The sequence below is a fragment of the Perissodus microlepis genome, chromosome 6 (assembly GCF_051167445.1).
Source record: "Perissodus microlepis isolate ML-2025 ecotype Zambia chromosome 6, ASM5116744v1, whole genome shotgun sequence".
Lineage (NCBI taxonomy): Eukaryota > Metazoa > Chordata > Actinopteri > Cichliformes > Cichlidae > Perissodus > Perissodus microlepis.
The window spans coordinates 22,273,561-22,343,868 of record NC_140466.1 but is presented as its reverse complement, the minus strand read 5'-3'; the positions used below and the strand labels follow the sequence as shown (position 1 = coordinate 22,343,868).

At 40.8% G+C, this 70,308-nt stretch overlaps 3 protein-coding genes and 1 long non-coding RNA gene across 6 annotated transcripts; 3 read left to right on the top strand and 1 right to left on the bottom strand.

Annotated features, from left to right (window-relative positions):
• Positions 1-10,091: 10,091 nt before the first annotated feature.
• Positions 10,092-29,696, top strand: LOC146385668 (uncharacterized). Of its 2 annotated transcripts, XM_084931500.1 has the most exons (8): positions 10,092-10,130; positions 10,330-10,413; positions 10,552-10,751; positions 18,296-18,340; positions 18,660-18,698; positions 19,376-19,490; positions 21,394-21,555; positions 23,728-29,696. In XM_084931500.1, the coding sequence occupies exons 3-8, from the start codon at positions 10,641-10,643 to the stop codon at positions 24,849-24,851; spliced, it is 1,596 nt and encodes a 531-aa protein (XP_084787626.1). In that variant the 5' UTR covers positions 10,092-10,130; positions 10,330-10,413; positions 10,552-10,640; the 3' UTR covers positions 24,852-29,696. The 2 variants fall into 2 exon arrangements, with proteins under 2 accessions (XP_084787626.1, XP_084787625.1); XM_084931499.1 differs by lacking the exons at positions 10,092-10,130; positions 10,330-10,413 and having other exon boundaries at positions 10,420-10,751.
• A 1,813-nt stretch (positions 29,697-31,509) lies between these two features.
• On the bottom strand, positions 31,510-33,715 carry LOC146385667 (uncharacterized). Its single transcript, XR_014800521.1, has 2 exons — positions 33,627-33,715; positions 31,510-32,272 (listed from the first exon to the last, which is right to left on the bottom strand). It is a non-coding gene; the product is annotated as an uncharacterized LOC146385667 (long non-coding RNA).
• Positions 32,266-51,337, top strand: pdcd4a (programmed cell death 4a). 2 transcript variants are annotated; one of them, XM_084931497.1, is made up of 11 exons: positions 32,266-32,744; positions 38,032-38,334; positions 38,955-39,052; positions 42,686-42,799; positions 43,132-43,353; positions 43,682-43,779; positions 43,870-43,984; positions 47,366-47,473; positions 49,014-49,124; positions 49,209-49,348; positions 50,142-51,337. In XM_084931497.1, exons 1-11 carry the CDS (start codon positions 32,708-32,710, stop codon positions 50,191-50,193), a joined length of 1,398 nt encoding a protein of 465 aa, XP_084787623.1. In that variant the 5' UTR covers positions 32,266-32,707; the 3' UTR covers positions 50,194-51,337. The 2 variants fall into 2 exon arrangements, with proteins under 2 accessions (XP_084787623.1, XP_084787624.1); XM_084931498.1 differs by lacking the exon at positions 32,266-32,744 and adding an exon at positions 36,568-36,675.
• Positions 51,338-59,817: 8,480 nt separating this feature from the next.
• On the top strand, positions 59,818-67,524 carry mogs (mannosyl-oligosaccharide glucosidase). The gene is made up of 5 exons (XM_084931496.1): positions 59,818-60,085; positions 61,581-61,944; positions 63,507-63,730; positions 63,876-64,069; positions 65,070-67,524. Exons 2-5 carry the CDS (start codon positions 61,596-61,598, stop codon positions 66,835-66,837), a joined length of 2,535 nt encoding a protein of 844 aa, XP_084787622.1. The 5' UTR covers positions 59,818-60,085; positions 61,581-61,595; the 3' UTR covers positions 66,838-67,524.
• The last annotated feature ends 2,784 nt before the right edge of the window (positions 67,525-70,308 follow it).

Here is a 70,308-nt window from a genome sequence, read left to right as displayed (position 1 = left end):
TGTTGAGTTTGCTACATGTAAATGTATGTGTTTGGGTGTCTGCATGCATTTATTTTTTTCCCCATTTGACATGTTGGGCACGCAGCTGCAAGGTACAGGGTTTGGCTCATATCCGGTGCTCAGACAGCACTAGAAGGAGGGTTGTTTCATAGTTTGGATGTGCACGGAGTGATGTCGTTTTTCCCTGCGCTCCTCCCACACAACAACACTAGTGTATTTAGGGGTTTTAAACATGAATTTCTAACAGGCAAAAGGTAATTATTGTATATATAGACAGGCACTGGTAATAAGGGCTGTTCTGGTGGGGCATCCAGGGCTGATCTAGACATGCCAGTACTGGTGTCATTTACAGACACCCCCCCCCCCCCCCCGCCCCCATTCCCAGTTATTTCATGCTACACATTAGTTACAGCATAAGGAGGGAAACACATTCTGCAGTTGAGCAATGGTTTCATTCAAACACAATAGACAGAACCACAGACATGCCAGACTATTTTAAGGGCTCAGAGGAAAGAGAAAAAAAAAAGGGGGGGGGGGGGGATCAAGGAACTACCATGGGTGCTTTATGAACAAAAGAGCAACAAATTAAACATGCTTATTGTTTTTGCATGCATATAGGACAGCACTAACTGACTAGATTTGTTTACATGTCATTGTAGATGAGCTGACCAAAGCCAAAGTGGCTGATTCATCCCCCCCATCTCTAGGGGGGTGAAAGTAGAATGAAGTTTAGGAGTTTCAGAGCAGAGGGTGTTCAAAAACAGCAAAGCTTTTCTCTGCACCGTTTCTGTGCAATGGCCTCAGTGGAGAAAATGGCCTACAAACACACAGCTGTTTCTAATCGGTAACTCAGCACCGATGGCTGACCTACATTCTGGTGCTTGCACATCTTTGAACCCGTGGCCCTGCCAGACTGAGCCATGGGGGGAAGGTAGAGGGAGAAAAACAAGAGGGAGGAGACACTGGAGTTAAGAAGGGTAAAAGAAACAGCAAGGGGGGGGAATGAGTGAGAGAGAGAGGCAGAATTCAGCTATAGGTTTAACAGGTTGCATGGCATGTCAGACACCAGACTTGTGTAAGCACTTTCAAATCTTTTCATTGCTGCTCCAAGTATATGTGCACATCTTTGGACACATGCTCATATATGCTCATAGAAACTGACGGAGTTTCTCTGAATCACAGAGAGAGAGAGAGAGAGAGAGAGAGAGAGAGAGAGAGAGAGAGAGAGAGAGAGAGAGAGAGAGGATTTGGGTTTGTTGTATGGGAGAAAAAAAAGAGGAAAGGGGGGGGGGGGGGGGGGGGGCGTTGTGCAGCAAAAAGGCTGCAAAAACAAAAACCGTTAACTTTAACATTTACACACACTCTGCTTTGGAGAGAGGAAGGAACTGGAAGTGGGTCACTGTGTCTCAGGACTCCAGAAGAGAGGAAAAAAGAAAAATAGAGAGCAGGGGAGAAGAGAAAACTGAGAGACAGAGAGAGTCAGTGGAGGCCAGCTAAGAATCCAAAGGACTCAAATGTGCAGCAACAAATCCACACAAGGAGCAGAAAGAGGGCAAAACCAGATAAAACATGACTCAAGCAATGTGGTAAGAAAAAACAACACAAAAGCTAAAAATAAAAAGGTGTTTGCAAAAGTATTTCTCACAAGCATTTCTTTCACATTGTGCCACTCAAAGCAGGTGTGGCATAAAAAAAATGAGTGCAAGTGGAAAAGAGGCTTCATGTTACAGTATCACACAGTTCTTTTTTTATGCACACCATATTGACAGTTTCTCACCAGAAAACAGTTTGTTTTTGTCCCCAGAAACTGCAGCGATGCAGGCTGCAGAACAGAAAAAAAGGATGCTTGTGTGCTGCAGCAGCGTGGTGCCTATCAAAGTGTGGCTGCAGTAGTTGGACTGTAATTAGTCAGCCCTCCACTGTCAGCAAAAAAAACAAAACAAAAAAAAAAGCATTCACATGGGGAAAGCAGACACATTGCAGACATGCACTAGGAACTGGCTTTTCTACTTGTGTGAAGTTTCCTCTGCTAACTGGGTTACAGGAGTCAGTAGGGTGACCGAGTTTGGTTCACTTGTTGTGCTCCTGTTATGCTTGTATGGTCCTCTGGGTTCCTCTTGTTTTGGAGCCAGGCTGAAACAAAAGCCTTGTGTCAGCAGCAGAAGCGGCACTAAACACTGAAAGTCACCACGGTCCTGCAGAGGGAGGGGCAGCGGAGGAACTGCATTAATATGGGGGAACCTTGTTTGTTGTTTATTCTTGTTTTTTTTAAAAAAAACTCAACCATTTCATTTTGTGGTTTTCTCCCTTATTATCTGACCCCAATGTTTTATTTCCCCTCAAATCGGATTTTGCAGAATAATCTATATACATCTATTTCTAGTCCTGTCCCAGGCCAAAGATGACCTTTCTGTGAATGTGATCCTCGTTTCACTTTGATCTGTTTTTCTCTTGCTCGACTGAACAGACAAGTGTTCTTTGCATCACCGATGTGCACACAATTACAAGTAAACTCAAATTTAAAAAAAGTGTTAATGCCAAATGAAGTATAAACTGAAACCCATATTACTGCTCATACTGTACGTATGTACATTTGTTGCTGTCGTATTAACATGATCAAAACCTCCGTGGCTGAGGTACAGAAGCAAAACGCCATGAGCTTATTTCATGATGTAGGTGGCTCAGTAGGTTATCTTTTTAAGCCTGCAGCAAACAAAAATAATTCAGTGGATTATGATACGCTGCTCTGCTATGCAGCTGCACACTTCAGACTGCAGAGGTAACCCGATCAAGTCTTCTCATATGATGTTTTGGTTGTCTCACTCAACACTACGACAATCATGTTTGATAGCATGCCCCTTGTATGTGTATGTGTCAAGGTCTCTACTACCCTCATTAAGTTAACTATGGTTGAATTACCAGGACTTGTCATGGAGCTCTGTCTGGCCTGTGGTTCCACTGTGTATGTGTGCATGCATGCATGTGTGTGTATGCACATGCGCTCAAGGAGGTGGGGTCTGTCAGTTCAATCTGCTGTCAACGAGAGGAACAGAGTACGAGTATGAGTGCTAAACAGCCTGTCAGTCACATTCCCCCCCCCCCCCCCCCCCCCCCTTGTGTTTGTTCCAGCATTAGAGAGAGAGATGAATCATGTTTTCCCTCAGACTGCCTACAATTAAACAACAATTTCATCAGAAAATACAAAGAAAGTGGCGTGGAGAAAAATCTAATGTTTCAGGGAAGCATTTGCCCCAAACAGCTCCTCAATTCACAACACCAAGGTGTGGCCTTTTCAAGAAACAGTCATTTCAACTCTCAAATCTCAAAGAAATACAATACTGCAAACCGAATGTCAATGACAATGAGAATGTAAAAAAAACCCTTAATCCCATTGTGCGTGTGCGTGTGTGAATATTGACCAGTATTGAGGTTTTGTATGTTGGTGAAGGGTTGTGCTGCTGCAGAACATAATGACAAATGTTTGCTCCCGGATTAGAGTTGTGATCCTTCTACAAACATCAGAGGAACACTTTTCTGTGTGTGTCTCTGTGTAGTTGTTTGACAGCTGTAGTATATTAGCACAGGCACAGCTGATTTACAGTGGCTCTAATAACACACTGCCATCATACTTCAAACAAAGAGCCCAAAGACGCTGATCCAGTGACTTTTGTGTTTCTTAACCAGGGACAGCTGGAGGAGGATCTTTCAAAGGCCTCATGCTAAATGTCATGTATCACCACCAACTGACTGATGAGACAAGAAATTAGAAATTGCCCAAGGGCTGCTTGTAGAAACAGCAAATAAATTTTAAAGCGCCTTAATGTATCGAGTCTTGCAATTGATATAATATGAATTAAGCATTGAGAAATTCTTCAATCTTAAAATCAGAGCAGGCAACAAAACAAAACTGTCAAATCTGGATACAGACCAAATCCATACAGAAACTACATCATTAAAACCACCTGCCTATTGTTGTCTTGGTCCTCCTCATGCTGCCATCCATGCAATGGTCTCTGGCACTATGAGGTCAGCGTTCCATCTTTTGGGTGCTGTGGCTTTGTGTTACATGGACTTTAGTTCACTTACAAAAACCCTTACGATTTGTTCCAAAAGAGTGTTTTACATAAACAAATTCATTGACTAACATATCTAGGAGGGCTTAGGGAATAGACAGCCATACACTATGATCACTATAATAAGAATATAGTTGAGTGTCCAACGTGCAGCTCAGTGGTTTGGTGATTAACAAGAAGGTCCTGGGGTGAATCCACTGGCCAGCTGAGGCCTTTCTGTGTGGAGTTGGCATGCTCACCTCATGTGTCTCTCAGTTCTCTCCTGGCACTCTGGCTTTCTCCCACGGTCCAAAGAAATGCACGTTTGGTTAATTTTGTTTTTCTTAATTGGCCGTGGGTGTAACTATGAGCATGAATGGTTGTATGTAGGTTCTTTTTAGACAAATTTTAAGGGGCATGAACACATAGCCATCGTTTGTGCACAGGACTGAGCTTCGACCTTTGCAAGTGACCTCTCCACCGAGCCGAATGAAGATTTAAATTGAGCGCAGTGGGTTGACAGTTCTGTCTGCTATCAGGCAAACACTGGATTAGTTATTTTCTCCAATATATTTACTTAAAAGTTTGTTAATTTTTTAAACTCTGACTGGTCCTTTAAAATATACCATACCAGACAACAGATCAAATAAAAAATATCTCAAAGTCAATAAATCCCCTTCAGATCAGCTGATTTGAAATATATCAATCTAGGACTATTAAAAATCACCAAAAAAAAGAGGCTGCTGACTCAAACAGAGACAATCAATTTGATGTTACAGTGCTGAATTTTATCAATGATTTTAATCTGCAGAGCTCTCATTAGACGTCTGAGTGAATTAAGAACCTGCGGTTTTTGCATGCTTTAAAATAGCAGGTCAAACGCAGGGAAACAACAGGGCCTTTAGAAACCAGTAAAGCATCGCAAGGACACCTGTGGGTTAGTAGCTTTCTCAAAAGTCAAGCATATGCACACGATTACAGGGAGTGCAGAATTATTAGGCAAATGAGTATTTTGTCCACATCATCCTCTTCATGCATGTTGTCTTACTCCAAGCTGTATAGGCTCGAAAGCCTACTACCAATTAAGCATATTAGGTGATGTGCATCTCTGTAATGAGAAGGGTGTGGTCTAATGACATCAACACCCTATATCAGGTGTGCATAATTATTAGGCAACTTCCTTTCCTTTGGCAAAATGGATCAAAAGAAGGACTTGACAGGCTCAGAAAAGTCAAAAATAGTGAGATATCTTGCAGAGGGATGCAGCAGTCTCAAAATTGCAAAGCTTCTGAAGCGTGATCATCGAACAATCAAGCGTTTCATTCAAAATAGTCAACAGGGTCGCAAGAAGCGTGTGGAAAAACCAAGGTGCAAAATAACTGCCCATGAACTGAGAAAAGTCAAGCGTGCAGCTGCCAAGATGCCACTTGCCACCAGTTTGGCCATATTTCAGAGCTGCAACATCACTGGAGTGCCCAAAAGCACAAGGTGTGCAATACTCAGAGACATGGCCAAGGTAAGAAAGGCTGAAAGACGACCACCACTGAACAAGACACACAAGCTGAAACGTCAAGACTGGGCCAAGAAATATCTCAAGACTGATTTTTCTAAGGTTTTATGGACTGATGAAATGAGAGTGAGTCTTGATGGGCCAGATGGATGGGCCCGTGGCTGGATTGGTAAAGGGCAGAGAGCTCCAGTCCGACTCAGACGCCAGCAAGGTGGAGGTGGAGTACTGGTTTGGGCTGGTATCATCAAAGATGAGCTTGTGGGGCCTTTTCGGGTTGAGGATGGAGTCAAGCTCAACTCCCAGTCCTACTGCCAGTTTCTGGAAGACACCTTCTTCAAGCAGTGGTACAGGAAGAAGTCTGCATCCTTCAAGAAAAACATGATTTTCATGCAGGACAATGCTTCATCACACGCGTCCAAGTACTCCACAGCGTGGCTGGCAAGAAAGGGTATAAAAGAAGAAAAACTAATGACATGGCCTCCTTGTTCACCTGATCTGAACCCCATTGAGAACCTGTGGTCCATCATCAAATGTGAGATTTACAAGGAGGGAAAACAGTACACCTCTCTGAACAGTGTCTGGGAGGCTGTGGTTGCTGCTGCACGCAATGTTGATGGTGAACAGATCAAAACACTGACAGAATCCATGGATGGCAGGCTTTTGAGTGTCCTTGCAAAGAAAGGTGGCTATATTGGTCGCTGATTTGTTTTTGTTTTGTTTTTGAATGTCAGAAATGTATATTTGTGAATGTGGAGATGTTATATTGGTTTCACTGGTAAAAATAAATAATTGAAATGGGTATATATTTGTTTTTTGTTAAGTTACCTAATAATTATGCACAGTAATAGTCACCTGCACACACAGATATCCCCCTAAAATAGCTAAAACTAAAAACAAACTAAAAACTACTTCCAAAAACATTCAGCTTTGATATTAATGAGTTTTTTGGGTTCATTGAGAACATGGTTGTTGTTCAATAATAAAATTATTCCTCAAAAATACAACTTGCCTAATAATTCTGCACTCCCTGTAAAGGAGATTGTTTGCCTTTTTCTCTTCATGCAAAGTTAAAATTTGTCATGCAGTGCTCCTTCACTACTTGGAAATATGGCTGATACTAATGCTAAGCGTATGGAATTTCGCTCTCCCCTTCAGGGGCCCATCAGGGACCCACTGTGCACTGTGCTGTCATTTACAGTGGCATTTTTAAATGTCACATGACCACGAGACACAGGATGTGAATTGACAGTGTGGTGTGTGCAGACAGATGCATGCTGTTTTTGCAGTGCCAGACCACTTTGCATTTCCTGGCATTAGCAAATTATTAAGCTTTGGTGACGTCTTTCTTTGGGCTTTCTGTTGGAGATTTATAGAGAAAGGGGAAGTTACACCACTTGTGCCGTTTCCCAGTCTGCTGTGTGCCGTGACACCGGTGCTGAGCCCTACGAGCACCTATCGTTTGATAGGTTTAAAAATGACAGCACGCATAGCTACAGGAAATAGTCTTCACAGTAATATAATCGTTTTATTGATAACTGTGTCAAAGTCTGCAATATGAACTCGAGTTTAGTCTCCATCTGCACTTAACCACAGACATAAGCTGTCCTTTTATTGCATTATTATCCTATTTGCTTTACACGTCTGTGGAACTACAATTGATTCAGATATAAGATGGGTGAAAATCTATATTTATTTTTTTATATTTCATATCTGAATTGTTTAAAAAGGAATGCTGCTTTCATAGAAATTAAGAGTCAAATGCACTTGATTAACTTACAATCAGCAAGTGTGACTACCTTTGTAATAGCAAAGGTTTTGACAGTCTGTTGGTCTGGACCATTCAGGTGCCAAAATATTCTCAGGAGTGGACGTCCAAGCAAAGGTTTGATCGTGCTATGCTCAGAGAAACTCCAGAAAACCCCCGATGTGATATCTCAGACTCTTAACATTTACCATGCTAGCTGAGGCCTGTAAAGTTCATGACAGCACAATTAGAAAAAGACTGAACAGTTTCTAGAAGAAAGCCATTTCTCTCTACAAAAGAACATGGCAGCATGTCTTAGGTTTGCAAAGTTGCATCTTCTAGAAATCTTGATCAGTGTCCTTTGGACATAATGCACAGCTCCATGTTTGGTGAAAAAGCAAACAAAGCATATGAGCACAAACATATCATGTCATCTATTAAGCATGGAGGTGGAAGGGTGATGATTTGGGCTTCCTGGAAAACAGAAAACAAGTAACTCTTAAGTTATGCCTGTAGAAAAATGATTTGCTGGATCTGGATGCCAGCCTTATTCTGACATATATGCATGTATGTTGCTTTGTGCAGTACCTACTTCCCCTCTCAGGATTTAAAGAGAAAACACTCTGACGTGAGACTGCGAAGAAGAAGAGGAAGACATGTGCTGCATGGTCACGTCTCAGACAGTTAGCGTGAAATTTATGTAACCTGGAAATTTCATGAGCTACAGAGAAGTTACAAAGCAATTAGCCAGAGTAATTATTACATAGAACACCAACCTCATTGTGGAAATACACAAAATATGAAATTAGTTTCATTTTGAGTTTCCTCTAAATCATATTGCACAGTTTGACTCACAAATCAGTCGAGGGATGTAAAAGTTTACAATGAAGTGTGCAAATTCTAAACAGAAACTGGACCGTTTGTTATATGCAAAAGCATATTGTTTTTTATGCGTGTGTGTATGTGTGCGTGTGGGCATTCATGTGCATAAAATGGATTGGAGGAAGTGTATTTTTGTCACAAACAAGTTGACCAATCGTCTTCTCTTTAGTGCTCTGTAAATTACAGTAAACCTGGGTCCAGTGCCACAGTTGAGCTGGTATGAGGCGACAGTATAAAAAGAAGGAAAGAAATTATTCGTCTTGGCTCGTGTGTGTGGAGCTGCGAACATTTTCAAACTTTGCATACTCACCAAAACTGAGAAATGTTAAAGTTCATTTGTGACACCATCTCAACACGTGTGCCTTTACAAATAAAGTAGATAACACACCCTTATAATGAGTGCAACCCATAATCCATGCTAATTAACTGGGTTTACCTTAGAAAGATGAATCAAAACCAGTGTGTAAGCTCTAAAACGTGCATTACACAGTGAGGGATTTCAACCACAGGTATGAAACGTGGAGAAAACTATAGGTGTGGCAACAAAAGCAGCTTAGAGAGTCTTTTATTAACCTTTTGTTTCAAGGGTTTTAAACACACCTACTGAAGAGAACATAAGCAGAGGCTGTGTGTCACAATGAATAAGAGACAAAAAAGACTAAATGACTTCCTTAACTACAAATGTATACATCTGTAACTACCCTCGTTTTGCTCACTTTGAGCTTAAGTGTTGTTTTCCACAACAGGTCATTGAACCCTGAAGGGGGGAAAAAAGCCTCCAAAAGCAAAAGCATGTTGTCTGCTGCCCTCTTGTGGTGGACTGCTGGCTATGTTTCTACCCACGTTGGGTTTGGCAGCACAGTTGATGAAAGGATTTGGAATTTGGGTTTTAGGACAGAATATGCATTAAGTCATACAAACCAATAGAAAAACAAAACAAAAATGCTGACAAATGCGATAAAAAAAATTAGATGATTTCTATTTAACAATTTTTAGAATTTTGGTCACTTTTCCTCACAACCACTGACACCAAAAACGGGTGGATGCAACAACAAATTAATTGAAACACTGCCTAAGCAGTGAAAATACAAAGTTGGACAAAGTTACCATGTAACAAACCAAAGGCGTAACGTCTGACTGATGGAGGAGCCAAAGTGTAGTTAAGCTAAAGTGAACACGCCTAATCCCCTGACCTCTGACTTTGGTTGTCGGTGAAGACATTACAATAACAAAAAGGCATAAATTCCATATCTGAAATTCATTTTCAAAAGACAGCATATAACAATTTCAGTATTGATCCTTTCAGCGCTTCAAAGAAAGTAAAGTTCAAAAATATTTGATTCAATTGTTGAACTTTACTGGAAAAATTGCAATTTTTTCCAATTATTCTGGCCTTTTGTATTCAGCTAATTTCAAGCTTTCCATATTCATTCTTCTTCTATCTATTGCTTGTACAGTTTCTATGCTGCTCCACTTCAAGGCTAAAGCTGTACACATATATCTGCTTCGGGGCCTAGAACTGACTTGTTACGCCCCTGTAACAAACACAGCATAAACGGCGAGGTCAGCTAACAACAATTTTTAAATTTACTTACTTTACGTGGTTGTCTGCGCGCGCATACCTGAAAAAAAATACATTAAAATTAATAAATAAATCGATCTATCAATCAATGTCACTGTCCTTCAGCAGCGGTCGTTTCCGCTCGTGCTGCACTCCAGCAGCCTCCTCGTGGCAACAGGGGGCATTCTGATTGGCTGGGACTTAACAAGCAATTTAGCCTTAGGAGGCCGTCACAGCTGTTTGCGGCTAATAATTACAGTATCGCAGCAGTTCCATTGTAAATAAACGTTACGAAATGTTGCGATGCATGCAGTTTATTTGGAAGTTATATTATTAAATAATGTCAAATAGAACTGAAAACTTAACTCGCATCTGATACAGGTAGGTGTGCTGCAAAAGTTTTACAAAAGTTGAGCTCTTAAGAAAATTATTTTCATAATTTTAATACTAATTTGTTAATATTTATATAAACTAAGTAAATTCAGACATTTATTTTGCCTCAGCAAAAAAACATACCTGGGCAAAGCTCTTATATTTTTGCCACTATTTATTTCGTTGTGGTTATATTTGTGTTTAATAGAGCAACACCGTGTGGACCGTGAAAGCAGCCTCTCTGAGGCTGTTGCTGGGAGCTCCGGCCAATCAAAGCATGCAGCGCTCCCGTGTAAGTACTGTGGTGGCTGGGGGGGAAAAAGCATGACATCATGCTCGGCTCCGTCCGTCTCTACGAGTGAAACATCTTCCTTCTACTACAGCAAACAACAGGAGCCGACTGAGCCGTCTGTGTTGTGAATTTGCGCAGGTCCAGCCGTAAAATACACCGAGAGAGCGGCCCCGGTACACCGGAGCGTGCAGCGGAGACGGGGAGGGGCATCAGCCCGTTTGGGGGGAATGGCGGATGGGGATGCTGTCTTGTCTGTGGAATGGGACAGTGGTGATGAGGGTTTAGCCATGGATCCAGAGAAAACGCTGACTTTCTGCCACGGGCTGCAGACTATGGAGGTAATGCACTGCACAGCTTTACCTTTGATGCGCACGCAGCTGTCAGCAGCTGTTCTGCAGAGCAACATGCTTCCCTCGGCCTGTGGGGTTGTTGACAAACAGCAGTGACCTCGGCATATTATTATTATTATTATTTTTATTTCGTCACCTTTTGGTCATTACATCTGTGACATACACGAGACAGCACGTGTATTTGTGCACCACTGCAGTCAGTCAGCTTAGGTCTCTGTTTTATTTTATATTTAATTATTTTTAACATTGGGAAGGCTGTCTGTAAGTCTGTGGCCAAAGCAAAATATCTGTAAGTTTGAGTTGTAGACGTGGTCGTGTACAACAAATATCTTAGACATAACAGGATTGGTTTACAAATCCTTTAAGATAAAGCAAAGATTCTCGGTTTATGTTAATTTAAACTTAGAGACACTAAATTAATGAATTTTTGGTTATGAGTTGCCGTATTTCAGTTTTAGATTGTAGTTTTCAAGACTTGTGGACAAGTAAAAATTCCTTGTTTAGCAATGTGGCTTAAAAACCTGCAAATGGACAAACAAGAGCTTTTGAATGCAAGACACCTTGTGAATCTTGGCTGTTAAGAAGAAGAACATTATTCTGCTGAACTGGGGAAGTGGTTTGTTCAATGGCTGTGTTGTTCTCTGCTTTGAGTGTGTTGTCTGAAAGTATTCAGTGAATACAACTCCAGTTCTAAATGAATTGGGAGACGGTGTAAAATGCAGATCTCATAATCCTATATTTTATTTGCAGTCGAACATATAAAACACATCAGATGTTTAAACTGAGACAATTTACTTTATCACGAAAAATTTAGCTGAATTGAATTTAAGAATTTAAGGCAGCAGCACATTTCAAAGCGGAAATGTGGGTAGCAAAAAGCTGGAAAAGTATGTGGTGCTAAAAAAGAAAGCTGGAAGAAAATTTTCCAAATAATTTGGTTAAATGGAAACAGATCAGTAACATAATAGGGTATAAAAAGAGCATCTTAGGGAGGCAGGGAGAGGTTCACCAGTATGCAGAAAGCTGTCTACAAGTTGCAGAACTATTTCAGAATAATGTTCTTCAATGTAAAATTGGAAAGACTTTGAATATCTCATCATATACAATCCATAATATCATCAAGACTGTGAAAATCTGGAGAAATCTCTGTGTGCAGTGAACAAGGCCAAAAAGCTCACGATCTTCCAGCCCTCAAGTGGATCTGCATTTAAAAACAGGAATGATTCTGTCATGGAAATCACAGCAGGGGCTCATAAACACTTCCAGAAATCATGGTGAACACAATTCACCATGCCATGCACAAAGGCACGTTAAAACTCTATCAAGCAAAAACAAAGCCAGACGGGAACATGATCCAGAAAGTCCATCTTTCTCTGGGCCAAAGCTCTTTGACTGTGGTGTATTTAAAAAAAAAAAAAAAAGCTTTTCTGTGGTCAGAGAAATTAACGTTTTAGACTTATTTTTGGAAAACAAGGACACCACGTCTTCCGGACTAAAGATGAAAAGGAGCATCCAGCTTGTTATCAGTGCTCAGTTCAAAGGTCAGCATCGCTGATGGCATGCACCTGTCGACTTGGCAGTTTTCACATCTGGAAAGACTCGATCAGTGCTGAAAGAGTTTAGCATTAATGGTGGAGCAACATGTGCTCTTCACATTCAGAAGATGCCTTTTTCAGAGAAGGCCTTCCATATTTCAACAAGACAACGCTAAACTGCATCTATGACATAGTATGGCTTCCAAATCAGAGTTCAGGTGCTGAACTGGCCTGCCTGCAGTGCAGTTTTATGAGATTTGCAATCATTGATTCTATTTTTATTTAAGTTTTACTCAACATCCCAACTTTTTTTTTTTTTTTTTTACAATTAAGCTTTTACATAGCTTGATCTTACTTTAATAAAAAGACTCACAAGAACTGCTTTTATTTATTTATAGTCAATTACTCATCGTAATATGCAAACTATTGATGTTGTTAAGATTAAAAAATCCATCCGTTGCAGTGACCCTTAGGGAAACGAGGGAAAGTACCTGCTATGCCGTTGAGTGTGTGAGTGTCTTGAGTGTCTTGAGTTGAGTGTCTTGCAACTTCATGGAAACATAAAAGTGTGTCTTTGACCTCTGGCTGGATATGATTTTAAATGTCATTGTTGCTTCTCCCACACATTGCGGTTTCATGATATGGATAAGTTTCCCCCTCTCTACCAGCCGTTGAGTTTCTCGCAGGCAGGTCTTAACGTTGTTTTGTTTGCTAGTCTTCTGATTAATTGTTGATTGCGGTTGTTACTCTGTGTGGTTTATTTCACAGGCAGATTAATTGGGTGTCTCTGTTCGGTTGCTAAATAGGGCTCGATTTAGGTTGTTTGTATTTGTGATGGTTGACAGTGTCAGTAATTATTTACTGTAGCATTGCAGTGACTCTCAAACTGCTGAGGCATGGATAACTAAGGGAAATGAAAGTGAATGAATATGACTTTTTGAGGGTAAAATAAAGAAGCTTTGCTGATGCTATTGCATTGACTTTTTAACTAAAATTCAGCTTGGTCATGAGAAAATACAAGGTGTGGAGCATTTTAAGGCTCTGAAGTGGAATGTGCTAGAGAAAGGTCTGAATACTAGAGTGTTTTACACAATGGTTATTTTGGGCTTCCAGTTGCTGATAATTATTTCCTTAGGCAGGGTCACAAGAGGTCACTCTGAGGAGGGGTCTCTCAGAGGTCATTTACCAGAGACACTCAGTGGTGCCTACTGAGCATACATGCAGGAGTGTAGCAACTCAGCGTCTGTCTGCAGACAAATAATCTTTTTTCTGTATTTGTGAATAATGGGTCTCACTGTAACTCAGTGGATCTAAAAGCTTTATAACTGGCTTTGTACCCTTTCCAGGCTCTGTTTAAGTGATTTCTTGATTCAACAGGTCCACCATTAATCAGGCCAGAATGTGGCAAGTAAAACTGAACTCATATGGTCAATGTGGTTCATTCATGATTTAACAAGGGGGGCAATTACGTTTTCACATAGTGCCAGGTAGGTTTGGACAAATCATGATTTAAAAACATCTGAAACATGTAAGTGTAATAAATATGGAGGGAAAAAAGAAATCAGGAAAGGTGCAAATACTTTTCACAGCACTTTACCTGCCCTATTTCAGAGAGGGAAAAACTGTGCAGTACACATGAATGAGTTGTGTTTGTATAAATGTGTCCTGTTGTCGTATTGGATGGTGGTTTCACATGTTGACCTGTTTTGTTGCACTCTGTTCTCCTTAGTTGGCCTTGTTGCAGTAAATATTTGTGTATAACACTTGAGCCTCCTCAGTGTTCTTCCTGCTTGAGGAACTTGGTCTGTTTACATTTTAAACATTGGGGAACTGGTTGACTTTGCTAAGAAAAGCTTTGAAAGTAAAATGATGCCATTTGCACATAATTTTTTATTTTTTATTTTTTTGTTTATTTGTTTGTTTGTTTTTTACTATTCTTTTGGGGTTTTTTGTAAGCAAAGTTATGGAGACTTGTCAGGACCCTTGGGTGGAAATCATTTGTGGTTAGTCTGCGGTATCTAAGGAAGCCTGAATGACTTCTCATCACACTTGTATGCATATCCTGTGCCGTGTGGTGGGCTTACCTCTCAGGAAGCACATAGGAACTCAACCTGATGGTATTCATGACAGAACATTTCCTGTCTTGACTCTTTATGTTTTCCATCAGTATAGGCCAAGTCCCCAGAGGTTGTTGCATTTGACACTGGTATTTGCAACGGTAGGTAACATAACCCAATATTTATCAGTTTACAGAAGAATCTCTACTGTATTTGTCCAGAATTCGTTTTAAAATCTTTCTTTTTAAAAACAAAATCCTGTTAGGCCTTATTATATCTTTAAAACGCCATAGTGTCATATTATCCTAAGAGAGTACTTTGTTCTCAAGCTGTAGGCTTACTTTTGATTCCTTGAGTTTCTAAAAGCAGAATGGGAGGCAGAGCCTTCAGCTCCCAGTTTGTTGAGGGTCATCTCATTACCACATCCAATCTTCTAGTTAACCTCCAAAGGTGTAAGCCTAATTTATAAAAGAGAGCTGAAAGAGAAGGGACAAACGACATATCCAACTACTGCATGTCAGAAACTATTATCTGCTGCCTCTTTGTTTATTGCCTTGTTTATCATTTGTGGTTCCCCTATACTTCCCTTCATTTTCCTTAGTACTTCCTCTTATATCCACGTGGTAGATGGCTGCCCCTCATTGAGGCTGCTTCTGCTGGAGATTTCATCCTGTTAAAACAGCAGTTCTTCTTTCCCACTGTCACCAAATGCTTGCTTACAATGGATTGTGTGAGGATTAGGGTTCTCTTACTAACAATATAGGGGCTTTAATTTATAATATACAGCACCCTGAGACAACTGTTACTGTAAACTGGTGCTGGATAGATAAAACTGAAATCAAAAATGGAATTGATATTGATATTTGGAGGGAAAGATTTTGCCTGGTTGGTACATCAAGATTAGCTTCCAGGAAGTGCTTTTATGGAAATTTTAACATTTTGTATCTATCTAATAGACTTTGATTTGTTCATGGAAATGGGGAGTCATCTTCACACACTAAGGTTAATTATGGAGTTCCACTTGGTTCTGTGCAAGGTCCAATTCTGTTTACATTATGCATGCTTCCTTTAGGCAGTATCATTCGAGGGCATAGCATATACTTTCACTGTTATGCAGATGACATCCAGCTTTATCTATCCATGAAGCTAGATGACAAATGACAAATACTGTATCAAAGACAACGAGGCCCTAATTTCCTGCTTCTAAAGTCAGTCATTGTACTTGGTACTAGAAATCTTAGAAACATGGTGTCTAACCAGATGCTTACTCTGGATGGCCTCCAGGAACACTAAGGAATCTTGGGGTTTATTCATTTATTTTTTCACCAGGATATGCCTTTCAAAACGCATCTTAAACAAATATGTAGGACTGCTTTCTTGCATTTCCACAACATCTCTAAAATGAGAAACATCCTGTCTCAGAGTGACACTGAAACACTAGATCATGCATTTAATACTTCTAGGCTGGACTATTGTAATGCATTGTTATTATCAGGTTGCCCTTAACTCACTGAAAAGCCTTCATCCATCCATTCCCTTCCGCTTATCCTTTTCAGGGTCGCGGGAGCCTATCCCAGCTGTCATATGGTGAGACGTGGGGTTCACCCTGGACAGGTCGCCAGTCTGTCGCAGGGCTAACACACAGAGACAGACAACCATTCACGCTGGGCAATTTGGATTAATCAATTAACCTATCCCCACAAACTGCATGTCTTTGGACTGTGGGAGGAAGCCAGAGTACCTGGAGGGAACCCACGCAAACATGGGGAGAGCATGCAAACTCCACACAGAAAGACCCCGGCCTGATTGTGGAGTTGAACTCAGGACCGTCTTGCTGTGCGGCAACAGTGCTAACCACCGTGCCACCCTGAAAAGCCTTTGGTTTATCCAAAATACTACAGCAAGTCTACTGACAGAGACTAGAAAAAGGAAGCATATTAGTTTCTCTTCAGTGGCTCCCTCTTGACTGCAGGCTTACTTGTAGTTCCTTGCATATTTAAAAGTATAATGGGAGGCAGAGCCTTCAGCCTTCAGGCTTCTCTTCTGTGGAACTAGCTCCCAGTTTGGATTCAGGAGATGGACACCCTCTTTAATTTTAAGATTAGGCTTAAAACTTCCCAGTTTGATAAAGTATATAGTTAGGGCTGGATCGGGTGACCCTGAATCCTCCTTTAGTTATGCTGCAACGACCCTAGGCTGCTGGAGGGCTTCCCATAAGATTCCCATCTGAACTGTTTCTTTTCCACTTATCTTTTTTCACCTACTCACACTCACACTGTTTATACAGCACTCTACATTTACTTTGGATTAATCATTAGTTATTAATAATCTCTGGCTCTTTTTCACAGTGTGTCTTTTCTCCTGTATCCCTCCCGTCACCCCCAGGAAGAAACGTTGTTTCAGGTTTCTTCCTGAAACAACGTTTTTCCCGCTGTTGTGATTTGGTGTTATATAAATAAAATTGAATTGAAAAGCAGTTTTCTATAAAAGCGGTTGTAATCATATACACATATTTCTATCTACAACCGCACCAGTTTCTGATGAGAAAAATGTGAGTTATGTATCCTTTCCTGTGTCTGCTATAATGCCAGGTACTTATTTGGAGCCTGTCTGCCCTTGTCAGGTTGATACTCTTCCACTAATGGTAAATGGCCTGCATTTGTATAGCGCTTTTCTAGTCCCTAAGGACCCCAAAGCGCTTCACACTACATTCAGTCATTCACACACTGGCGATGGCAAGCTACATTGTAGCCACAGCTGCCCTGGGGCGCACTGACAGAGGCGAGGCTGCCGGACACTGGCGCCACCGGGCCCTCTGACCACCACCAGTAGGCAAACATGGGGTTAGTATCTTGCCCAAGGATATTTGGCATGCAGCCAGGAGGCAGCCTGGGATCGAACCACCGATCTACTGATTAGTGGCTGACCTGCTCTGCCACCTGAGCTACAGCCACCCCACTAATGTCACATAATGTTTTGTGATGCAATGTTAATTGCCCTGTGGATGCATCAGGTGTTACAAGTGGATACTATACAGTACTGCAGAGTTGTGTGCCACATATTATACTAAATAACAGTAAACATAAGTGTCTCTTGGCTAAATACGCTTCACTGTCAGAGAAGCATGTGGAGTTGGATTATTCATGAACGTTTAGGTCACTGACATGAATAGAGAGCAGAGGTGATTCTCGTGCTCAGAATAGTTGCACAGACATGTGCGCATTGTACACACACAAAGTATGCAGACTATGATCAGCACTGTTTCTTATGCTAAACACATAACCAGCAGATATTTGTTAACAAAACGGGTCTCGTTTACCAGGCTGGAGTTTTTGGTGTGCAACAAAGCCTCAGCTGTGCCACCACATTGTTTCTACAGTAGCCTCACATCCAGAACACACACTGATACACACACGCATGCACGCAAGCACACACACAGGCGTTTTGTCCTTTGACTCTCAGCAGGTCTGCGTGACATTTACAGAAGCATAAGTGTACATATAGTATCACACTGTTATGGTTTTGGGGCAGTGGCACGTTTTTTTTCTGTAATTTTGTCTCTGTACACCCTTGCAGGGAATTTAAGTCAAAGAATCAAAATATGAGTGAAGCTGAGCTTTGAGAATAGACGTGGGGTACTTTTCTGATGTTTTATGACTCTAACAGTTAACTAACAGATTAATGAGTAATGAAAATAATTGGTAGTTACAGGCATGTATTTGAAACAGGGAGCGCACAGGGAACGGTTGTATGAGCGACCTTCCCTTCTTTCCTCTTGAAAAGTCAGTAGTAGCCACCGGCTTAATACTGGAAAATGGGTCTTTAGTGGCCAATTTTATATGCTTGAATTACTGTAATAACAACACATCATATCTTTTGTTTTCCCTTTACTTTTTTTTAAGCTCCATTTTAACTGTTTTCTCTCTCTGCCTTTTACTAGATGACTATGTCCCTGCAAGGGCTGGATGTAACCGAAGAAGCTACGGTAGGGAGTTCAACCTTTAACCACAACTAAATATTGTCCACACGGGCAAAAAGGCCTCAGAGCCTTTTCCTCAGTGGTTGCTATAGTAATGCATAATTATTTGTTAGCACTTGGGTCTTGTGTGGTAACTATGCACATGACAGATTTAGCAACCTCTCCTCAGTGCTTTATTAGTATGGTTTATGGCTTTGCTCAAGTGTCTGAGCTCATTGAGGTTGTTATAATGTAAAAGCTTTGAAATTTGCTGGCTTTTTATGATGTGCACATTTTTAATGTTTGGGTTTTCACTTGCTTTAGTTTCTTCCCTTTCTCACTATAGGTGCCTGTGAAACAGATCGAAATGAGCACAATCAATAAGGTGGGAGGCTTTTTAAAACATTTTTTAAAATACTTTTTTACCCGCAGCTGCCATTAAATATGCACTAATATAAAAAGTAAGATTACAGATGCAATAACTGTTTATTTCATTGTTAACAGAAAAGTATCAGAGATTTAATATGAAACTGCTATGATAATTTTCACCTGATGATGCTTTTGATAACTGTGTTTTATTTCTAGGATTTCAGGTACACATAAAAGTCTGTGTGTATCAGTAGTTTAAAGTTTGGTTAGACTGTGTGCTTCATTAACAAACAACAGAAAGACATAACAACTAATAAATGGTTAACTTCATGATCCATCTGTGAACACCAAAACAGATGTAAAAAGAGAGAAAGAGAGAGAGAGGACATCATCTACAAATTAAGCAAATGTTGCTTTGCAACTGGAGTGGGGGAAGAAATTGATAGAGCATAGGAATACCAGATGTGTTATCTATACAGGCAAGATAAATAGATTTACTGTAATTTTACTATTTTGTCAGTGAGGCTGCTTTTTTTTTTTTTTTTTTTTTTTTGCTGGTCAGAGTTTCCACAGTCTGAGGATTTTGGATTTTGGGCATCTTGGCGGTGCAGCGATTAGCACTGGGCTCCAGTTTAGACCTTCCTATAATATTTCCGCTGTGGTTACATTGCGATGTGGTGTTTTATCTATTAGATGGCGAGGCATCCAAAGTACTGTCCTGGAGTGAACAACAGTCCAGGTTACCTGTGTGAAACGGGACATTGCTGCGGGGAGACGGGCTGCTGCACCTACTACTATGAACTCTGGTGTGAGTCAACTGACCGCTTCTTCTCTGCTGTGCTACTGAGGAAAGGGTTTTGATTTAATGGCTGTTTATCGTTCATTACTCAGACCTGCTGGGAAACATTCAAGGTGTCCTATTATGCTTACCTGCAGCTCTAAAGTCCTGGTCTCATAATCTACTAATGTTGTTGCCTCCGCCAAGGAGGTGATGTTTTTTTATAGCCTTTGGTAGCTGTCATTCTTCCTGTCTGTAAACGTGGTACATTAAAAAGCTTCGAATGAATTCTGATAAAACACTGAGGCGTGTAGAGTGGGGTCATGTTAACAATCCATTAAAATTTGGCTTACATTCAATTCAGTTTTATTTATGTAACACCAAATCACAACAACATGACCCTATAATAATAATAATAATAATAATAATAATAATAATAATAATAATAATAATAATAATAATAATAATAATAAACACTCAGACAACCCCAGATGACCAAGCACTTGGTGACAGTTCAAAGGAAAAACTCCCTTTTAACAGGAAGAACCAGAAGAAATCTCTGGTTTCTTTTAATAGACCCATTAAAACACTACTAAGACTTTCAATGTCAACTTAATGATTTAATGGTCGAAAACTGACAAAAAACATTCTAACCTAGAAACTATGATGCTTACAAATTAGATGTGTACTGCAAAAATATAGGAAATACCACATTGTCACATTTGACCTCTACTTTTATCTCCTAGGACCTGGCGTCCACATATGTGGACATCACATTTTGGGTTGTCTAGACCAAAATACAAAATTTTGCTCTACAAGGGCCTGATTTCCACTTACGAGGACATTATACTACCTCTGTTCTATCGAAATTTAAAGCAAATATCCTCATATGTGGATCTCATTTCTCTCAGAAACAAAAATCAGGTAAAAAAAAAAAAATCTGGTAATTCTTTGTTTTTACATTAATCAGGTCCCAATCAGCCCAAATGGCAAAGAGAATTTAAAAATGCATGCCATGAAAGAGTTCGGGTCTTAGGAGGTTAAATTTAGTAGATTGACCTGAAGGCCAAAGTGTTTTTATTGACAGCATATGGACATATAGGGAACGATATATGGAGATTTTAAATATTACGTTACTTTGGACCGCTTTAAATTCAAACAAGGTCAAATTTCATAAAATGTTTTTTAGCTTTAAATTTTGTTAATATTGGCAACCTGTAGGAGATGATACTGTTATGTTCAGATTCAAAATATCACATTATAGTTTGCATCCAGATTTTATGTCATATTTGACCTCTGACCTCACTTTGATGTTACACATCTTCCTTTCTTGGTGGAGGTTTGCGCTCTTGGAGTGTTTCTAGTTCTTACATGGTTCAGTTTAAAATAATCCTTAATGTTTACGGTCAGTAAGGAAGATCTGTAATCTATCATCTGTCGTCTTGGGGGTTCGGCTGCTTTCTGGTCTTTACATTGCTACCACTTTCCCAACCCTCAGTCGTCATCTTCACAACCACCCTGGGTGTTCCTGTCCTAAATCCTATTGCTGCTGGGATTCCCCGCTGCCGTGATGGGTCGTCAGAGTCTAGTCACTAGTCTAGTCACATTCCTCCATAAATCGTGTTCAGTTCTTCCTTATCTCTCCTTATTGAAATGTGCCTTGGTGCGGTGCTTTTATTTGTCCTTACCCCGTCTTTAAGACAGCTGTTTTAGGATTGGCTCGCTTGCACAAACAGAAAATTTGAATAGTGTGTGCGCTGGGCTGTTGGTTACCTGATGCGCCTGAAAGCTCAATGAGTCCTTTGATAAAAAGCAAAACTTGTGTGAAAGCAGAGAAGATCTGAGATGAAATTCAGCTAACAGACCTGAAGGTTACGTTTTCTTTGTTTGTTTTTCTTTATCACGATGGCCACTCATTTCCTGTTTTCTACAGGGTTCTGGCTCTTGTGGACGGTGCTGATCCTCTTCAGCTGTTTCTGTGCTTACCGCCACCGCCGGGCCAAGCTGAGAATTCAACAGCAGCAGAGGCAGAGAGAAATCAATCTGATCGCTTACAACGGCGCTTGCAACTACCCTTCATCAATGCTGGACCTCAGTATGTTTGCTTCATTTTAAATCGCACATGCTGTAGCTTTTGAATACTAAATTAATCAATTCCACAGACTTTGCATGCGTTATGATTTCCTTGCACCGCTTTTTCTGAGGAAATAGAAATATGCCTACATTTAGATACTTCAAAATACGTCTGTTAACGGGCATCATATGGAAGTAATAAAGCAGTACATGTAAAGCGTGTGTTGTTAAATGAACTGTTTTGGGGTTTTTTAATTGAGGAAAGAGGCTCATGCTTTTAATGTAACAGCGAGTAAAAATCTTCATATAGAAGCTTTTGGTGTGCACATCAGTCTGTTTGCAAATCACCAGTGTGTGATGCAGCGCAAAAGCCAGCCAAAGGCACAGACAGAACTCAGAGCAAAGATGCATTTGAGGACATGTTTGTTATCTAAATTCTATTATCGGCAAACATCTCTCAAGTCTACCGCAGATTTACTCCATTAGTGATGCTTTCCGTCTTTTGCCTGTGGTGAAAAACTGTGTGGACTGTGATCGATTGACAGCTTCTTGTAAGCCTAGTGAAACCTATTTGCATTGTTATTAAACTGTGATCACGCAAAGAATGGACACAGTTAAAAATTACGTTAATCTAGAAGTTTTGACATTTTAGGAAACAAAGTTAAAGGTTATCATTTTGGATGGTCTTTCACATGCTGCGTCATATACGTCCAACTATTCTAGAAGTGGTAAACAAACACCAGATGTAGCACAAAGTTTCATACGTAACTAAAATGTTTTTGCACAGCTAGTTTTAGTTAACTACAATAAAAATAAAAACTAGACTTTTGGAAGGAAAAAAATGAACCAATTTTGTGAACTAAAATAAAATAAAAATGGAGAGCAAACATCCTGAGTTTTAGTATCTGTTAAAAGATGTTATTGCAGCTTGCCTGAGGAGGCTTTGATGGACATGTATTAGAAAATACAAAACTTTGATAACTGATGTAGCAACAGAAATGAAACACAGGAGCTAGAAAACTTTCAAGGGAAAACATGAGGTACAGCAGACAATAAGGAAGACTGAACTATTTATAAACTGTGAGTTAATTAGGGAAGTGAAAGACGGCTGGAGAACAAGCACTGCTGAAAGTAATAGGAAAAAAGTTGTTTCTTGAGTCTTGATGTGACTAACTATGGAAGGAAAATAGAAATACAGTAGTGCTATAACACGGTTCACCTTTCGCAGCCTTGCTGTTTCACAGATTTTTTTGTGTGCAATTTTGCATGCTTTTTTTTCTTCTTTTTTTTTTTTTACAGCGCATTGTGTTCTGCGTCCTGATTGGCTGTAGACCATTGTCAATCAGTCTCCTCCGTGCCATGTCTCTGTACAGTACAGAATGCGTTCAGCTTGTCATATTTACATAAATCTTCAATCGCCAGCAGTTTGACTCTGAAGTGCTGCACTGTATGTTTGTAAGTTTTCTCCCCAACAAACAACGTCGACGAAACGTTTTGCACCGTCAAAGGCAACTGTGGGTGCCTTTGGTTTCATTCTGTAATACTGGACTTATTTTTCTACAAAGGTTTGAGCTTTGAGAGTGTTTAAACAAGAGAGAAAAGTGTGAAAATGTTCATGTCTGTCTAAGAAAAGTGTATAAAGTGTGTAGTGAGGGGTTTTACAGCCTTAAAACATCTATAATGTAAAAAATAAAGTTGGCTACTTTTCACCTGTCGTGGGTTATTTTTAGAACGTAACTCCCGCAATAAACGAGGGACCACTGTAACCCAAAAGAAAACGACTTACAACAGAGACAAGAACCTAAACCTAAAACACAAAAACTAAAAGACTTCAGTAAAGCCAGAGATCACTCTATAGAATAGTAAAGAATTCAAACCCCAAACTTGAAAAATATAGACATCACATGCTAGAATAGCAGAAACGCCTTCAGACAGAAAGTTGGGAAGCAAAAATTCACAGATTTTAAAAATAACACAAAACCAAAGGAGCGTGACGCCAGCAGGTTCACACTCATACCCATCTCACCGTGAAGCTCCCTCACCGCCCTGGCATGTGGGAGGAGTAAGCTTCGACTACAAATGAGCTTGCCACACCACACCAATGAGGCATAACCCCATGAGAAAGCTAACTGACATGTAACACTAGTCTGCGTACCCGGAGCTGAAGCCTAAAAGTATGTTTCTTTCGTCACAGGTTTTCTGGCTTCCTTCAAGTTGCCCTCTTACGAGGAGGTTGTTGCGCAGCCCAGCACCCCTCCCCCGCCTTACAGCTCCATCTTTGCACTGCAGGGAGGTGCCGCAGCAGGTCCTAGCTCCTCTTACCCCCATCATCACCACCATCGTCACCCCTGCCCTCCCTACTTGGGCCCCGGCCCCAGCGGTCTGACCTCCTCACAGAGCTCTGATAACTACACCAGCTGCTCCTGTGAGTCTTGCTCCCTCACCTCCCCATCCAGCACCTCCTTCTCTGTCCAGGTGACGGATGAGACGTACGACAGCAGCCACATGTCCACGCCCAGTGAAGCAGGAGGAGATCTGGCTGTGGTGCCAAGGGTCGGGGTCCCCTTCACGCTGATGCCATCGCCACCCTTGCAGGTTCCACCTGATGTTATACCTGCGGTCACTCCGGATGTCATTCCGGTGCAGAGATGTTCCTCTAACGGCAGTGAAGGAGTCTCGCCTCCATCTCATCCGCTTGCTCTCACTTTGCACTCCCGTCCTTCACACTCCTCTCGCCTTCCGCTCTCTCCCCTCTCGCTGCTATCTTCCATTCCCGCTGGTCAAGTCCACCCTCTCGTTCCATCGGACCCACTCGGAGCCATGGCTCTTCAGAGAGCGAAAGCAGAGACGTCACCTCATGATCCAAAAACCAGGCCCCTGCACTCAGCTCCTAAGCAGGCTCTCCTCTTATCAAACGTGGCTGTCTCTGTGCACTGCGGCGGCAAGGAGGAGCAAAAACGGGAAAAAGAAGAAGAAGAGGAGGAGGACGACGAAGACGAGGATGAGGAGGACCATTTCCGGCATCGACGGCTGACGGGTGACTCGGGTATTGAGGTGTGCCGCTGCCACGTGAAAAGAGGGCAACAAGAGGATGAGGAACCAAAGAAGGGGCACTTCGATAAGGGAGGGAAAGATGTCGTGAAGGAAGGGGAGAAGGCAGATGTGCTGCAGGACGGCGTGGACTGTTCCCAGCAAAAGAAGGTCGCCGCACAGTCGCCCGTGCTGGACGACTGTGCGGAGCAGCGCGGCCATGTCTCTTCCCCTTCTAGCATCATCATTAACAGAAACGAGGCTATCATCACTGTGGAGTCCCTGTAAGTAAACAGCCATGGAAGGAAGGAAAAGTGGGATGGCATTTGTAACCGGATGAGTGACGAATTAAAGGAAAAAAGAAAGCGATCGGTCTTAGGGAAGATTTGAGCTATCAGAACAGAGTCACTGCATCTTAGTGTTGGTTCTACAAATCTCTGTAAATCTACTGAAGGGATGGCACACAATTTTTTTTTTTTTGGTCCTTTTTTTTCTTTAAAAAAAAAAAAGGGGGGCATTTGGATGATGGTTGTAGAAAGTCTCCAAAATCTTCCATTAGTGTATAACTGAGCTGAGATCAGGTGACTGCAAAGGCATTAGCAAAATTATTGACATGATTTTCATACTCATCCAACCACCCAGTGACCTCTGATGGGACCGCCCTGTGGACGGGGACAACCCTGGAAGACTACTACGTTAATAAGACGAGTGAACTATACCAACAGCTTCTGGGTTTTCCTTTAATTTGTCATCCGCCTGTCGATGAAGACTTAAGAAGTGAAAAATGTGATCACTGAAGAAAAGTCTTGGAGTGCTTACAGAAATGTCTGCAAGCCATCAGATCGGATGAGTAACATTTTTAGGAGGGGGTCTCTGTATTTTATTTTGGGATCCCCAGACCTCAAAGTTCTCGTGATTTATAAGAGATGATTTGGGTTTGTTGTGGAGTACGAGGTGTTCTTTTCTTAAAATGCAAATGGCTCAAAATCCTAAAAATAATTCCCCTTTCTGCATCCTTTTCTTGCTAGAGCCACTATGATAAAATGTTTTTCAGTGTTTCTCTGTACGAAGCATCGAAGCAGCATTTTTAGCTCTGAAATGGAGCTCGTATCACCGGCTGCCAGCCTGTGGATATAAAATATTCTGACTTTTGTCAAATCCACACATTTTAACATAAAATATTGGTCATCTTTTTAGGCATTTAAACATTGAAAGACCTTTTTCTTTTTTTATTGGAGCCCACTTCCCTTATCATAGATTGATTGATTCAGTGGGTCAGTGTTTTATACCTTGTGTCTTATGTTGCCTCCTTCTTAAAGATTTTTTTAAAAAGGGGGGCGGGTACAAACTTTAATTAAATGTGCAGGTGGCAAAGCTTTACTATGATATTGTAGTTATACATTATAGTTTCAGACTGTTACATCAGTATACTGTATACTTAGCCAGCTGTTTGTCTTTGGGTTCAGTGCAGTTTTAACGTGCTCCTGCCTTTTGCAAGGCAATATCACTCTGAATCCTCGTGTTGAGTTTTTTACTAGGCGCACACTTTAAGCCTAAACTGATAATGAATGTAAAAGGTTATGCATTGCAACAAAAAAACGCACTCAAAGCTGTTTTTTGAGGATTTTTTATAGCATGATGCTCGACTGAAAGCTTTTTTTGTTTGTTTGTTTGTTTTTAACAAAAAGAAAAAAAATAACAGAGTTATGCCAGCGTGGCAATCCAGTCTGTAGGCGTGTGCTTCGAGAAGTCACTTTGGAAAGACGTGATGACTGTTTGTGTCGAGTGATGCTTGTTAAATATCAAAGATGTAAATGTACGATGGAAGCATCTGAAGTCACAGAACAGAATCTCCTTTATTTTAAATACTGCTGTGGCAAAACGGGATTTCGCAGAGTCAGACTGTTTTTCTCTAAATGCCTCCTGGTTGATGACTAGTTGATATCCAGAGCAAGGCCAAGGATTACATTAGCCTGCCATGCTCACCTGGCGGGGGATAGCACATACGTTCTCTCTCGTAGTTATCTATTAGTACAACAATGTGCTCAAAAATAAACGGAGAGCGTCTCACAACACAATTTGTACATGTTTGTCTTGCCGTAGTTGTTATTATGAGACAAGGGTCTCAGTAGTTCGCTGACTGGAGGCCACTTTTTTCATGTCCCTAGTTGTTTAATGCCTAAGGGCAAAGCTTTTAACTCTTAGTAGTGTGGAGAGAAATCTAATTTAGCACAGTTCACTCCTAAAAAAGAACAAGTCACATTTGCTCTTTTGAACATTCAGATGTGAGTTTGCATGGAAGTTTGAGTGGCAGTTTGCTTTCTGATGATCTCTTGATGATCATCTTCAAAGCACCTCTGCAGTGACTCGCTGATGGCCTGACAAAGATGGTTCATCCTCTGGACATACTGGCAAAAAAGCCTTTTTGGAGCCTTGCGTTTCTTCTCATTTTCATTAGTTTTAGGTAACGTGTGTCGTTGATCAGTGGTGCCTAGTTGAAAAAGTATTTTTCTGTTAGGAATCCGTAGTTTCCCAGCTAATCTGAGCGTGTGCGTGTATGTGTGTGTGTGTGTGGATTAGGAATAGCTGTAAATCAAATGGCGAAAATATTTTCTAAGAGTACTTAGCAGTCTCTTTTTAAAATGCTCATATTACATGTGAGACTTGCAAAAATAGTATTTAGCAATAGTATTCACACTTTTTTTCCTTATTCTGGTTTATGCTGGCTGACAGGAAATGAGATGAACTGAAATGACATTTACCTCTTTATGACTCATATGCTAGCTGTGCTGGGCAAAGGCCCTCGATTGTACAAACACAGCAGTTTTTAAAAAAATGCCTTTGGCGTAAGTGCAAACTTATATTATCGGGTTGTATTTTAAAGCCCCAGTATGTGTCTTGCATGTTACTGACCTTAAAACTTTAGTGTTTTGTATTGATTTTTTTTTTTTTAAGCTCATCTGACTGAAGGTTCAGTGCGCTTACGCCATGGCGAGGCATCCGTCATCCGTTTGTCCCACCGCAATTCACAAGAATCCGTACTCCTCCCAGAGTACTGGTCAGATTTTATTGAAACACAGTGATCACCTGATGTGTCTTCACCCACACTGTGCTCAAGGTCAAGGCTGTACAAGTCATTTTTACAAGAATCGCTTCTCCTCCTGGAGTATTGGTCTGTCTTTAGTGAAGCAAGGCTAGATAATCCTGGATACGACTGTTTGTGAGCCTCCTTGACTTCTCCCTCGACTTTAATTATCATTCATTTGTGCAAAAGAGCCGCACAGCTTTCTTTCTGTACTTCACACATTACAACAACCTTTGAACTGTGATGGATCATGAAGCAAATGAGCTGTAATGTCACTGACGCTTTGGTTAGTGAGTGCTTAGTTTTTTACATTTTATTGTAGATTTTAATTAGGATAATTGTCTTAAGGGGCATCATTCTGTTTTAAATTTTACACTTAGAAAAGAGGCCAAAAAATACAATTTTTACATGGCGTCCTCTTGATATTAGTTTAGAAAGTATCCATCCACTTTCTTCCACTTATCCAGTTCAGGGTCATGGAGGCTTAGCTGGAGCCTTTGCCAGCTGCCATAGAGCAGAGGTGGGGTACACTCTGGACACGTTGCCAGTCTCATATTCATATGAATGGGCAATTTACAATGCTTGGAGTCTGAGAGTAAGCCAGAAAGAACAGGGAAAACATGCAGACTCCCAGAAACACTTCATGGATTTGAACCCAAGACCTACTTCTGTGAGGCAACAGGTTCAACCACTGCACTACCGGCATAGAAGCTATTAACAAAAACACAAAGTTAGCGTGTGGATCTATCGGATACTAGCTGAGGTGGTTCAGGCATCCGATTAGAATGCCTCCTGGGTGAGATTTTCTGGGCATGCCCCCGTGGAAAGAGGCCCCGGGGTAGGCCCAGGCCACGCCGGAGACACTACGTCCCTCAGCACTGCCTGGGAATGCCTCGGTGCTTTCCCCGAATGAGCTGAAGGAGGTGGCTGGGGAGAGGGAGGTTTGGGATTCCCTTTTGATCCAGCCCCAGATGAGCTGGTGGAAAGCGGATGGATGGATGGATGGATGGATGGATGTTTAATTTCTATGACTGAACCTGAACAAGATGGTGAAAAATAGGAGTCACACACTGGGGTTTATTGTATCCCGACTCCTGCTTTCATTTGACGTCAGTGTAAATAGAAGCGGTTTGATTTGTCTCGCCTTGTCAGAAGCCAATTTGTGTGAAGAAAAAGCCCCAGATTTTACCTTTGTTACCACTCTTTGGCCAAGGCCTGATATAAGACTGTTACCTCGCTCGAGTTTTGACTGTAAAGGACTGTTCTCTCCTTCTGAAGATAGTATCTACTATATATTTGTACTGATTTTATTTTGTAATGCCAAAAGTTAAAGAATTGAATAAAAATACAAAAAAAAAACAAACCTCACATTGGTACAGCCGTTGAACCATTTTGCCAGAAAACAAAAAACAAAACATCCAATCCTTTTGATTCAGGATAACTCAAGACTGTCTCCTTCTACTCCTGCAGCTACGAGACAGCAGCATATATAGCAGTATGTATATGTGACTGTACATGGAATAGTTCCGATTAATATTACTACAACATGTGGTGTACTTTGAAGGTATCTTTGTGCAATTCTACCTGCGGCTCTTCAGCGTGTCGTACATATGTGTGAGAGAGTAACCGTGCCGTTTTCTTGTTAAAAATCACTGTCGCTTATTGTGAGGATAATGTTGAGTATAATGTTAACATAATAACTGTCAATTTAAAAAAAAATGCCAAAACTTTTTCGTGTCATCATGGATATTAAGTTGATTTTGTATCTTGGTGTAAAGCAGATTCAGAGATTTCCGATGCATACTGAGTGAGATGTTCTCACGTTTGTTGTGTCTGTTTGGTTGCACACCATCATGTTTTTTTTCTTTGTTTGTTTGGGGTTTTTTTTGTTTTTTGTTTTTTGTTTTTTAGAAGGTGGGGTTGTATTTAGATTTCTTCCATCTCACTGATCATCACTGAGATTCTGCGATATTGGACGCAGACGTCTGCTTAACTCTATTGAACAGAAAACTGTGGATTTTGTGTCAAAATAAATGTGCTACCAAATACATGTGTGTACTTCTGCTTCACATTATACGCGCCTGTAGTTCTCACATATTCTGCTGTGAAATACACCCGATCTGCCGCCTGACTAAACTCCTACTCGTGAGTATCTGTCGCCGTGAATGACTCAGAATAAATCCGGCAGTCAGCCCTGACTCTGAGAGGTTTTTGACTTTTCCGAAGTTTGATATCTGTGTCCTTGCCTTGCTGGCAATGCAACAGTGATGATCACAGCACAAAGTATAAGAGGCTGAGAAGTGATCCTCTATACTCTAATCAGCCACTTTATTAGGTACACCTTGCTAGTACTGAGTTAGACCTATTTCAAACTTCACAGTTGCTTTAATTCTTTATGGCAAAGGTTTAATGAGGTTTGGTGTATTATGCATTCAGAAATGAGTGGTTGTTTTAGTTACCTTTTTCTTTCCTACCTGCTCAAAGCCGGCCACTCTCCTCTAACAACTGTAATCAGCAAGAACTGCCTCTCACTGGACATTTTCTCTTTTTCAGACCATTCTCTGTAAACCCTAGAGATGGTTGTATGTGAAAATCCCAGCAGATTAGCAGTTTCTGATATACTCAGCTGTCTGACATCAACAATAATACCAAATTAAAATACACTTAAATCACATTTCTTCCATATTCTAATGCTCAGTTTGAATTCCACCAGGTCAACTTGACCATATTATTTCAACCTTTTTTCTTTAAGGAAGAAAGAGAGCCTATTCGACCTGTCATAGGATCAAAGGCAGGATATACCCTGAACGGGTCGTCAGTCTGTCACAGGGCTAAAACATCTCTATGTTTGTGCTCACATTCACACCTCTGGACAGTTTAGAATCTCTAGTTAACCTAATCTTAACCTAATCTTTCTTCCTCCCACAGTCCAAGTACCTGGAGAGAATCCAATTAGAAAGGCCCCTATTAATAAGCAAGAAGCTGTACCCAATGAAGTGGCCAATGAGTGTGTTTTCTCACTTATACAAGTTTTGAGCTTACGTGTTACCTTTGAAAAGGGACACGTCTCCAGTGCTGAGCTTCACTTCACTGCCCTGACTCAAAACAACAATAATACTCTTATTTCACAAACTCACACACACTCAGAGTAACCGAATCGCTCAAATCTGCTGTCACAATCTATAGTCATACATTCCTAAGTTAATATGCGTTTAATAAAATGCCTACAGCATCAAGTGAAGAAAACATGGATAAACCGGTTTATCGATGGCATGATGGTATCAGTGTGTACCACCCACATTCAACGACACGTGAAGGAGGACCCACTATCACCGTGGGGAGAAAGAAAATGAAGAAAATGTGCACCGTGATCCAACATTTGGCTAAGCCAGTGAGTAAACAGGCAGGCCATTACAGTGAAAGAATAGTGTGACAGTGACAAATACTACGGGCCCATGTGATCAAACATACTTTAACGCCACCTAGCGGTGAGATTTCAGATGACATAAAAAGGTGTTTAAATGTGGATTATCACGTTTTATCTATTTATAGCAAGTTGATCAATGTACAGTAAGGAGTCACAGAGCAACTTGCATGTAATCAGATACAGACCAGGGCTGCATAAAGCCTCAAAATCAACAAATATAAATAAAAATATTAATTGTAGCACTAGTAAAATTCACAAGGATTGTAACAGTAGAAGCAAAAGAAGCTAGAACAAGGCTGATCCAAATATCTGCACCACGAACATCTGTTCTTCAATCATTCAGTGGCCCCTGCAGTAATGTGACTGAAGAGTCTGCATTTCAAAGAAAACTACTTTAAGTACTCATATCAGGGACAAACAGACACTGTGTGATGGACGGTTTCTTTAAAATCTTTATTGGTCTTAAATAATTAAATATATGTGTAACAACAAAAAGATGAGTAAGCCTATATATAAAAGGATATAGCGCATCAAAAGGCAAGTAAACACACACAAACTACCCCATAGCCCTACTTTAAAAGTATAATAATTAAAACAAAACCGATCATTCATGCATAGAAAAAAAACCCTGAGGTAACCTCTCTAACCATTCTGATGAAACTCTGCTGGGCGGTAATCCTGTTGAATAGAAGTGGGCAGAACAATACAAATATGTTAGTATCGATACCAACACTGGACTATCAGAGCTACCAGCATAGTAGGATTGTTACTTTGTTTCTATCCTCTGAGTTCAGCATGTGGTCCACTGATCTGTGTTAAACAAATTATTTTTTTGGAAATCAACAATACACAAAAAAAGAAAGGTGAGTTCTTGCTGTCTTAACAAATTATTGTGGAAAGTAAAAGTCGTAGTGATTTAGTTGTCATTAAAATGTGTGAATTTTCAGAGTGACACACTGCTCTCACGTTGCCTTTACGGGTTAAAAAATATCGCTATCAGTATCGGTATCAGCAGTTCTGGCCCTGTATTTACTTGGTATCGGATCGATATCAAAAAACAGCACTGTTTGGGTATTTTCCGTTGGAGACGTGCAGACGTTTGCTGCTCTGTGATTGGTCGCTAGGGATTAGCACCCACCCCCTGCGCTGACCACTCCCCGTCCGCGTTTTCGACACGTGACTCCTCTCGCGTCGCTCCTGCAAAGTTAAAAACAGACTTTGTTTATCTTCCAGGCTGTTTGATGAAATGCTCTTCAACTAGTTCACCCGCTTCCTTCTCCCCCCCACAGCGTGATTGTTTTTTTTTTTTAACTTTACACCCCAGGTGTGCACGCGGACAAGAGGACTGAACTCCTCCATCTCGCGCCTTCACTCATTTTTACTCATCTTTTTTTTTACTCCTCTCTCTAAGCTAAGCACGAAAAAGACACTCCAGCTTTGCCCTCCGTCTCTCTTGCCCGTAAAACTCGCAGTAAACGAGGCTGCTGTGCAGAGGTTGGACCTGTAGGACTGTTATTTAATTTTTTTTATTATTTTATTTTAGTGGGGGCCCTCTTGCAGCTAACGGCAGCTCGACGGGAGGAGGAGTGCACCGCCAGGGGTTTTTAATCGAGCATTTGAAGAGAGAGCGCCATGGCGACCGACATGGACACCGCTCCTCAGGCTGACGGTGAGTGGATCCAACCTCGATGCGAAGCCTTGGAGAAGCAGTCACACAAATGGGGCCTCCTCGCTCGATCCATTGTCCCTCCTCGCATGGGACTGTCTGCAGCGCCAGCTATGCTCCCACCACCATGTGCTCCGTTTAAAAAACCAGACACGCACACACAGGGAGGCGGTGGTGGGTGCAAAAGATGAAAAATAAATCTGTGCACTGTAGCGCAGATTTGCGTTTTCGACTCGCACCAAACCCCATTTGTATTTTTACTGTTTTTTTTTCTTTTGTAAGCTTGCTGTTGGTCTGCTTTTACATTTAACCCTTTCGCGCTTTTGATTGGACGAGATCGTGCTTACTTCCGCTTTTGCGAGTCGTCGTTGAGACTTTTCCTTATAGTCCATCTTCGATGCCAAGGAAGCGCGCACACACAAAAACGAACAAAGAAAGGAGTTTGTGTTTAAGCTGACAGACTCGATTCCTCCGTCTGTGCGTGCGCGTGGCACCATGTCACCCTGCGTGTTTTAAAAGCTGTGCAGATGGCATTAAACCTCAATATCCTGCACCGAGTCATATGTTGAGATCCGGGTTTGCGGAAGATATCACCGTGTTTGATCATAGATAGAAACGAAACCGAGGTTGCTTGTTTGTTTTTTGCGTTCTTGGGTTATATGAGCGATGGTTTTGATGATCATTGCGCTCTATTTGTTGTTGTTGTTGTTATTGTTGTTTTATGGTAACATGACCCACATGGTTTCGACGGTGATGTGGAAATGTACAGCCCACTCCAGAATACGAGCCAACAGCGAAACCTTACATAAGCTCTGCGTTGCAGTGCATTTAAGTGTTACATAAGAAATGCATTATTAGCGCCACGGTTGTATGGATCACACTTACCATAATCTCCCATTGGTTTGTGTTTGCCTGAAAACGCCCTGCAGCTGCCTGTCCCAAGGTTGTCTGTGCAGACTATATATGTGTGTGTGTGTGTGTGTGTGTATATGTATGTATGCATATGTATATACATATATGTATGTATATGTGACACCCCACATGGTGCATTATTGGTATGTCATAGTAGTGAGAGCATGTGTGCACGGATGGGTATTTCTGCATTAACTTCCTTGAAGGTCAAGCCTCATTGATGAGGTTGCGACAGACACCGTCAAAGAGTCTATTGTCTGGCTTGGAAAACAAGAAGGAGAACGGCTCCACGTTAGGTCGTGGATCAGTCTGAGCTCACACAGCAGTGGGTGTAAAGTCGTATTAATCAGACCTTTAGGCCGTTTCTGTCAGTTCTGCAACAAGGTGCTGCTGTTAGGTGTTAATTAAGGTGTAATAAGATGAGTTATTAGTGGCTGAAGTGATGGCTTTGCACTGCCAGAACATCCCATCTACTGGGTTTAAATGGGAACTTCTGCAACAGAACAAGCCTCTCCTCACTTTCAAAACTGTGTCAAGTGCAAAAGTATTTGACCCTGGAAATAGTTTTGGAGCTTCTTGCAGCTTTTATTCTTATTACACCAACACAATCGACTAATGGCAGCGCAGCGTTTGCATTTATCCTCCTCTTTATGGTCATTTGGCACGGATTTAAAAGGGCTTCTATAAAAAAAAAACTTGGTCTAAAAATTAGACACTGCCCCTGTGAGCAGGATGTTTCCCCACAGTGTGGGAGCAGGTCTGTGATCTCTTCAGAGAGAGCATGTGTATAAATGTGCATTAAGGGCATCGTGGCCATAAACATCACGTTGGACCTCTTTGTGGCTGCTCTTCTTTTGTTACCTCTTCACATTTGTGAAAAACATGTTTGCACACACCATCAGGCCCTTTAGTTCGTAAGCTGAGCAAACCGCCCGTGCTTGACAACACACGAGTGATTGGCTGATGATAACAAAACGAGCCATCAGCCTCTCGACTGTTTATCAGAGTAGCTCTAATCTTTTGTGAGCACTTTATCATTGTCGTTGTTGTTCTGCAACCAGCAAACGTTTCCAGCATAAAAAAAACAAGGACCGAGCACTTTCTTTTTTTTCCTGTCTTTTTTTGTTGTTGCACGTGTGGCCTGCTTGTGAGCCCGCTGCAGTTGTATATTTAAGCACAAATCACCATCCAAGTTTAGGCTAAGTGCCTGGTACATGTTTTTAAGAAAAAATTCAGTCGGAGTTTCTTTTCATTAAACTGAAATGACAGTTAAACCTCAAAGACATCCACACCCTATCCCCTCTTTTATCATGGTGCAGATGCTTATTTGGCCCCAAAGGACATCCCACTCACATTTGCTTGAGTTAATGTAGAAAGATGTCTATATATTTACAGCTACTCTTGATTTTAACCCTCTGAAATTGAGAGTAGTAGTTTGTGCCGTACATATTTACCTTTTGTGAAGCCCTTGTATGTGCAGACTACACCTGAGTGTGAGTATTTGTTAGAGGGTAGGGTGTGTCAGCTGAAGCTTTCTTTGAGAGTGAACATGTTAAATATATCCGTCATCTACACATCAATGGCTTTGACTACGTCATAAGACGTGCAGACATTGTGCTTTGACTAAAAAGAACTTGCTGTACTTGCATACATCTAACTTCATACTTGGGCAGCACATGTACTATATTTACAGCTTTGATAAACTAGGTGCGTCCCTTTGGAGTAATGTGAAAACTCTGCTCCACTGACCTTCTTCTCATTCATGCACGCCTCGGTCGTGCAGATACTTAAAGCTGAACTGGGCCGATCATGTTCTCTGCCAGCGACTAGCTCCCATACGTCATGCAGGGCAGAGGTCCTGCGCTGGCCTGCGTCTGCCTATATCTGTATGTGTGTTAAGTGGGTGGGAGGGGGAGGTTTCCATTGGGTGCTCTAGTAGGTGTGCAGTGTTAGTGTTAAAGGCTAGAGTGCGATTTGTTGTTGCAGTTTTACAGGACTGCGACGGTGACACTCAGGCCTGTTTTAAGAAGACAGCCACGTGGTCTTTGTAGAGTCTAAAAGTTAGCAGGCTTGGTTGGATTTGCTTACATTCGCTTATGCAACTCTTGTCTTTGCAAACTGCTTTTTTTTTTTTTTCCTCTGTGCCTTCTCATTTTTCTGCTCCTTTCCAGTTGGTCAGTTGTGTGTTTGGCACTTTGCCATTGGGTAGTTCCTAATTTACTGCCCGGACAGGCCCTTGTAGCCTGTGCTGGGGAGGGAGGAGGAGGAACCAAAGGAGGAGGAGGTGACACGTGGTCGGTTGTTTACAGGTTTTGGAAGGCCAGGGTGTGGTGCTACTTTTACTTCAACAGGTTAAATCAAGATGGTTCCTCATTCCTTTTCTTTGTTATTAACTTTACTGTGAACTCTGCAGATGTGTTGTTTTGTTGTAATGTCATTTAAAAAGAAAAAAGAAAAGCAGGAAACCACAAGTTACAGTTGGTTCTCCTTTTTTTTTTTTTTGGATACTTATCTGTTGCTGGGACTCCCTGTGTGTGTTTTCAGCTTGTCCTTATAACCTGTATGGCTATAACTCCACAAACTTCCTTTTGGAGCCATGCATTAGGGTGCTGAGTATTAATTTCACCCTCAGGCATTCCTCCTGCTGCTTTCCCTCACTCCTACAGTGCTGTCATGTGATCATTCATGGACCCAGCCATGCCATATGTAGTCAAGTCCACTCTAGCTGCGCCCCACAGACCGCGAGAACATAGAGGAGTTAAAAAAAAAAAAAAAAAAAAAAAAAAAAAAAAACTGGCGTCAGCATTTCTACAGCATGTGCTCTCCTTTGCTCGCTCCCTCCTCCCTCCATGCCTGCATCGCAGCTCCACTCACACTTGTTGGTTTGTTGTTTGTTTCACCACGCTTGCAAGAAGCTAACTTTCGGTTAATTTATGTTCCCTTTTTTTTTCTCCATACACCCATAGAAGAGAAGCGTATTAAAATACCGACTCAATCCACCTTATGTCTTCTGATATTGCTGGTGAGTGTCAAAAAACTATGCATGCGAGTAAGTTTGTACTGCAGACTTCCTGAATAATGTTTTGCCTGTTATGTGACCTTTGGTTTGCTGTGCAAAACACTGCCCTGACACACACAGGTGGACAGAAAGCCAGTGTATTAGCTGAAGGGTGCACTTGATTGTTCGCAAATGCAAGCAAAATTAAGACTGGAAGTTGGCCCGTAAACCTTCGGTATGTACTATTTTGCTATAGTCGTGCAGCTGTTCTTATGCAGAAAAAGTCACAAAGCGAGACTTCTTGCACAACACCGATAGGTTAAATGTTGCCATGTCGTCTTGCCAGAGTGAGTCTTGGCTTTGTAAACATCCACGGGAAATACAGTCACCATTAACTGCTCAGGCTTGCAGCTAAACTTGGCTTTAGTAACAGAGCTGTACCTTTTAAACTCACTTTCTAAATTGTATTTTTTTTTTGTGTTTTACTCAGACATGAGCAGTTTTTATGAAAGTTGCTTACCTCAGAAATCAGTCCACTGCTGTAGGTGATTTGAGTCGTCTGTGTTATTGTTCAGAAAACTAGTGCTGGATTTTTTTAGACTTGTGTGTTGTTACTAAATAGTAGTTTAATGTTTACCTTTTACTGTGGCTTCCGTTCTTGTCAGTGTGTCCTTTGTTTTTTTTGCAGTCGTCACACACGCCTTATGGGCAAAGCTGGGAACACTTGAGAGTGTTGATGTTTTTTAAAGTCACTCAAATAATATTTAAAGTTTTCCACTGTGAAAAACTATTTTTAAAGGCGACGTTGGTAGATGATCCATCTACCAATCAGAAAACTCCCTTTGAACAGGAAGAAACCTCCAGCAGAACCAGCCTCAGGGAAGGGCAGCCATCTGCAGCAACCGGTTGGGGTTAGGGCAGCGGTCCCCAACCTTTTTTGCGCCACGGACCGGTTTATGCCCGACAATATTTTCACGGACCGGCCTTTAAGGAGTTGCGGATAAATACAAAATAAAACTAGTACCGGTACCGAAAAAAAGAAGATTTATTCATAACACACGTGAAAAGACCCAGGAAAACCGAGTTAACGATAAAAACGATAACAAAATAACGCTGAAAACCGATAAAAACCCTGAAAACCATACATTTCACACCTGAGCCTCTACTCTCGTGGCCCGGTACCAAACGACTCACGGACCGGTCCGAGGCCCGGGGGTTGGGGACCGCTGGGTTAGGGGATGGAGACAGGACAAAGACGTGCTATAAAAAACTTTATATTTATTGTCTGTATACTTGTGGCCATTCTGTGTACTTTTATAAGGTTGTTTGTCACAGTATAGACCAGTTCATTAACGAACAAATCCACTCTTCTCACTACAGGGAGGTTTGCTCCCGGTGGCACCGTGGCGGAGGCTAACCATCCGTACAGCGACGACGACGACTCGCTGAATGAGGCCGAGGTGAACGGCAACTGGACGCCCCAGGAAAAGGCGCTCCACGAGGCTCGTCTGAAAGCTAAAGCCAAGCGTCGCCTGCGCAAATCCTCGTCTCGCAACTCCACCAGCGAGTCTTTCTCAGAGTCGGGAGAAGTGGCGGGTGGTGACCCGCACAGCCCGAAAGGCAAAGTCAACACCAATGACCGGAAATCGAGGACGGGCAAAGGCAGAGGCCTGCCAAAAAAAGGTATAATTTGCAGTCTGCTGCGATTTTCAGCCCTTTTTCCATTAGTTTCTTCTTGGATCGGCTCAACGCGACTCAAGGGGCTGTTATAGCAACACAACAGAACTTCCGGTGACATCATTTGTTTGCAACGCGAACGCTACAACAAAGGCGGACATTGAGGCGATTGCATACCTGCTCCTCACTCTGTGGCATTTTGTCAGACTCGAGGACCACAGTGTTGTTTCTGTGCAGCCAATTCCCCTCGATGCTGGGTTTCAAAAATGACATCACTTTTTCAGATCGCCTCGAATTGTTTGGAATCCCACCCGAGTACGTACTTAAACTACTCTGTACCAGGTGAAACCCTAAAGACCATGTTGAGTCGTGCCGAGTAGATACTAATGGAAAAGGGTTATTAGCGATGTACCTTCTTTCTGAATCTGTCCAAAACTGCATTGCTGCATCTGGTGCTTTCACCACTCTAATTGATGTGGCACCTTTTGAATAGTGCGTAGCCATCACCTACTCAATGCAATGCAAGCATATGCCATTATAGTAGCAGTGCAGTTACGTTTGAAGCAATGCATCCTGAGCATCATGACTTATACTGTTGACTGTTAATGCTGACTCTTCGTGTTCAGGTGGGGCAGGTGGTAAAGGAGTTTGGGGAGCTGCTGGGATGGTTTACGAAGATGAGGAGCCCGACATACACGACCCCAACTATGATGAATCTTATCAGGTGAGGCCGCTGGGGGGTTTGTCTTTTAACACTTCAGATTATCTGCAAGCAGGTTTGTTTTATATCTGTAAGTCCTTTGCTTTCAAATGCTGGCATCCAGCAGTCAGGGGGCTTTTGTTTTTGTTTTTTTTCCTTCCAGCAGCCAGTGCATTGGATGGCACCCTTTATCTCTTTATGTCCACGTTCTGATTCTGAACTGCTGATGAGATACATTGTAATCCATCTCCCATGCTACGCAGAAACACCGGAAATGTTGACAGTAGGATTTCCTGGGAAATACAAGACTGTTTTCATATCAAAAATCTTAACAAGCTTTGTTTGAAACCTGTTAAAAAAATTGGTCTGCTAGCATGTTTCTTAAATCCAGATGGCTCCGTCCCATTGCAGTCAACACTATTTGCAATCTTTAACCCCGTTATCATCCATGTGACACCGAAGGCCGAGTTTGTTTGTCTCTTGCTGCACTTGCGACTGAATGCGGGCTGGGAACGGCGCTTCTGTCTGTAAAATGCTGATAACTGTTTGGAAATGGCTCAGAAAAGCCGGTGTGATTTCAGCCTTGACTGGAACACGAAGTTGGCGTAAAGACGTCGACTGTTAAAAGGGAACTGGGACAGAGTGGCACAGAAAAATAGATGAGACATGTGCAGACTGTGGACTTTGAATCAGACTGCACAGATCACCTGATAAAGGAGCTGCCTAGAAATGGGAACTGTAACACGCTGGAATGCCTCTTTCCTCTTCTTTGACTAATTATTTTTAGGAGATGGTTTTCCTTAAAATAACTCAATAAATGTATATGTTAGCCTGCACTGAGATTATCATTTGTGCTCCAGGTTGTTCAAAACCTCAGCTGAACGTTAGTTTACTCATATCCTTGGAATTCGTAAATACAAGTGTTGAGACAGAAGTTTAGGTTAAAGCTCACCGGTAGCCTGTTTTCAGTCAGTGTTATGTTTACACATCTTCTGTGGAGTTTTTGGTATGCCCAAAAAGGAAAAGTTTTCAATAGAAGAACTGAAAGGTCAAAATGGTTGTGAGACTTTCAAAGGTAACAACTTCTGGTTTCTTTGGGCAGAAACACAAACTCAGTGCGAGTCTTGCACAGCTCTCTGGGGATCTAGTGGATGTTCAGAGCTTTAATAACGGAAAGAAAAGCACCTCAAGAATGAATATGGATGCTCTTGTGAAAACTCGTTTCTTTGTATTTTAAAAGAATTTTCTTTAAGCTACTTAACACTGAACTACGACTCATTCAAGCATAAAAAGGCCACCTAATTTGAGGATGAACCAGTGTTGTCTACACATAACAGATAACAGACAAAAAACAATTCAAGCATTTTGTTGCTACAAGTCCACACAGTGTGTTCCCATTTCTTGAGTTCAGTCTATAAGAACACTAAAGATAACAGGTTGACTGTCATAAAAAAATATTTTTGGACCAATAAGGTAATTTCCTAAGAGCTATTCGGCTTAAAACTTAAAATATCTACAGCAGATGAAAGTATCTGAAAGCCTGACACCTATGACATCAGAAATGGTCTCAGTGGGAGGGTAACTCTCAAGACGCCATTCTGAAGAAGGCTGAGGAATATCACATTACACAAGAAATGGGCTGAAAATCAGTTTGAAAATCAGTTTTAACAGGTCTTATGGAGTGATGAATCCAAACTTAAAACTTTTAGTTCAAATCAATGTCACTATGTACTAGAGATGGACCGATCCGATATTACGTATCGGTATCGGTCCGATACTGACGTAAATTACTGGATCGGATATCGGAGAAAAATAAAAAATGTAATCCGATCCATTAAATATCAAAAAAGCACCTCACAAAACTTTCGACATGGTGTAACTCTCCTCATAACCGTAGCACGTTGGAGCAGTGTGCTCACGTGATAGAGCGGCTGTGTGTATTTGTAGCCTCGCTACCAAACCAGCATTTCATCTCCGAGGAAGTTATCCCAGAGAGAAGTAAAGTAAGTGTGTAAGTTCATCTCTGAATGTTTGTAAAGCATTCCCGCGTTAAGCTTAACAACCGATATATGGAGCGACTGCTTCTTCTCTCCCCCTCCTGCTGCTACTTCAATCATGAAACTGATCAGTGATCAGCTGATCGGCTTTTCTGTCGCGAGTCCGTCTCTCTTGTTTGTTTATCTCCCACTTTGCACCAGAAAGAGGAAACCAGCGGCTGAACAACAGCAGCACGTTTAAGCTTGATAAGCTGTTGTTAGAATTTATTTAATATTACTTTCTACAACAGGATCTTTTTCTATGTAGCTAACGGCTGGTAACTGTGCAGGGGCGGATCTAGCAAAGTTTAGCCAGGGGGGCCGATAGGGCATGAACAGGGAGAAGGGGGCACAAAGACATACTTTTCTTTCTTATTCTCATTTAAAATGTCGAGCTTTTAATAAATAATTATCTGAATCATACACCCAAAGTTTTAATCTGATGTAAAATGAATAGAAGTCCATTACTGTATATAGTAACTATTAAGTCTAATATACCCTAGTAAGCTGTAGTACTTTTTCCTTTGGGAAGGTACCATCTGTGCAGTCTGCAGTTCTGTTGAAGAAAGATGTTGAATCTATTTAATTATTCTTGAAAAATAATTGATTTCTGTGCATTTTTTTTCACACTGCATCAAATTAAAGTTGATTACGTCAATTAAGCATCATGAGGTGGAGGGTGGGGGGGTGGTTCCTTATTTTTTTCGTTTTTTTTTTTTTTTTTTTTTCTGGGAGTTTTAGAGCCCTATTAGTTAGGCTGCTTACTCTTTAAAATACCAGAATAGGGAGGATGGAGTAGGTTTAAGTTTATTAGATTGATCCGTATTGCTGAACTATGAAATATTTTGGGTGCAGTGCATTTTTTGCATACAGGTATAACAGAATAGCTTTAGTGTTTGTTTTTTGTTTTTTTGTTTTTTTTAACTTGAGTATGAACTTATACAAAAAGCAGCAAGATATTAAAAAAACAGTTTTATTGATTAAAAAACACACTATATCGGATTCATATCGGTATCGGCCGATATCCAAATTTATGATATCGGTATCGGACATAAAAAAGTGGTATCGTGCCATCTCTACTATGTACAGAGGAGGTCAGGAGAGAGGCACAACAGTGAGTGTATAAAACCATCAGTAAAACATGGCACATTCAGTAACATCTGGAAAGCATCCAGGAGAACGGGGTAAAAAAAAAAAAAAGGCAGCCAGCATCCAAAGAAGAGCGTTGAATGTCCTTCCAGGATCTTGGGAACTGTTCCTGAAGACTACTTAAAGAAATTACAGCGAAGCCTGCCTCAGAAGAATAAAGGTGTCCGTTTGAGTCTTAAGCTCATTAGAATTATACAAACTCTGTTATTGACTGTTTTACCCTGTACAGAATGTTTGCATGTTTCAGTAAACCACTGCGCCTATTTTCCTAGCAAAGTATAAAGAAATGAGGAGTGGCTCAAGACTTTTGCACAGTACTGTAAGTTGAACTGACTGTGTATTTTAGAATTGTTGAAAATACTTCATATAATCCTGAAACAAAGCTGATGAGAAATTCAGTAATGAACGTGCATCCGCTCTGCTGTGCGTGCTTGTTTCTGACTGACGCTGCTTGTGTGTATTTTTTACACAGGGGGACACGGTCTACGAGACGGTCGTGCCCGAGATAGACGAGAAGGAACTTGAGAAAATGGTGAACCCGATTGTACAGGAGTACTTTGAGCACGGGGACACAAAAGAGGTTCAGGTAAGTAATTATAATAAAGCTTTTGAACTGTGTGCATGCTGACCAAGAGTGAGCAGGTTTAAAGAACAAAGCTGGATGACTGAAGTAATGTGGAGCTTTTAACAACAGGTTTATTGGGCTGTGCTCACTCTATGCACGGGTGCCAAGCACACGAAGGCACTCCCTCTCTCAGTGGCCTGCACTCGCACTGTGCTTTGATTGTCTGGGCCTGATTAGGCTTCGGTTTGTGTCTCTCGCTTTTGAAAAGCATAATGTGTTTGTGTTTTGGGGTCCTTTTTGAAAATGCTTAAACTGTAAAAACTAAATGCAGTTCTCCCTCCAAACCCTATCAGATGCTGTTGAAGGAGCTCAATTTGGGCCAGCACAAGTACGAGTTCTCCTCTCTGGCCGTGTCCCTGTCCCTCGAAGGCAAGGCGAGCCACAGAGAACTGACCTCCCGCCTGCTGTCTGATCTGTCGGGGAAGATGCTGTCGCAAAGTGAGATGGGGCGAGCTTTCGACAAGATGCTTAAAGAGCTCCCGGACCTCATCCTGGACACACCGGATGCCCCGCAGGTAGAGCTGATGCATGATGGGAAGAAGCAGTCACAGATATGCTACCAAATATAACTGTGTGCTTCAGAGGGTGGAGAGGCACTGCAGGGTTCAACCGTGGTTAAGTGTAAACCACTCCTTTTTATCCCAAAGGTGCACACAAATCCTCTTCAAATATTACACATGCTCTTTGTATCTTTCCTCTATTACTAGGCAGCAAAATGTTGCATACTAGATCGCCACCGCTACATTTAAGAGCTAAAACTAAATAATAAAACAAATGTTAGTCGGGTATGTTTGTTATGTGGCTTCACTTGGTTCGCTTAATCTTTTCTCCTGTTCCTTGCAGATGTTAGGCCAGTTTATAGCCAGAGCCATCGCAGACCACGTCCTCCCCATGTCATTCCTGGACTGCTACAAGGGCAAAGTGGACTGTGAGCATGCCAGGTGAAAGCCGCAGTTCAACGCGTTGTAAGAAAGACTGTATTGTGCCCCTGCCACCCTTCCCCTCCACCTAACTGTGATCCTTTTCTTTAGAGTGGCTTTAGACCGCGCTGCAGTGCTGCTGTCCATGAAGAGGGAGATGGTTCGCCTGGACAACGTGTGGGGTGTCGGTGGAGGTCTGAGACCTGTCAAACATCTCATCAAAGAGGTAAGCCCCACCCCATTCAGAAACTGATAAGTCGCTCGCTTGTGATATCATAGTGAATCCCTCACATCGGAGTTCCAAGTGTGTATTACATTATGTAATGTAAACAGGGCGAAAACGGTGCATGCTGGGTAGAGAGCCACAATCTAGCTGCTGTGTCAGCAAAGATTTTTCCCCCCTGAGAAGTGAGAATTAAAAAAAAAAAAGGCATGGGAGGGGCAGACATAAACAAACACACTCTCACAGTAGAGTCTCTTTCTGCCAAATCAATACAATAAACAGTGTGTGAGAATATAAACATGATTTAATTTAAATCACCTTATAAGCGTCAACATATGCATAGATTTAAAAAACCCAGTGTGTCCTGCAATAACATAATAAATAAATGATTAAAATTAAGACAGTCTCAATCGATTCTTCTCCTTGTGTCTTGATCTCTCCCTCTAAAGGTGTGAGGAGGCAAGGGAAAGACACAAGGAGACAGGATTTGACACAACAGGCCTTCTCTCTCCTCTGCTCGTGTGATGCACATTATGAACTGAGACACGCTTTAACGTGGCGTACTGAAATTGGTTTCTAGGTCGCAGGCCGGAGGATGGAGGACAGAGGATTAGTGCAGAGTGTACCGTGCAACTTCATGTACACTTGGGTCCATATGTTTCTGGACAGTGATGACATTTTTGCGTCAGTACAAGCGAACATATTGATTAATAATTAATTTCCTCCTTTTAAATTATGGGGTTTAAAAAAAGGACCTAGTTAATTGCTTAAAAATGGGGTATTGTTATGGACATGTAGATTTGTGAATGCAACAACGTGAGAGCGATGCGATGTAGGAGTTTTAAAATGATACCGTAGGTTCATCTACTTAAAATCTTGGGACAAGTTTGGATCTTAGTGACCTTGACCTAAGGATCAGGGGTCAGAGGTAAAGTTTTATGAAAATCTACTGAATTTGATACATAGGATTTTGAAATTAATACCATAGCTGTGTCTGCTAGGAGGCTGAGGGGCAGCACTTGTGTTCACCAGTATTTTTATGCACAATGACCTGCTTTTTTCCAGAAGCTCCAAATTAATTCAGCTGACTGATAAGTAATTTCATGGCCAGGTGAGGCCTATTCTCTTATTTAATGGCAGCTGATCCATCTGGAGATCATCATATCAGAGGTTAATTGAAAATGTTACATTTCTGTTTTATAGCTTTAATTTCAAATATGAGGCTCGAGGAGATCTCACTGCGGTAGAGGCAGTGTATCATTACGCTGAAAAACTAAAATAAAACCAGTTGGAGAGAACAAAAACTTTAGGAGTGACCAGATCAACAATCTGCTGCATTCTCAACAACACCAAAAGAAGACAACTAAAGTGGAGGTTAATAGTTGTTTCCATGGTTTCTGTGAGTTTCACTCAAGAACAGGAAGGGCAAATTAAGACTTTGGGGGGGAAAATGATTTGGACTGATGATGATAAAGTGAGCTTAGAGAAGAGAAACGACTCATAATCCAAAACATACATGATGATCATCGTGGAGGCAGCATTACGGCACAGGTGCGTATGCAGCCGGCCCACTAGTGTTTATTGATGATGTGGCTGCTGATAGAAATGGCAGGATGGACGGAAGTGGACGGGGCTATGCTCTCTGTTCAGATTCGGCCAAATTCTGCAAAACCGATTGGACAGCGCTTCACAGCACAAGTAGGTAATGAGCCAAAGCCCTGCAAAAGCAACTCTAGATTTTATGGAGGCAAAGAAATGATATACTCAGGGGCCAAGTCAGTCACCTGATCTCAACCCAGTAGAGCGTGATTTTTAGTTGGTGAAGACAAAACTGAAGGCAGAAAAACCCACAAACATGCAGCGACTGAAGGCAGAGCATCTCAAGGGAGGAGACGCAGCATTTGGCTTCCAGACTTTAGGCAGTCAAATGCAGTGCAAAGGATTTTTCATCCAAATATGAAAACAGTCTTTATGTTTAAAATTGTTAGTTTGTCCAATTATGTTTAAGCCTCTGAAAATGGAGGGCTGTGTCTAAAAATGGCTGTAATTGTTAGACAGTAAACACAAAACTCTTGTTAAAAACCTTGAATTAAAGTTGAAAGTCGACACTTCAATCACAATTTACTTTTTTAAACTTATTTTTTATTGAAAATGGCTTAATAAGTAATCATAATAAGTAATCATCTGCGTGTGCTTGTGCTGATGGGCTCTGCTACTCGGTCTTTTGTTTCTCTGGTTTGTTTTTGTTTACAATCACTCTTCAGTAATCTGGGATTTTGTTGCCGTGTGAATGTGGGTGTGGACAATGTGGGAGTTCCACTTGAGGAAAACAAACCCAAACTGTAAGTTGTGCAACATTTAAAGAGTGCGAGTGAGAGCGGTGTGTCAGCATCGGTAGTTTTCAGACCCATCGCTGAATTGGATCCAAAGTTGACTCAGAATTGTTGGTCATGCTCAGTGTTTTGAGCATCTTGGATCAATCACGCGCTCTAATCGAATGACTAATCGTTCCATAAATAGGATGAAGTAAAACCACGCTTCCTGATGTACGTGCAGATCTGCAGTGAGAGTGACATAACCGAGCCTGCTATAAAAACGGAGCAGAGACTGAAAATTTAAGCAGAAGTGCAAACAAAGAAATGTTTTTCTTTCTGTCGGGAACGTTAAACATTTCATGATAGATTTTATTTCCCAGATGAAGGTTGGGTTATTCCTGGAGTAATGGCTAGATGAAAATATTTCATAGGCAGGTGCTTTAAACGTTGTCTGGTTATTTGCAGATTCTGTAATTTGGCAGTAAAAAAAGAAGAAAAAAGAAAAGGAGCAATTTGATAGCAAGCCTTCCTTGTGCATCTCTTTCTCTCCTCTCTTCTGATGTCCTCCCACCATCATGTGCCTTAATGTGCTTCACATGTATGATTTCTGGCTCTACATTGGATTTGAACGTTTCTTTTTGTTGTTCTTTACACTCCCTTAAATTGCTCACCTGAGTTGGTCTAAAACAATCTGTGATTGGCCAGAGTCTCCCATCATGAGTGGATGTTTTTTAAATGAGCAAGCCTGAAAGAAGGTACAGGGCTCTAGTTAGCCTTTTTCCTGCTTGTGGATTTCATGTGCATTGATGCCAGAAGACATGTTTTCATACTGCAGCTCCTAACAGAAAAGATTTACTTACATTTCTGTATACTCTCACCCATGTTTATGTATAATAAACATGGGTTTATACCTTTTATACCTACTCTGAATTAAACGTGGGTTAGTTAGTCTTGATGAGTGTTTGACCTGCAGCTCAACTGATGCAGCAGCAATGCATCAGTTCAGTCTTCAGCTGTGTTTGATACCGTTGCCACACACTGCTAACGTGGCTGTTTGTGTTTGTTTCAGATGAATCTTCTGCTCAAAGAGTATCTGATATCAGGAGATGTGTCGGAGGCGGAGCACTGTCTCCGGGACCTGGAAGTGCCTCATTTCCACCATGAGCTGGTCTACGAGGTATCCACAGCTTTTTATTTGTTCAAGTCAAGTGAGGTCAAACAAAGTAGAAGGTTTATTTTTTTCTACTTGTTCTTCACACATAACAGGATAGGAATTAAAATCTTTAAACTGAGCCTTTTTTTTAAAGTGTTTTCTGTCTCTGGTGTCGAGTCAAGTAAACTGAAGAGCAACACTGGGAAGAAAAAAAAGAAACTGATCGGTGACAGTCATTTCTGCTTTCTGCCAAGGACACTGTGTGTTTGGCAGTGATTGTCTCTTATTTGCAGTACATGTATTCGCTAAGCTCACTTCAAATCAGTCAAACCAAAATGTGTCCTTGTGTAAGTATAAACAGATTACTGGTTACCAAATTTCAAATGTGCACACAGTTGACAAGCTCAATCTTGGATGGCAAGTTTTTCTGTTCCATATTAGACCGAGTGCAAACAGATGCACGCTTAGTGCACGTATGGCAGCGGTGATAATTGTGCTTCCTTGTGTGACCTTGTGGGTTCCTGCTAAGATTTGCACAATGTTATGCAGCTAATTGCAGTACAGCCAGTTTTACTTTTCGGGCACGCAGACTTCAAAAACGGATTTTTCACACAGTCCAAGGTCTGCAAAGGGCACAACTGAGGAGAGCACAGTCGTGGCAGTTTTACCCCCCCTTGTCCTGCCTCATGTTAGTCTAACAGTTGCCTCGGCTGTAGGCTGAAACACTTTACAATGCTGTAAAATGTTCAGCTCAGAGAATGTTGATGATTACTGGCCTCGATTCTCTTAGTTCGATTCATTGATCGGACGATGATACTTGGTGCGCGTTTCTCAGTATTGTGCGTCTATTTCACTTCAATTTTATTTATATACTGCCAAATCACAACAGCAGTTTCCTAAAAGTGCTTTATATTGTTAAAAAAAGACTCTTCAACAATACAGAGAAACCCCAACAAGCAGATGACCCTGTATAAGCACGCATGTGGTGAAAGTGGGAAGAAAAAAACTCCCTTTTAAAAGGAAGCAACCTCTGGCAAGACCAGCTGGGGGTGAAGCGGGGAGACGGGTCCAAAGACACACTGTGGAAGGGAACCAGAGATTAATAATAATAAATTATGATTAAAGGCAGAGTAGTGTATAAACACAGAGAGAATGAAAAGGAGAGTGGAAAAAGAAACACTAAGTGCATCATGGGAAGCCTTCAGCAGCTTACACCTGTTGAAGCATAACTAAGGGAGGATTCAGGGTCACCTGCTACAGCCCTAACTGTATTCTTTATACTCTTTATCAAAAAGAAAAGATTTAAGCTTAATCTTAAAAGTAAACGGGGTGTCTGTTTCCCATTTCCAAACTGGGAGCCTGTTCCTGAAAGCTGAAGGCTCTTTCTCCCATTCTACTATTAAATATCCTGGGAACCATGAGCAAGGTAGCAGTCTGAGAGTGAAGTGCTGTATTGAAGTGATACGGTACTGTGAGGTCTTCAAGATAAGATGGGATCTGATTATTCGAGACCTTGTATGTGAGGAGAAAGATTTTAAATTCAGTTTCTGAATTCATTTTCCAGGCTGTAGTGATGGTGCTGGAGTCTAAAGGTGACACTGCCACTCATATGATGATGAAGCTCCTGCAGTCCTTCTGGAAAACGGGCCTCATCACTGTTGATCAGATGAACAGGGTTAGTCTCCTTTTATTTTCTACCATTTTATGCACTGTATCACTTTCGTATTACTACTTATACGGTTTTTTTTTTCTCCTGCAGGGTTTCCAGCGCGTCTATGATGAGCTGCCTGAAATCAGCCTAGATGTGCCACATGCCCACTCTATCATGGAGACTTTTGTGGACCTGTGCTATCAGGAGTCTGTCATCACCAAACAGCTGAGGGATGCTTGTCCCTCCAGGTGAATCGGGGTTTATTGTCTAATGATTTCAGGTCCGTCCCACTGAAAGTTTCAGAAAGAATCCGGAAAATAATACGTCTTGTCCCTGTTGACAATAAAGGTGTGAAGTGAAGGTGTAATTCCACATTTATCCATACCAAAACAAAATAATCAAACATAAGTCCCTTTAAATGAGCTGGTACTTATATAGTGCTTTTCTACTCTTATTTAAGCACTCAAATTGCTCTCTCACTTCAAGCCTCATTTACACCAGCGCCCTTTTCTACTTCTTAGTGCTTTTAACTCGTAGAGTGACGTCACTCACAGTTCCAACAGCAGACTCGTGTGCTCATGCAACGTCTTCCACGTGTTAAGGATAGACTAGAACATACCTTTAAACCCGTCAAACAGTGCTGGCTGGCAGTTGGAGGACAAACTACAGCTTCCAAAGAACTTGTATCGCACATTTTCATGCTCTGATGTTACAGGTTGTCCACACTGGATGGGATGACCTCCTTCTCATTTTCTAAACATGGCTATTATTACTTAAATACAAATCTGTCAGTATTTTCTGGCTTCCTGATCTTGCTCCAGGTTAAAATGCAAATCTTTAAAAACGAGTCACACATACACTGTTACATTTTCAGTAAAGGCCTGGTGATTTCTTGATTGGACTGCGCTTTTTGGACAGCGGACGACTTGCTGTTGTTTTGTTCTCAGTGAGAAAATGTGAAACGTGCCATGTCTTTATCTGTGAGTCTGTGAGCTGCCTACCAACACTAAAACATTTCTCTGTCTTGACTTTCTCCACTAGAGGGCGGAAACGTTTTGTCAGCGAAGGAGATGGAGGGATGATCAAGACCTAATCTGCAGGAGGAAGAGGGGGCATCAGCAGCAGCAGGAAGAGGAGGGGGTGTCTACTGGTTCTTACACCCTGTTTCTGCTCCAGCATGTTTCCCTGAAACCGGACATGCCTGCGGTCTAATGTTTCCTTGTTCCTCTCCTGGTAATGTTTATAATGTCATCAGTCAAAACCAGCGTTTGTTGACGTTTGGTGGAAGTAAACCGAAAAGAGCGGCCTGGGTTCAGATCCCATCATCTTGTTCGTCACTGCTTTCTTTTTCTTTTTTTTTCTTTTGACCTTTTTGTGATGAATATTCTCTGAGGGTTCATGTGACACTTTTGCCTCAGTCTTTGTACCTGTTTGTCAAGAATAACACAAGTCAGAGCCGCAGAGCTACAGGGGGACAGGCTGGGTTACGTGGGAGATTAATTGGTTTTATTTGTCTCTTGCTTAATTTCACCTGTTACCGTGTCTTTATTTTTTATTTTGTTTTCATTCACATAATGTGCTATAAATGGAAACGCGCACTCAGAGGGACAGAGCATACCGTATTCAGCAAGCACTTAGTAATTTAGCTGAGCAGAAAGGATCTAAAACTCTTCAGCTTCTGTCCTTATTTCGAGGATGCCATGTTTCGTACCTCTTGTTTAAGTTGTTCATTAATGTTTTATGAACAGTGATGACTTTTTTTTTTTTCCTCCTCCTTGAATTTTGGGCTTTGAAGCCTAATGTTTACTTTCATAAAGCACCAGTGAAAGCAAAAGGTGTTTTGGGCACTATTTGGGTGTTTATCTGAAACTTGCATCATGGCAAATACACTTCAGAAGCCATTTCTGAAAATGAAGATAAATTGGGGTTAATGTGATTTCAAAATAAATAAATGAGCAATATTTTGAGCACTCTGCTTGCAGTTAACTCATGTATTTACAGCCACGTGGTCAGCAGTTGATTCTGGACAGGGTAGCCTTCGGTGTGCCGAGCCGCTCTAGATGGCGTCGTCTGGTAATTGTCTTTAATGGATTAAGTTTAATGCATGTGTAAAGACAACCCCAGCTTTTCTTGGAAAACGGTCATTGAGACTTTTTCTGCCCCTGTCTTACAGTTTTACATGTTGACCAAAGTTCTAATAAATATATTTCATTCATTAAAAAAAGTAACAAATTGAAGTTTCTGTATTTTGTCATTCATGCGAGCAGCGCAGGTGGATAAGTAAGGTTGGAAAACCAGAAATATACAGTCACGTGAAAAGGAAATGACACAATCTTTTACTTAAATTACTTAAAGCTCAGATGAACAACAATACACAACATAATGCATCTTCTAATTATTTTACAAAAACTAGTACATCCTTAATTGTGTTTATTTTTCTGGAATAAACTGATAATCAGCAATTGTGATCTGGTACATTCAGGTGAGTTTAGAGGATTAAAAACATCAAAGATCATAGAAAAGCACCTGTTGCTGCCCATCAGTCTGGGAAGATTTATAATGCCATTTCCAAACAATTTGAATCCATAATTCTTAAGTCTGAGAAAAAAAAATTCACCAGTGGAAAACATTTAAGACAGTTACTGATCTTCCCAAGAGTCGACATTCCAGGAAATTCACCACCAGGTCACACAAGTCTCTTTCTTAAAAAGAACATGGCAGCACAGGATAGATTTGCAAACTTTATCTGAAGAAACCACAGGACTTCTGGAACAATGTCCTTTGCACAGAGGAGATCAAAGTGGAGATGTCCTGCCATGAAGCACAGCACCACATTTGGTGAAAACCTAACACGGCAACTTGTAGAAAAATCTCATGCCAACTGTCAAGCACGTTGGTGGGAGAGTCATGATTTGTGCTTGTTTTGCAGCCATGGGGCCGTGGTACCTTTCAGTCACTGAGTTGATCATGAACTCCTCTGTATACCAAAATATTCTGTCCCAAAACTACAGCTTGGTTCAAATTAACTTCATGGAACAGGACAATAATGTCAAACACGGCAGCAAATCTACAACCAGCCAAGAATCCAGTCTGACCCAGACTCCAGACCTCAACCTGACTGAAAAATACTATGACAAGACCTTTCTGTGCATAAAGAAATGCCTGCAAACCTTAACGAAGTAAAGCAGAGTGAGAAAAATCCTCCAAAATGATGTGCCGCTAAAGTTAAGCTGAAAACAATTCAAGTTACTGCTGCTACAAGGTTGTTCTACTACGGAGCCCTGGAGGGGACATGGGAGAAAAAAAAATTAAGACGGACTTTTGCGAGATCTCGCAAAACTTTTTTTTTTTTTTTTTTTGGGGGGGGGGGGGTCTGCAGCCTTTTTTTTTTTTTTGGAATACGCTTTATTGACAAAGCACAAAATACAGACATACAAATACAAAGTAGCAAACACAATGTCAGGGGGTTCGTATAAAAAACAAAATAGACACAGTCTATTAAAGAATCAGATGATATTGAACAGGGAACATAAGTTTATGGTTTTGACAGCTTTTTGATTTTGAGAACGTTGTATGGTTTTAACATATTGTTTGGTTTCATTTAAAAAGCACCGAAAGGATGGTTTTGCGTTAGAAAATTTCGACTTATGTATATGAAATTTAGCCAATAATATCAATAAATTAATCAAATAAAATTCGTTTGCCCTGTGCATGGGGTACTTAAAGAAACCAAACAATATTTTCTCGTAACAAAGAGAGAACTCAGAAAAGATAAAGGAAACAACAAAAACACAAAATTCTTGCCAGAAAAGATTCGTGTATAAGCATGACCAAAATAAATGAGAAATATCTTCCTTCACACAATTACAAAATGTACAGTTAATATCAATGTCCTTTTTATAACGTACAAGAAAAGATCTGGTTGGATAAAAACGATGAATAACTTTAAAAGATATTTCCTTTACTTTGTTATTTAATAGAAATTTCGACGGTAAGGTCCAAATCTTCTCCCATTCCGGGTCCTGGTATAAGTTATTCCAGTAGGCGACAGCCGTTGGGACACAAGTTCTGTCTTTTTGAAACAGAGTTCGTATTTCACGGTTGTTTTTCCTCTTTACAGAAGGGAAACACACCTGACCGACATAAGTAACAGCAGGATCCAGTGGTAAAGGGGTCAAATTACTAACAACAAGATTTCTAAACAACATTAAGACCCCAGCAGGGATAGCATCAAACACTATGGCATATTCCTTTGGTGGAACAGGAAGACCATATATATTCAAAAATTCTGAGTAGGAGAGTAAACCTCCAGTTGTGCAACACGATGAATCCCATTATCAAACCAATTACTTAAAAACAGAGACTTATGTTTGTATAAAATGTCTCTATTGTTCCAAATATAGTATCTATGTGGAGAAAAGTTGTGTTTATAAATCAATGACCAGGAAAGAAGCATTTGTTTATGAAAGTTGGATAGTTTTAAAGGGATTTTAACGATATTGTAATTACAAAGCAAAAGAAAGTTAAGACCACCAATTTTTGAGAAAATATAATTGGGAATAAAGTTCCAAATTGAGGTTGGGTTCCTGAAAAATTGTTTAATCCAGTTTATTTTAAACACATTGTTTAATGAGAAGAAGTCAAGAAAGTTTACTCCACCATGTTGGTATGAGTTGGATAAAACTGATCTTTTAATATAATGAATTCTATTCTTCCATATGAAATTATAAATAAGTCTGTCAATATCTGCCAGGGTTTCTTTATTTACATCAAGAGACAAAGCAGCATAAGTTAGACGAGATAAACCCTCTGCTTTCGTGAGTAAAACTCTCCCTTTAATGGATAAATCTCGCTGCAGCCAAGCATTTAGCTTTTTTTGTGTTTTGTCCAAAATTGGAGTGAAATTAAGGGAGCACCTGGTGGATTGATTTTTATTAATGACTATACCAAGGTAAGTGACAGACTCTTTCACTGGGATGCCAGCAATAGATAGACTGGTACAATTTCTAAGGGCAAGCAGTTCACATTTGCCAATGTTTAGGTGGAGTCCTGAGGCTAAAGAAAAGGCATTAATTGTGTTAATAGCCATCTGCACCTGTGAAGCATTTTTTAAAAAGAGAGTGGTATCATCAGCAAGTTGACTGATGAATATTTCTTCATTCGCAATTGTTATACCTTTCAGAGGACTGCGTTTAATATAATCAGAGAGGAGTTGAGCACAAATGAGAAATAAGTATGGGGAGATGGGGCAGTTTGCCTGATACCGCGGTTCAAGTTAAACCTAGGTGATGTACCTGCTTGTAGTTTGATGGAGCAATTCACATTTTTGTACATTGTTTTAATTGCATTCTGAAAATAAGGGCCAAAGCCAAATTTGTCCAAAGCCTGAAAAATAAAACCATGTTCAATCGTGTCAAACGCTTTGCAGAAATCTACAAATAAGATAAAGCTATCATCCCCACACAAATCTGCATAATCAATTAGGTCAAAAACAAGTCTAATGTTGTTGGATATGTGTCTGTTAGCCATAAAGCCAGACTGAGTTTCATCAATAATATCATTCAAAACAGCTTTCAGTCTTTTGGCAAAGATCTGAGCTAGGATCTTATAATCATTATTAAGGAGGCAAATTGGCCTCCAATTGTCAATATAAGTGGGATCTTTCTTTGGTTTTGGGATTAGGGTTAACAGACCTTGTGATAAAGTGGGGGGAAGAGACTGATTTGTAAGACTTTCAATGTATACATTAAGAAGAAATGGAGCCAGCTGATCTGCAAAAGTAATGTAAAATTCAGAGATTAAGCAATCGGTTCCTGGGGATTTATTAAGTTTAAGACGTCGAATAGCAGGTAACACTTCACTAATAGATATCGGCCTATCACAGAAACTCATCTGATCTTCTTTAACTGTTCGCACATCAGGGATTTGTTCCATAAAGTTCAGAGCAGCACTCTCATCAAACTCTGACTTGTATACATTTTTATAAAAATTGGAGCAATAGGTGGAGACTTTTCGGGGATCATCAGTTATCTCGCAAAACTTTTGCGAGCTCTCGCAAAACAAACTCGGGATCTCGCAAAAGTTTTAGCCGCATTCTTCCCGTTAGCTCGAAGCTAACGGGAGGTCGAGACCTACTACAGCCGGGAGGAACACCGCTTTCCCGGCACATATTCAATTCAGTAAAAACATAAGTCAAAAGCAAAGAGAATATGAATGTAAATTAGTCCAAGAAATTACTTATTGCTGTAGTAAAGATGATCTAAATAGCCAAGAAAGGACTAAACTTATGGAGTTGCAAACTAAATTAGATCAGCTCTACCTAAATAAAGCAGAAGGAGCTTTTGTGCGTTCATGGGCCAAGTGGATTGAGGAGGGGGAAAGAAATTCCTCATATTTTTTTAATTTAGAAAAGAGCAGACAAAAAAGAAATTTTATATCTTCTCTGTTAATTGATGGCATTGAATGTGACGACCCTAAAATTTTGGAGAATGAAACTTATACATTCTATTCCAATTTATACTCCTCACAGTTCTCCCAAGAAGATTGTGATGTCTTTTTTGATCAAATAGATAATCTGATCCCTAAAATTGATGAATCATTTAAGGAATTTTGTGAATCTGACTTTAGAATTGAAGAGTTAGATGCATCTGTTAAGAAAATGGCGCTTAATAAATCCCCTGGTCCAGATGGGCTTACAGTTAATTTCTTCCAATTTTTTTGGGAAGACTTAAGGGAAATTTTATTCAAAGCTATACTGGCCAGTATTGAAAAGGGAGAATTGATGTCTAGCATGAAACAAGGATTAATTACATTAATTCCTAAACCTAAACCAAACAAAGATAAACGACAATTGGATAACTTAAGGCCCATAACTTTATTAAATACAGATTATAAAATTTTCTCTAGCTCAGTTGCAACAAGGCTCAAACAAGGGGTTTCAAGTATAATTAGTGAGACACAATCAGGGTTTTTGAAAGACAGGAACATTCATAATAATATCAGATTGGTTTTAGACTTACTGGACTACAATGATCTAATTAGTGATGACAGTTTTATTCTTTTCTTGGACTTTTATAAAGCTTTCGATTCAGTAGAACATCCTTTTATTTTAGAAACACTAACTCGATTTGGATTTGGGGATAAATTTAGGAAGATAATATACTGTATAATGATATAAATAGCTCTGTGTCATTAGGCTATGGTACTGGTAAAAGATTTAGCGTCAAAAGAAGAATTAGGCAAGGGTGTGGAAGCTCTCCGTTGTTATTCATAATGGTTGTGGAGATGCTCGCAATTCTAATTAAAAACAGCAGCGTTGCTGGAATTGAGATTATGGATAATTTTTTAATAATTAGTCAACTTGCGGATGACACTACTCTTTTCTTAAAAAATGAACATCAGATTCCCCTGGTAAAACAAATAATCACTACATTCTCAAAAGCTTCAGGCTTAAAGTTAAATTTAAATAAATGTGAACTATTGGCATTAAAGGAGTGTAATTCACAATTACTGTACGATATAAAGGTGAAGAAGGAGGTAAAATATTTGGGCATCACAATTTCAAAAGATCACAAAGTCTTAGAAAAAGTAAATATTTTAGATAATGTTGACAAATGTAAGACAATCTTAAATAAGTGGTTACAAAGGGACATCACAATTTTTGGAAGAATATTATTAACCAAAATGGATAGTTTATCTAGATTTATATATCCAGCTTACTCTTTATCAATATCAAATAAAGTTATTAAAACAATTAATAGCTTGAATTTTAATTTTATTTGGAGGAATAAGTGCCATTATATATCTAAAGATGATTTGGTTAAACCATACATTGAAGGCGGTGGAAACGCAATTGATTTTGATATAATGAATGGTGTTTTGAAACTTAAATGGTTAAAATCCTTCCTAAATAATCCACACTCCATTTGGTTTTTTATACCAAGTAAGGTCTTTAACACACTGGGGGGGTATCGACTTTCTCCTAAAGTGTGACTTTGAAATTACTAAGCTACCTGTTAAACTCTCTGAATTCCATAAACAGGTCCTTCTTTATTGGAAAATGTTATTTAAACATAATTTCACTCCACATAATAGCCCAATTTGGAACAATAGATATATACTGATGAATAGAAAATCTATTTTTATTCAAGATTGGTTATCAAAAGGTGTTTGGGCAATTGCCCATTTTGTAGATGAGGAAGGACATGTTCTAGGACATCAAGATTTTTGCCAAAAGTTTAATATCCAATGTTCTAAAAGTAAATTTAATCGGGTTATAAAATCCATTCCATTGTCACTTAAAAACATAGTTGTAAATGATATAATATATTCTGACATCTCCCCCAAGTTAAGGCAATTATATATAGATGGTATTCGATTTTGTGATGTTAAATGCAATAATAAGTTTCTTAGATCTTCATTAAGGAGTCTTTATTCTCCAAATTTACTTAGACGCAATTACATATTAAAAGATTTCCAAAGGGAAGAAATTGAAAAAATAAGAACTGATTATATCACCTTCCCTATCCCTCCTAAACGGTGCCGGTGCTCAAACCGGTACTTAAAAAATGGAGAACACAAAATTGGTCCAGAAACCTCTCATGTTCAGCTGTTTTTTTGTAAAAAGATAACAATGTTAGCCTTTTCTGCAGCTATAGGGGATATATGGTATCACTCTTGGCTGGAAGCAGTGCTTAAACAATGGAAAAAACACAAACTTTGTCCAAAAACCTCTCATGTTTAACTGTTTTCCACTTTTTCTTTGGTCATTTTAGCCTTTTTGGCCAGGGTGAAGGGAGCATCTGCCATCAAACAAGAAGACAGCCGCATGTAACTATGATGATGTTTGCTAGTTCACCTTACATGCATTAATGTAATAACGTGGTTAGCATACTCAACGTAAATTACACACGAACAACATTAAGCTACTCACACAGAGAAGAACGGCTGCTGCTGCCATCATCATCCGTCATCATTTCTGCTACACTGGCAGGGCTAGGGGCCAGGACTCTCCTCTTCGGGTTTTTGGGGGATGTTGCTAACTCCGGGTCCGATAACAGGCACCACACCCGCAGTAGATGTGCACGGTGTGAGGTCTCGCAGCAAGCTATCAAATACGGCGCATTTCTCGGCTTTTAAAAAAAACGCTATGCGTCGCCAGGTGTTTCATCGGATTTGAGGTGTTACCTCCTTTGACAGTATCACAGTATCACCTTAAAGCACTTGTTGCAGGCTGCTGAGTTTGCATCTTTTGCTGTGAAGTACAGCCAGACTTTTGACCGCTTCGCCTTGGGCATTTTTAATCTGTAGCTCTGCTCTAAAAGAACGTACGTACCTGGACCCGCCTACTATCCTCGGAAACGTAAAATGATTGGCTAGAATCTAAAGTGTATCACAGCTCAGGAAAATAAAAAGCACCGAAATAAAGCACCGAAATGTGCGCTGCTTTTCGATCTGGTTACTACCGTTTATGACAGAACCGGTGCCACCATGGCACCGGATACCGGTACCCATCCCTACTCCTTAGTGATAGATTCAAAATAGAAACGGGTAATTGTGTATTTTGTGAAACAGAAGAGGAAGATTTGGACCATCTATTCTTATTGTGCAATTTTATACAAATATTTTGGTTGGATTTTCATACCTGGCTTTATTCCAGTGGGATTCAAATTACCCCATTTACCTTAAATATGATAATGTTTGGAGTGTTTTTGAAAGAAAAGAAAGCTAATTATGGTGTTAATGTGTTATTAATCTTGTGCAAGCAATTTATACATAAATGTCGTTTTTTTAAGACTAAACCAACACTAGCTTACTGGAAAAACGACTTAAACCTGTTGATTAAATCTTTGACCTTAGTTAAAAAGAAAAAGGCTGCTTTTTTTGTTTCTTTTATGGAAGATTTTGATTTAGTGAGTTAATAATCTGTTAAATTATGTGACCCCATCTTTATATTTTCTTTTCACTATGTATGAAAGTTGCTAATATGTAAGGAATGTTTATTCTCTGAATCTGTAATATATGGTGCATTTTGTTTGTATGTTAATATTACTAATAAAAAATTAAAAAAAACGCTTTCCCGGCACATCGTGCCTCGACCTCCCGGTCGGTTTTGCGAGTTTTGCAAAAGTTTTGCGAGATCCCGAGTTTGTTTTGCGGGATCTCGCAAAAGTTTTGCAAGATCCCGAGTTTGTTTTGCGAGATCTCGCAAAAGTCCGTCTTAATTTTTTTTTCTCCCATGTCCCCTGCGGGGCTCCGTATTCTACAAGCTACTGAATCACGGGGTCCACTCATTTAACACACACTCATTTAATCAGCGTTTATTAAAATCTTTTATTAAAACCTGTAACCAAGATGCTGGGCCCTGAGGTTTGGACTGGTTTTCTTTCAAGACTCTGGCCCTTTAAGGACATATGTGGCTCTGGTTTAACCTAGCATAGCTTTACAGTATAAATAAACTGGTTGAGATAAATGTGCGTTAAATTAATTCGCGGTATATAAAATATACCATATACAGTTCACGGTTAAAATCCTACTACCTTTTGTTTAGTAAAATCTATACTTGCTTGTATGCAGTGGTTTATAAAACTCTCGTTTTTAACGATTAAATGAAATGAAACGGCCTTCTAAGCGTTAGTTTATAGTTATAGTATATAGTTAGTAATTATAAATATTATTATTATTATTATTTATTATTATTATTTGATTGTTTTTGAGGGGCAATCGGTAAATCATCGGCGTGCGGTAGGGAGAACATAGACACGTCAGTGGAAGCGAGCAGTAACCAGGAAGTGGCTAGCAAGCTTAGCCAAGTACGGATAATGATCGGCTGAGACTCTGGTGTTTGGACAGGTAAATTGGTAAATCATCGGCGTGCGGTAGGGAGAACATAGACACGTCAGTGGAAGCGAGCAGTAACCAGGAAGTGGCTAGCAAGCTTAGCCAAGTACGGATAATGATCGGCTGAGACTCTGGTGTTTGGACAGGTCGGTGATGGTTTGCTCAATGAACATGTAGCTAGAAATGATAAATGAATCCGAATTTAATCGCCTGCAGGCTAACTAAGGCCAAAATATACCGCGACAGACAGCTGTTAGTCCTACCAACTCACGTTAGCATTGAGGCAACTAGCGAGTAGCGTGCAGCCTGCAGGCGACGTTGCATTGCCGGGGTGTAGGGGCGAGGAACTAGTTCACCGTGTTAAACAAGTGTCGGGAAATGACTGCTGAAATCGAGACCTCTGCGTGTGAATAGGATACATTTATAAAAATGCTTTATAAAGTCGACATTTCAGGTGTTGTGCCAAAAAGTGATTGTCTGCCAAAAACTGATTGCTCGTGTTAAACTGCTATAAGTAAGTGTTGGCCTATAATATGTGAAACATATGTCAAATGCATCCCTTATGGATGACATAAAGTCATCTTGAGCCACAAACAACATTCGTGTAACAAGGTAGAAGCCGCAATCAGTTTTTGGCAGTGACTTTTATATAACCTTTATTTATGCAGTTAAAAAAATCTCATTAACATTAAAATGTCTTTTGTAAGAGTAAGTTGGCCAAGAGGACAGAAGAAATGGCAGCAAATATGACAATAGTTCTGTAAAAATATTTTAAGTGGGGATAAAGGAGCGGATTGGTTATAATGCAAGTACAATAACACAGAGTTGTAAAGATACTTGAAAAACTGATAATTTTTAAATTCTCTATATAACCCCTTTGTAAACCCTGTTCACCGAAGTCTATTTACGAACATATGTAAAGATATTACACATAAAAAATACACGGAAACATTGGAAATCAGTTTTTGGCAGACAATCACTTTTTGGCACAACACCGGCTCCTGTACACAATGCAAGGTTATCAAGCTAGACCGCGTTTTTATGCTCGAGACTACGTGAACCTGCACAGTTCCTTCAGGACTGACAAGTTTAATAAGGATGCATTTTACTAGATGAATGTTTTACCGGATACAGCTACATTCTCGCCTGAAAATATGTTAAACGTTTATTTTGTGACCAGAAAGAATAATAAGAGTAACATTAAAACTAACTAGCTGCCGCCATTGTTGGAAACTGAGCAGGGCCGCGCTATGAATTCTGGGACACAGTTTCTTCTTCTTCGGGGTTTAACGGCAGCTGGCATCCTTGTACATGCATTGCTGCCATCTTCTGTTTCAGTCCGTTATTACACTCTTAAATACTACTACTTATTCCTGCGTCTTTTGGGATCTTACAAATCTTCAAACGATGCGTCGACTATTAAATTAGTCGACGATTTTGATAGTCGACGTAATCGTGACTAGTCGACTAATCGTGGCAGCCCTACCAATGATAATAACATATTAACATATGTCATTTTTTTCTACATACCACTTTACTTGATGTTAAACTTTGAAATTGATTTATTTATCCCATAATATTTATCAATGATGAGAATCAGCATGATAAATCTTAACTCTTTCTTTGTTGTCTTTTTCCTAGCTTCTGTAGGGTAGGATGGGCAGGCAGAGGAAGAGGGTGGTGACGGGTGAAGCTGCTCCACCTCCACGGAAAGATGAGAAGCCCTCTGCATTTCACCGCAAGGACAAGAAAAAGAAAGTCAATATTGGGAAAATGTTCATTAACATCTCAATTGGTCTCTGCATATTCAGCCTCATCTGGTTCTTTTATGCCATCTACATGAGATCCAGCCTGGCTAAAAGGGTGGTGACTCTGCATCCATCTCCTCACGTCCTGGATGCCAATAGCACCGATGCCAAGGTTTCCCCAGAGAGGTTCTGGGGGTCATACAGGCCTCAGGTCTACTTTGGCATGAAAACAAGGAGTCCCAGGTCTATTGTGACAGGTATGCTCACACATTTAGAGTCAGGCTAAGGCTAAACACGTGTGTCATTAAATGTTTTAATGAAAAACAGCGACTTATTGTATTTTAAATATCAGAATATTTAATAATGAATATCTAAATAGAAACAATATAGCAATGTGGCCACTTGTTGAGGTTAGTGTTTCCCAAAATGACATGTTAGAAAAACATATTTGTCTTTGTGATTTTATTGTTTGTTCAACTCTGGTGAAAGACCTTTGAGACTGTGAAAAATCATTTTTTTAACCTTTCAAACCCCACAAACTGCCATAGATTACAAATGTAGCTTCAATTTACTACATCTCAGAAAAACAAGTGTCTATGAATATGCTGGCCATTTCATTAGTTGCACGTGTTCGAGTGCTCATTAACACAAATATCAGCCAATCACATCACAGCAGCTTTACACATTTAGGCATGGAGACATGCTAAAGGTTGACCTGCTGAAGTTCAGCTGGTAAATGAGGAAGAAAGGTGATTGAAGTGACTTTGAATATGGCATGGTTGTTGGTGCCATACAGGCTGACCTGAGGGTTGCAGCAACTGCTGATGGACTGGGATCGTCCCACACAAGCATCTGTATGGTTTACAGAGAATACCTTGTTGGTGGGATAATAGCCAAAGGAAGACCACAGTAACTCAAATAATCACTCGTTACAACCAAAGTATGCAGAAGAGCATCTCTGAACGTACAGCACATTGAACCTTGAGGCAGACAGATAGCAGAAGATTGCAGACGATCACTCCTGTTAATTAAGAACAGGAAATTGAGGCTACAATTTAGACGCGTTCACCAAAATTGGACATCGGAAGATTGGAAAAACGTTTGATTTCTGATGCAAGCATTCATATTTTAGGATCAGAATTTGGCGTAAGCAGCATGCACACAACGGTTCAGGCTGACGGCGGTGTAAGGGCATGGGGGATATTTTCTTGGCACACTGGGATCATTAGAGTCAACTGAGCATCATTTAAACACCACAGCTTAGCTGAGTAATATTGATGATCACGTCCAGCCCTTTACGACCACTGTGTACCCATCTTCGATGAGTTTATTGTTTCAATGGTTTTAAACAGGAGAGTTTAGCTGTGCCTTGAAGCTCCACTTACCTACTCAGCATCCTTGGTTGAAATGAAACAAACATATAAAGTAAAAAAATATATTTAACTGTAAAATTTTATTAAAAAAACAAAGACTGAAGAAGAATCTTTTTCTTTTTTTGTAGCTTTTCTGTCAATCACAACAAGGGCACGTTGGTAGAATACGTGGAATTTCTCTTTAATATTTAATGTAATGTAAATATGTAATTCATCTTTTATTTTATAAATCCTAATCCTCCATATTTGGATAAAATTTTGAGTGCTTCCCAAAATGAAGAACACTTTGACTGCACTTAATATTATTGATAATTAGTTGACAGGACTACTTACGGTACATTTTGAGGTACTATTTGCAGATTGCCACATAATCCTGAGCATCATTTGTACAAGTTTATTGCTTTTAACTGAATTTTTCTTTTCCGTTTATGTATAACTCTTGTCAGGCATGATGTGGATGCGTCAGTTTTCTGACTTGGACATGAATCTCAGGCACACTTGTGAGCAGGGCGATCGCCTTCAAGGCTACGGCTGGCTCATGCACGATGGCCTCACCTTTGGCGTCCAAGAAATCCGAGACAACGATTTCACGCTGACCACCGAGTTTGTTAAGAGGATGGGAGGGGATCATGGAGGAGACTGGACGTGGAGGGTCACAGCCAAACAGCATGTGAGTAATAACTTTGCACGGCCGCAGCTGTTATCTTACACGATCAAAAGCAGCTGATAATATTCTGTCATCTAAGTTTATATATTTTTTTAAATGTATTTATGTTCTTCCAATGGTGATTTGTATGTTGTTCTTCAACCACCAGAGCTCCACCCCCCAGGCACCAGTCATCTCCCTGATGTTTTACGCAGCAGCAGACGCGCAGGGCTTGCTGCAGGCTCACGTAGAGGAGAGGAATCGCCTCGCTTCCATCACCGGTTTCTCAGAGGAGCTTGGAAACTTTAAGATCACCTTCCGAAAGCCTGTCACTGGGGAGCTGTCCAGTGCTAAATACGCCACGTGAGTGTATGAGTCCAAACGTGAATAGGAAAAATAGTACACTAAATACAAAGGCAAAGATGTTGGAGAGAACATACTTTTAAAAGGCTGCTCAGAATTATCAGGGTTAAGGATATGCATCAAACAACAGTGGTCTAAACTTTAATAAATGTAGTACAGCTGCCAAAAATTCCAATTATCAGTCAGTGATTTAAGGTAAACCTTGATAGAACGGTGAAAACATCCACTCGTGTAGTAGGCAGGAGTCCTAAGTCAGCAAACACAAATGAATTTCTAGTAGAGAATCATGACTTGAATGAGCCATAACATTTTAATTATGTTGCACCGTCTTGGATGGTGTTTTGTGGTGTGATTTAGAGTCATCCTAATTATTACTAGAGTACATAAAAAAGAAAAAGAAATCTAACCACTAGATGTCAGCAGATGAAGATTTTCAGACTTGATGATACAGGTTTTCTCAACATTGTGACATTTATTTTAGACGAATATGTACAAAACATTTTACAACCAGTACAAAAATAAAAGAAAAAAACTAATGTACTGCTGAAACAACAGATGATATTAGTGCAGTGAAGGTGTTGTTCACATCAGGAAAAAACTGTTGTTGCTTTTTATTGAGTGGATGAGGACTATGCTAGCTTTCTGCTAGCAGCATTTACAGGGAGAAGGAGTATTTTGCACTTTGAAGAGGGCCAGAGAAGACCAGCATAGCAAAATAGCAAGGTACAGTATGCACGGATAGAAATGATAAGAATTGTATATGAACTGTTCCAGTGATTAGCTGTGGGAAGGGGCATGATGAAGTTTTATTGTGACCATCTGTTCAAACTCTGAGTCATTAGTACAGCAGGAGATATCAGAAGTTAAGCTACAGTGTGCTAAGTTCAGTTAAGGTTGCTTAATAGTTGTAGCTGAATACAAAATACACTGTAAGGTTTTGTGTTTATTCAACTGATTTGGGACTACACGGCAGTCAATGCTAGTTTTCTGTCTTTTTCAGCTACAACTACCTTCAGACTGTGTCTCCTGGTCTGGAGAAGCTGACTGACATTGTGAAGTACAGTCTGAACCGCAGGTTTGTGTATAGCCCTCCGTCCGGCGAGAAGAAGCATTACATCGGTGTAGACACCTACAAACCCCCCCACCACCAAAACCAGCAGAAACCTGACCAGAGGAAGGAAAGCGACTTTGTGGTGTACCAGGTGACTGTTCAGACACCTTTCCAGATTGAGGTTCTGTTTGAATCTGGAAGCTTTCACGATCGCCCCAACCAGCTGGTGGGCTCCATCATGACTCAGGAGCTGGAGAAGAGGAAAGCGGAGTTTGATGCAAAGTTTGAGAAAGCTTTTGGCCTTGAGAAGAAAGGTTTTAGCCAGGCGTATATTAAATTCGGCAAGGCAGCACTCAGCAACATGCTAGGCGGAATGGGCTACTTCTTTGGGCAGTCGGTAGTACAGTCGGTCTACAATGAATACCCTCTCCTTTATCCCGAAGGTGCTTTATTCACCGCTGTTCCATCACGCTCATTCTTTCCCAGAGGATTCCTTTGGGATGAGGGCTTTCACCAGCTGCTGTTGAGTAAGTGGGATCCCCAGGTGACGAGGGAGGTCATTGCCCACTGGATAGACCTGATGAATATGGAGGGCTGGATCCCCCGTGAGCAGATTCTTGGAGATGAGGCTCGCAGCAAAGTCCCACCTGAATTTATTGTTCAACGAAACGAGAACGCCAACCCCCCTACGCTTTTCTTAGCGCTTCAGGAACTTATTGAACAACTCTCATCCAATCCAGACAAGGCAGCATCTCAGCCAACCTTGCATTTCCTCCGACGGCTCTTCCCCAGGCTCAAAACCTGGTATGAATGGTACAACACCACACAGACGGGGCACCTACCCAATTCTTACCGCTGGCGTGGACGCGACAAGGACACCAATCTGTTTCTCAATCCCAAGACCTTGACCTCTGGGCTGGATGACTACCCACGGGCCTCACACCCCTCAGCAGATGAGCGTCACGTTGACTTGCACTGCTGGATGGCATTGTCCTCAGGCATCATGGCTAAAGTAGCTCAGCTTCTGGGCGAGCCCCACGAGGACTACCAGCTCTCACACAAAGTGCTCAGTGACAACAACCTGCTCAGTGAGCTCCACTGGTCAGAACAACACCGTGCTTTCAGTGACTTTGGCAACCACACAGAGGATGTATCCTTGCAGAGGGAGAAGGTGTACGTACCTCCAGGGCAGCCTCGTCATCAGTTCCCCGTAGCTCGTCTCGTTCGCTCTGTCCGCAGGGCCCCCAAAGCGCAGCATGTTAATGCTTTGGGTTATGTTAGCTTGTTCCCGTTCTTACTGCAGATTCTCCAGCCCGACTCACCCAAGCTGGAGCATATTTTCCGGGATATGAGAGACTCCAATAAGCTGTGGACACCCTACGGCCTGCGATCGCTCTCCAAGTCCGATCCACTGTACATGAAGCGAAATACAGAACACGATGCCCCCTACTGGAGAGGACCTATCTGGATTAACATCAACTACTTGGCAGTCAGAGCGCTCCACTATTACAGCCACACAGAAGGGCCATACCAAGAGAAGGCAGCTGTTCTTTATGAGGAACTCAGGACTAACATTATCAATAATGTTTATAGACAGTATGTTGAAGCAGGGTATATTTGGGAGCAGTACAATGACGGCACCGGCAGGGGGCAGGGAAGCCACCCCTTCACCGGCTGGTCATCTCTGACCCTATTAATGATGGCTGAACAGTATTGATGCTGTTGATTTTTATCTCCTATCTTTTAAGATACTGGCCTTCATTTATCTGGATGTGACTGAAACAGCATTGTGCAGTAAAGAGTAGCGACACACAACGAGATCCAAAATTAGAAACTGGCATCTGCGGTCACACTGTCTCGTTTAACCTTTGATCAGAATTAAGTGTTTTCACACAAGTATTTTTGAAGGGCAGTTTTAAACAAGCCTAAGTGCAGCTACACTGTCTTTGCCAAGTTTTTGGAGCCAAGCTCCCTCTAGTGCTTCAGATGCATTTAACTTAATTGTCTACACCTTCACTGGTCCAGCCTTTAGTACGGAAAAAGAAAACGGACATCTATGTTTGTTTGTTTTCTTAGGGAGGATTCATGTTTTAACAGCAGTGGGGATGAGAGTTTTTAAACGGACAGCTGTTTGCTAAAAAAAAGTTTCCTGGAAAAGTTCTACGAGCCGTGCTTTCACTTGACAAATAAGGGCCATTATCTGTAGCTGTGCCATTTTCTCTTTAATCTATCATGTCTTTGATTCTCTGTCTTAATGATTGATTATTTTGACGTTTAATTGTTTAATCAGTCTTTTGGGGGAAAAAAATGTTACATTCAGTCTTTTTCAGCATTTTTTGTTGCCTGTGGTTTGACTGGCAGGGAATACAGCAGAGACTGACAAAAAATAAATGGTTTAAATATTTTTTTTGTCAGAGTGTACTTTATTTTGGAAATACTGGTGTGTTTGCAATATTGGAAACCGTTTTTTTTTTTTAACTTGCTAAGCCTTTAACTGCAATTTCTGCTTGACATCCAACAAAAAGAAAATTACCCTGTTATGGTTGAAACACGGCGGCTTTATGTCTGTTACTACAAATACACAAATGGGCCAAAAACATTAAAACCATTGACGGCTAAAAGTGATCATTTTATCACAATGAGACGTCCTGCTGGGATACTGTAAGTCCTGGTATTCATGTGGATGTTACTTTAACTACTGACCTAAATGTTGTAGATAAAGTACACCCTGCGGTGGCAGCAGGTCGGTGTGCCCCACTATCCTCATCCACAGTGGCCCGTCCCCACAGCCTACAGAACCCAAACAATCTTCTGCCAGTTTCCCAGAACCAGACATCAGGCAGGTTAGATCAGGAAGGATCTACATAATGTTATACAGGTGGTTTTAATATCACGGCTGGCTGGATATATATAGTAGTTTTTACACACAAACAGTTCATTTTTTTTATTCAAGTATAATCTTAGATTAGTAAAGTTGTTCTTTTTGCAGCCTTTTTATCTTCTAAGCTCCAGATCTTTATAATATCTCTGATAATATCGCCCACCCTCTAGGAGAGGATATTATCCCAAAAAACACGATTAAGCCTGAGATCTAAGTGTTAATATTTAATATTATGCACTACCACAGAGAGGCTAAGTGTGATTTTCATCCTCAATGTACAGCTTAAATGGAAGGCTATCCACTCTTCCAGTTATTGACATAAAGTTGTGTTGCAGGTACTTCATGTCATTGTCAGTCAAAGCCGACGGTAGCTTCAACAAGCTGTGACCTTATACAGCAGCCGGTCCTTTTTCTTTTGTGAGATGGCGCATTTGAAGGCCTTTTGCTGACGTCAATTTTTTCCCTGTTTTTTTTTTTTTCTTTTTTTTTCTTTTTGCATGGTTTCCATGGAGCACAGTTGTTGTGAGGGCTTGGTGCTTAATTAGCCAAGATCAAAGGCATAGAGGAGACATACATGGCAAATTCTTTTCACTCCTTGACATATGTTGCCATACATTCACGCACAGGGGCAAAGAGTGGCAATGTTCTTATTAATACTTTGACACCGGATATATAAAATGCTGGCGCTGAGAGCACTGATACGGGCTCTCAGTGTGTGTGCAATGACCACTGGGTTGCAGCCTCTACACTTTTATGAATCCTTTGAATGGACTAGATGTGCGGTTGTATAGTTGAAGGCTTAGCATGGTGCTTTAAGGTTGCATGGCTAAAAATAGTGCCTCTATCAGTTAGCAGAGCAGCAGATAGACTGAGAAGCTGCAGACTGGTAGTCCTGCTGAATGTAGTAAAAGCTACAGTATTAGTATCTCGATCGTGTCACCGACAATAAGTTTAAGCCTGTGCGCGGCTGCAGAAAGGCTTAAAATTCACATTTTACGTTTTTGAAACTCTTACTTGACTGAATCGTTGCTGGGTATAGAGCACAAAAAAACCGGCATATGATTTATCAATGTGAAATAATTGGCTCCGGGTTCAGTCGCGGAAGACGCAAGCTCGTCGTTTGACCCCTTGACCTGCTAACGTAAAAGCAGAGTATCAAGGGATTTTGGACACGGACGAGCCACATCATCTGCCTTTTTGCTGCTTCTCTCAGAGGAAATGGATTCCACATCCCCTCAATGCAACTACAGTCGAAAATGCATTTATTTCTTTGAAGAGTGCGGACAATCTGTGTGACTAAAGCACTCACTGCGCAATCCATCCCCCTCACCCAGGACCCTTTTTTCACAGTGAGATGGGATAATAGCCAAACAGCATCAGAGCTAACTAATGTGACTGCATAATAAACAGATGAGTCAGGGAGTATTCATTTGCATATCATCCCAACCTTATCAGAGCTTCTATACAGTGAATATTTTGTGATTGCCTGCTGCCGGTGATTCGGCTGAGTGAGTGCGGTGAATGCAGTGTCCAAAATGCAGCAGCTCTGTGGGGAAAGGGGCTTTTTTTTTCTTTTCTTCCTGTGATGGAGATCATTATACATGTACAGAGTAATTATAAAGTTGTCTAATAGCACCCCCTCCCACCACCCCAGCACACACATAGACACACACATACATGCACACACACAGCAGTGACTCCTGTATTGAATGTAATTACTGGGAAGGTATGCTAGAGGGAGCTAATTAATAAGGCATTTGTGAGTGGAAAAGTGGCTTTTTGAATACAGCTTAGCTATCATTTTACTTACAATGGAGAGCTACTTAGAATTAAAGCAGTATAAGTGGATAATTATGCTAATGGATCAATTTGGATTTAAGATATGGTGGCAGGCTGTATTTCTAGATGATCACTGTTCATGCATTACAGCACTACAGTGGCTCTAACACACAGTTTCTGTGCTCATGTGGGCTTGCATGTTCGTATTATTTCACTGCAGATATCAGATGTTTTCTTGTCCCGAGGCCACGCGCTGCTCTGTGTGTGCGAGAGTGTGTGTGAGCGTGTGTGTGTTCTCCTCTGACACAACTTTTTTTTTTTTTTGCCTTTCATACAAACAAACAAAGCTTCCAGGCTAACTGGCTATGAATTTGCGCTTCTTAGGAAGTAAGGTTTTTTTGTTTGTTTGTTTTTTCTCGGTCCCTGTGTATTCCTCAAGCCTCGTGGCTTTAAACTGCTCAATGGGTCACGTCTCATTAGCGTACTGCATGTTAATGTTGTTGTGGAACTCCAGCTTTGACATCACTG

Coding starts and splice junctions, on each gene's coding strand:
- pdcd4a (XM_084931497.1), top strand. CDS start 32,708: ATGGCGACCGACATGGACACCGCTCCTCAGGCTGACG. Junction 38,335..38,954: donor CAGAGGCCTGCCAAAAAAAG/GTATAATTTGCA, acceptor CTTCGTGTTCAG/GTGGGGCAGGTGGTAAAGGA. Junction 43,780..43,869: donor GTGGACTGTGAGCATGCCAG/GTGAAAGCCGCA, acceptor CCTTTTCTTTAG/AGTGGCTTTAGACCGCGCTG.
- LOC146385668 (XM_084931500.1), top strand. CDS start 10,641: ATGGCGGATGGGGATGCTGTCTTGTCTGTGGAATGGGACAGTGGTGAT. Junction 18,341..18,659: donor ATGTAACCGAAGAAGCTACG/GTAGGGAGTTCA, acceptor TTCTCACTATAG/GTGCCTGTGAAACAGATCGA. Junction 18,699..19,375: donor AAATGAGCACAATCAATAAG/GTGGGAGGCTTT, acceptor TTTATCTATTAG/ATGGCGAGGCATCCAAAGTA.
- mogs (XM_084931496.1), top strand. CDS start 61,596: ATGGGCAGGCAGAGGAAGAGGGTGGTGACGGGTGAAGCTGCTCCACCT. Junction 63,731..63,875: donor GGGTCACAGCCAAACAGCAT/GTGAGTAATAAC, acceptor TTCAACCACCAG/AGCTCCACCCCCCAGGCACC. Junction 64,070..65,069: donor TCCAGTGCTAAATACGCCAC/GTGAGTGTATGA, acceptor TGTCTTTTTCAG/CTACAACTACCTTCAGACTG.